At 51.6% G+C, this 70,970-nt stretch overlaps 2 protein-coding genes across 2 annotated transcripts; one reads left to right on the top strand and one right to left on the bottom strand.

Moving 5' to 3' along the window:
* Positions 1-49,618: 49,618 nt before the first annotated feature.
* Positions 49,619-50,575, top strand: LOC136115696 (olfactory receptor 14A16-like). Its single transcript, XM_065861903.1, has one exon. It carries the CDS (start codon positions 49,619-49,621, stop codon positions 50,573-50,575), a length of 957 nt encoding a protein of 318 aa, XP_065717975.1.
* A 7,400-nt stretch (positions 50,576-57,975) lies between these two features.
* Positions 57,976-58,938, bottom strand: LOC136116299 (olfactory receptor 14A16-like). The gene has a single exon (XM_065862499.2). The coding sequence runs from the start codon at positions 58,936-58,938 to the stop codon at positions 57,976-57,978; it is 963 nt and encodes a 320-aa protein (XP_065718571.2).
* Between the last annotated feature and the right edge of the window lie 12,032 nt (positions 58,939-70,970).

The raw sequence follows: 70,970 nt of genomic DNA, 5'->3' as shown, positions 1-70,970 counted from the left end.
CCAGCTCAGGGCTGGAGCTTCCATTGCTGGAGGTGTTGAAAAGGCCTGGAGATGTGGTGTTTAGGGATATGGTTTAGCGGTGGCCTTGGCACTGTTTGATTTACAGTTGGACTCCATGTTCTTAAGGGTCTTTTCCAGCTGATGGGTGCTATGTCTATGATTTGGGTTGGAACCATTTCAGTTCCATCACCTCCAGCTTCCCTCAGCGGCTGCTGTTGTGTGGCACAGCTGTCCTGGCTCTCCAGGCAGGTTGGGCACTGGTTTGGTGCCTGCATTGGGAGTTTTCCCCTTCCAGGGGTAAAGGGCTGTTGAGGAGAGACAGTTGTAGAGATTTGGGTCACAGGGGTTTGAAGCAATCCCTTCAAAATCTGAGCAGGCTGAGCTTTGGAGCCGAGGGGCAACAGAGATGCTCTGAAAGATGGTTTTGAACAGTGGTGCTATCACTAAAAACAGCAACAGGGAACTCCTTATTCTCACTGATGATGGTTATGAAGTAAAGCTCTTTAATTGCATTCCTAACAGTCATTCTTACTTTTCAAAACATCTACTACGCCTCAGTAGTTGTGTCCTGAAATAAGTTCTTGGAGCAATGTTTTTTGTCTCACCTTTATTTTAATCATTTAAAGATTACACCTGTTGGAAAGAATTACCCCAAAATCATGCTTCTTTCATAACTTTCCTCCTTTTTTATTTTCCCTGGTGTGATGTGGAGGTGGCATATGAGAACAGTTTCTTTTTGAGGCAAAGAAGGCCAAGGAACAGATCCCAGGTCAGTGCAAAGGCACAAAGGAAGCCAGAATATTTATGTGATGTACACTTACACAACACTTTTACGTGCGTATCCAGTCTCTCAAGTCCCAACTGTGCAGCAGAGTCTGGAGTTCTGAGCTCCCTTCACCTGCCCAGTGTGACACCTGTAAAATGGAACTACCCCAGTCAAATGGCTTTTTTGGTTCTCTTCACAGCCTGAAGCACCCATGGGTCAGGAGACAAGCCAGGATACCCAATGGGGACTCACATGCTCTGCTCTTCAAGTTCAGATGTTCACTGCAGTCTCAGCAGACACCTCACGCTGATATCTGGGTTCAAGGAACTGGTCAAGTTCCTTGTCTCCATTTCTGCAGTGGTGGCTTTGCTGCCTGGCTGATGTGCAGACTCTGCACATGGATGCTGACACCTCTTGAACAACCTGCTCTGAGAGGATTAACAAAATGGGCAGTGCTTTCTGGAAGAGCATTAGTATAGCAAAAAAGAACAAGTTGGGTTGGGTCAAACGAAAAGGAATGTGGCCAGGACTGTTCAGTGGTCAGGACTGTTCAGGGGTACTTGTAAAGCAGCCCTGCACCTCATGTGAATTATTCCTGTGGTCAGGGAGAATCTGAGAGCTTTCTCTAAACTGAAAACATGAAGGGGAAGGAATGGCAGTGTCATTCAGGCTCAAAGGGAGCTCATGACCACATAGAAAGACATATAACACAGGTGTGTTAAGATGACTGTCGATATGGCCATCTAAAAAGAGAACAGTTCAATTAACCTTTTTCTCCTTCTTCGCTCCGTCAGGCAAGAGTGGCCAACAGCTTCCAGCAGGACTCACTCTGTGCCAAGGGTAAAAAGTGGCACTGAGAGTCCATGGCAGCGGATTGTTTGGTGCCTTCGATCCACGAAAGAAAAAGGATTATCTTTTTAATGCTGGATGCTTTGGCAGGACAGAAATCTAGAGAACATTTTTAAAAACTGAAGGGAAAAAGAAATCAAATGAAAGATGTAGAGTGAAGGAACTGTCTTCTTGCAACTTTAAGCATCACATATTGTTGGTGTTTTATTTCTCCTTTCTTTGTTTTGAATATTTTAAATACCAGTGTTTTCCCATGAGATCAAAATGAGACTATTCAGCATGTGCATGAAGAGCAACAGGAGAACTACTGATCTTCCACTAGATTTGCCTTCTCAGCACTCTCTCTATCAGGCTGCGCATCTGATCTCCCTCATCCTCCAGGTATTTCCTCCTGCCCTAACTAAACCGACCATGTCTGAAGTCCCGTTTCCAGCAGCTGATCTGCACACAAGCACTTGCCATTGCTCTCTGGGGTTCCCTTCCTCTTACTGTTTGATCACTCAGACACTTTTCCACAATCCAGTTGCTGCTTTCAGTTTCAAGGAGTTAGAAGTTTTCTTGTCTTTCAGTACTCTGTCTAATTCTGTCTTTAGCCAACTCTTTCATTGTGTTTATTTTATAATTACCTTCCTGTCTACAACATTTCTTGCATGGTTCTGCCTTGGAGAGGGTGAACCTCAGTGGTGGCAGTTTGTCCATGGTGTACAGTTGAGGATGTGTTTTCTTTTAATCATGACTCTCATCAGTTGTATTTTGTTTGTTCAAAGGTAAAGCAAAGTCCTGTTTGCTGTGTGCAGCCAGGTCTGCAAGGAGAGCAGGTGGGAGCTGGTGCAAAGGAGCTGGCACATCCAGCTGCAGACTGCAGTGGAGAAGTCTGGTGTAAGGAAAAGGGATGCAAGGCCCAGGGGGCCAATGAGAGAAACGAGGGGGTTGGGGAGGTGAGGAGCAAGGTTGTGCACACGATGTGAGACCTCAAGGGACAGCTTCTCCAGCCAGTCCAGACCTGCTTAGGAGAGACCCTGGATCAACATCAGACAATGCTGCAGTCAGCACTTCTCCAAACTGAACAGTAATAAAATACACCCTTTTCAATAGAAAGACATTTTTATCAGTAGCTTTTTGAAATCTTTCTCCATAATTACACAAAGAACACTCTTTAATTCACTGTACAAGACTAGAAGATGATTGCAGGAAAATACATGGTTTGTTAGAGCTTTCTTCTGTGTAATGAGCCCCATGGTGCATTTGGTGCTGAGTCCTTGAACATTTCTCAGGGGCTGAGAGGAGATTGCACAAACCTTTCCAGAAGTCAAAGCCAGAAGAAAAAAGGACTAAGTACCTTGAAGTATTAATGAGTTCCACTGAGGGCCAGTACCAGCAGAGCCTCCCCTGGGACTCCTTAGAGCAGAGAATTGGAGGCCATGGTGGCAGATAAACAAAGGGAAATGTGCAGGCAGCTGAGGTGCTGAGAAAAGCCTGGGTTAGTTGGGTGAAGCAGAAAGGCCAAGGCCTGACCCCCAGCCCCTGGGAAGGCAGATCCTGTCCCTCACACATTGCTCAGGGCTCTTCCTGGGCCAGGGGGATGTGGGCTGTGTGGTGCTGAGTGAAGGACAATGGTGTGACAGCTCCCAGCCTTCCTGGGGGTGTGCAAGGAGGCCATGAGGTGCCCCAGTGCCTCAGGACAACGTCTCCTCACAGGCCTTGGTGGCAGAGGCCATTGCCATAGCCAAGGGGACAAAGACTTGGGTTCTCCTGGTGACATCCAGCCTTGCCAGTGCCCTTTGCCATCTCCACCACAGGTTGTCCTACACTGTCCCACAGCTGCCTCTGTTTCCCTGCAGGCTGTAGACACCCATCTCGCTTCCTCCCCTTGCTCTCACCCTGGTATTTCCACACATTGACTGATGTGTCTCCACTCTCATGCTCTGTTCCTTGAAACACAAGGACATGGACTGATCTCATGCTCCTTCTGCATGATTTCTCGTACCACAGCATCTTCCTTTGAGTGACACTTCTCCCTCCTCATGTCCAGTCTCCACGTTCCAAGCTGCGCTGTGTGGCAGTGTTTCTCCCTGAAAACTACTGACCTGTCAGCCTCTTAGCTGTGCCTGGGAAGATCATGGCACAGATCCTCCTAGAAGCTGTGCTAAGGAACAAGGAATCGTGACTCAACCACTTCCCTGGGCAACCTGTTCCACTGCTTCACAACCTTTTCCATGAGGAAATGTTTCCTAATATCAACTCTGAACCTTCTCTGGCACAAGCTGAGGCCATTTCCTCTCATCCTGGCAGTTGCTACGCAGGAGAGACCAACACCCTCCATGCTACAACCTCTTTTCAGAGAATTGTAGAGAGCAAAATGGTCTCCTCTGAGCATCCTTTTTTTCCAGGATAAACATCCTCAGAACCCCCAACTTCTCCTCAGATGACTTGTGCTCCAGACCCTCAACAGCCTTCTCCCCCTCCTCTGCACTCACTCCAGCACCTCAGGGTCTTTCCTATAGTGAGGGGCCCAAAACTGAACTGAGTATTCGAGTTGTGGCCTCACCCACATCGAGTACAAGGGAATGATCGCTGCCCTGTTCTGCCTACTACACTATTCTTGATGCACACCAGTAGGCCATTGGCCTTTTTGGCCACCTGGGCACACAATGGCTCATGTTCAGTCATTGTTGATCAGCACCCCCAGGTCTTTTTCTGTCAGACAGCTTTCGAGCCACGCTTCTCCAAGCCTGTAGGGTTGCAGGGAGTTGTTATGACCCCAGTACAGGAACTGGCACATGGGCCTTGTTAAACTTCAGACAACTGTCCTCAGCTTAATGAACCAGCAGCTCCAGATCCCTCTGTAGAGCCTTCCTACCCTCCAGCAGATCAACACTCCCACTCAATTTGGTGTCATCTGCCAACTTACTGAGGGTGCACTCGACCCCCTTCTCCAGATCACTAATAAAGAGATTTAACAGAACTGGCCCTGACACTGAGCCCTGGGGACACCACTCATTACAGGCCACCAACTGGATTTGGCTCCATTCACCACAACTCTTTGGGCCAGGCCCTCCAGCCAGTTCTTTACCCATCGCAGATACACCATCCAGGCCATGAGCTGCAGCTTCTCCAGGAGATGCTGTGGGATACGGTGTCAAAGGCTTTACTGCAGTCTAAGGACACAACACCCACAGCCTGTGTGGCGGATTCACTCCCCACGACAGACTTTCCCTCATCTCCTCAGCCAGTCACCTTGTCATAGAAGGGGATCAGGCTGGTCAAGCAGGACCTACCTTTCACAAAGCCACGCTGATTGGGCCCGATTGCTCGTCTGGTGTGTGTGACCTCACAGTCCTTTCCCAGCCATGTTCCTGCTGTTGGCCTATCCCCTGCAGAGGCAGAAGTGACCTCACAGCCCCCTCCACAGCCATTGGCTTCCTACTGGACCATGAGCTCCTGAGACACAAGTGACCACATGGCATCGTACCCAGCCATCACCCTCCTTGTGGTCCAGTGTGTGAGCAGATCAAACTGAGCTGCTTTCATCAAATGTATGCAATAGATTTCCTATCAAGGGTTTGAGTGGAGAAACGTTCCTCAGAGGAGCTGCTGTATTTACTCTGGGCCATTTATACCTCTGCTTCTGCCTCATTTTTTTCTCTTTCCTCTGTCTATTCTGACTTGAAAGAGCTCTCCAGGGAACAGATTCATGGAATCCTACAGTAACACACGCTGGAAGAGACCCCTGAACACCATCTCTGTCCCACTGCCCTTCATGGCACCCGAAGGAATAGCTGACAGCATTTGTGCTCGCTTGGGTTCATCTGACCACTGGGGTTCTGCCACTGGTCACTAAAGAGAAGAGATCAGTACCTTCCCTTCCTTCTCCCCTTGTGAGGAAGCTGTAGCCACCATGAGGTCTCCTTTTAGACTTTTGTTCAGCTCTGATGGTGAAAAACCCTTGGTTTGCTTTCTGAAGCAGAAAGGAGAAGCCATGACCTCCAGAAAATGGGAAGGGGGATCCTGTCCCTCACACACGGCTCAGGGCTCTTCCTGGGACCGTGGGATGTGGGTGTGCAAGGCCCAGGGAAGGACAACACTGGTACAACAACTTCCAGCTTCCCCATGGGGCTGCAAGGAGGCAACGAGGCCCCAGTGCCATGAGGACAACATGGCTTCTCCTGGGCCTCAGTGGCAGAGACAACTGCCATGGCCAAGGGGACAGAGACCTGGGTTCTGTGGGTCCCTTCCAGCCTTGCCAGCACCCTTTTCCATCTCCATCACAGGCTGTTCTACACGGTCCTACCCCTGCCCCTCTTTCCCTGCAGGCTGCAGACACCCATCTCGCTTCCCCACCTGATCTCAGCCCAGCATTTCTTGTTATCTTTTACCTGACAGGTGAGATGTAACCTCATCATGATCTTCTGAACCCCATGGCTGCTGTTGGCCTTTCAGCTTCTCTGACAGACACGACCATGTCCCTGCTGCTGTCCCTTCATGCTCTCAAGTGGAAAGGACGTGACAACTCGTCTCCAAGGCCTCTTCCTAGGGCCTGTGGGTGCTTAGGCAGAGATACCTTCCCAGCTCTATTCCTGCTGCTGGGCTGTCACCTCCAGAGACAAAACTAGCGTCACAGTCCCCTTCACACCCATAGTCTTTGAAATCAATTTGAGTCTGTGAGACACAAGTGACCTCATAATCCCATACCCATCCGTCACCCTCCTTATGGGCTAGGACATGACTAGATAAGGCTAGGCTTGTTTTATCAAATTGATCAAATTTATTTCCTACTAAAAACCTGAGTGGAGAAGCGTTCTGTAAGGACAGCCCTAAAGAGCCAAGTGTTTACACATTGGCATATGGGTTACATAATCATTTTATCACTACCCATGCTTGTGGAGGAAGGGTCCTCGGCTGACCCCAGTCTCCCATCCTGAGGATGTGTATTTTAGTATTACATATTTTAGGTTAGCAACTGCAGGCAGGATTCATTCTTTTCACTGGTAAGGACTACATCTTCTGTCTTCAAACACCTCTCCAAGGTAAAGATTCATTGAATCCTAGAGTAACTCAGGTTTGAAGAGAGCCCTGAACATCATCTTGTCTCCCTCTCCTGCTCAAGGCAGGGTCCACCAGGTGAGGTTGTTCTAGGCCTCTGCCCAGCTTTGCATCATCCACAAAGGAGCTGAAAATGTGCTGCATGACACGATGAAGAGGCAGAATAAAGACATTCAACAGTGTTGGCCCCAGTACTCATCACTGAGGGATGCCACTAGAAACCGACTAAACACAGGACTTTGCACTACTGATGACCTTTGGGACTGGTCATCCAGCCAGCTTCCCACCCCTCACAACATCCGCATCTTTATCCCAGATCTTCCCAAGCTGCTCTAAGGCCACCACAGGAGACCATGTCTGGGGCCTGCAAAACTCCATGTACACAACATGCCTTTCTTTCCCCTGCCCATTTGGGTTCAGCAAATCCCTTCCTTATCCTACAACTGCCTGGAGATGGCTGCAGGAGAATGTGACTCGTCACCCTCCCAGGGACAGCCGTAGGCTGACCAGCCTGTCATTCTCCCAGTTCTCCTTCCTGCCATTCCTGAAGATGGGTTTGACGTCTGCCCTTCTGAGGGAACCTCTGATCCTCTCTGATTACTCTGGCACTTTTGAGACCACAATCCAGAATTTCCCATAGAGAAAGAGGGGCAGGTGTAGGACTGTGTAGAACAGCATGGGATGAAGATGGCAAAGGTGATACAGCAAACAGGGACACTTGCAATGAGCCTGTCCAAGTGAGCGTAGATGAATCTCACTGTGCCACTGGAGTTTGTCCCTGGAGTCACACACAGAAATATCAGGGTTCTGTCAGGTGTCCACATCTGAGCTGGCCTTATGGATTCTTAAAACACATTGAGAGATTCAGGGACAGACACGTTTGTTTTTAACCACAGAGGCAGGAGTCACAGTGTCCCTATGCGCTCCTGTTCCTATACCCAAAGGATGGGAGGCACCTCAGCCCTATGGTGTGTCACCGTGTTCTACATTTATCTTTGATGTCCCTCATCATCAGGAATGCACATTGGTTCAACGAAGCACATCCCAGTGCTGCATTCCAGTTGTTTCCTATAGGATATTAGTCCCAACATGATGTGACGTCAATAAACTCTGTCTCACAGGCCTTCATAGAAGCACAAGGAATAGCTGATGGTGTTTGTACTGACTTGGGTTCATATCACCTCATGTACATGATGTGCATGCTCACATCTCATCTGAACAATGCAAACATGGACCTCTGACCTATTCATTCAGTGTAATTCCACGGAGGGACAAAGAGCTCTGAGCTGGGGTGAGAGGCCAGTGCTGGAAATGGTGGTTGTGAGGGGCCAGCCCATGACGATTGCCCTGGGAGTCCAGTGCACAGGGGCACAGCCCAGCCCCTGCTCTGCTGGTCCTGCAGGTCTCTGGCAGGAGACCTGGCTGTGAGAGGACACTGCTGTGTGCCAGCCCTGCACACACACACTGTTCAGCTGTACAATGGGGTTTGCATCTGTGGCCACTTTTGTGGGCATGTTCTTGAGAGAAGGTTTATAACAAGACCTAAACCTACAGGCCCTGCCCATAGGAGATCACCTTTCTATCCGGAAAGGTGGTTGTGAGGCCGGCTCTGTCACAGCAGTGCCCATTGCCTGTCCTTGCCTGCGCTCACAGCACTGACACACAGCAGGACGGGGACCAAGCTGCCAGAGCACTCAGGCCTTGCACCAACACAAGGGATGAGAAGGAGAGTGTGGGAGTGGAACCAGAACACCTCTGGAAGAACAAGCACTGGTGCTTCCTGGCAGGGATGCATTGCTGAACTCTTTTCCCTTCTACCCATGCACACAGGAACTGTCCCTGCAGCTCCAAAATAGCCCTGCAGGAGGGACACAGTGAAAAACAAGTCACTATACGAACCTTTATTTTGTTTAAACAAAAGGAGAGCACGGCTCCTCATTTATACAGCCAGTGGTTATAAAAGAAAAGCAGACAGAGAATTGGAAAGGGGCTGAAAACATTCTAACAATAAAAAGCCAACACACCAAAACAGAAAATCCAGATGACAGGCTGAGCCTGTAATAAGTCACTTTAAAACTCCTATGCAGAAGCAGAGAGGCAGTTTATTGCTCCAGAAAACACTTATATACGAGTTTGCACAGGGCATCCTTGAGCTCCTGGTTCCTCATGCTGTAGATGAGGGGGTTCACTGCTGGAGGTAACACTGGGTACAGAACAGACACCACCAGATCCGTGGATGAGGAGGAGACAGAGGGGGACTTCAGGTGAGCAAATATGCCAGTGCTGACAAACAGGGAGACCACGGCCAGGTGAGGGAGGCAGGTGGAAAAGGCTTTGTGCCGTCCCTGCTCAGAGGGGATCCTCAGCACGGCCCTGAAGATCTGCACATAGGACACCACAATGAACACAAAACATCCCTCAAAAAGGAAACAACTAAACATGAGAAGTCCAAGTTCCCTGAGGTAGGAGTTTGAGCAGGAGAGCTTGAGGATCTGGGGGATTTCACAGAAGAACTGGTCCAGGGCATTGCCCTTGCACAGGGGCAGTGAAAATGTATTGGCCGTGTGCAGCAGAGCATGGAGAAACCCAGTGGCCCAGGCAGCTGCTGCCATGTGGACACAAGCTCTGCTGCCCAGGAGGGTCCCGTAGTGCAGGGGTTTGCAGATGGCAACGTAGCGGTCGTAGGACATGACTGTGAGGAGAAAATACTCTGCTGTAGCACAGAACAAGAGAAAAAAGAGCTGGGCAGCACATCCTGTGTAGGAAATGGTCCTGGTGTCCCAGAGGGAATTGGCCATGGACTTGGGTACAGTAGAGGAGATGTAGCCCAGGTCGATGAGGGAGAGGTTGAGCAGGAAGAAGTACATGGGGGTGTGGAGGTGCTGGTCCCAGGCTATGGTGGTGATGATGAGGGTGTTGCCCAGGAGGGCAGCCAGGTAGATGCCCAGGAAGAGCCAGAAGTGCAAGAGCTGCAGCTCCCGTGTGTCTGCGAACGGCAGGAGGAGGAACTGGGTGATGGAGCTGCTGTTGGACATTTGCTGCCTCTCGATATAGGACACTGACCAAAGAAGAAAAGGCAGTGACAAGTTAGGGGAGACTTCTCTGTGAAAAATCAAAGCTATTTCTCATACACCCTCCCCCTCATCCACACCCCCTTGTCCTTTTCCAGACCTTCCTCCAGCTCCGTGTCTGAGCCCTGGGTGGTGCTGGCTGGAGGTGCCCTGAGGAGCAGGGCCTGTGCCCGCTGGCTGCCGAGGAGTCAGCCCTGCTCTGCACCAGGGGGCATGGGAGCGGGGGACAGGGGACAGTCCTGGGGTTCAGCTTTGTTGGATGGAACCAAAACAAGTCTCATACTTTCCTAAAAAGCATTTTCTCAGTTGCAGCACCTCTGCACTTCTCCGAGGGGCTTTCAGATAACACACAGAGGCTATAGGACAGGTTTCCATCCTGGAGGGAAGCTCGCAGCTGGGAAGAAAACCTCAACGAGACAGACAAGGGTCCTAATGATGGCATTTGACTGGTGGACACTCAGCTCACTCCCCAGCCCCACAGACTGCATTGCCCACACCCCACAGGTCAGAGCAAAGCGGGGACACGTGTTCCCATGGACACACCTGCAGGAAAGGACCCACAAGATCTGGCTGTGACTCTGCAGCTGAAACTGCCATCCCCAGAGAGCCTGAGAGCAAGAACAAGATCCCAACAGCAGTGACCCAGAGCAGGGGAGCAAGAAGGACAATGCGGTGAGGGTGGGTGTGAGAGAGGCCAGGGCAGAGGCAGCCGGGCACTCAGACAGCGTCACCCTTCCCCAGCTGTGCAGCCACCTCCCAGACACCAACATTGCCGGGCAGCTGCTCTCAGCCCCTGTGCTCTGCAGAGGAACTGGAGCTCTGGCTGCACAGGAGCTGCTTCATGCCTTGGAGCCCCCGGCCCTGAGGGCAGAGGCTTTGCTGGGTGGGAGAGGAGGCCAGGGGGCTGCTCACAGGAGGGATCTGCACTGCAGGGGATCACAGGGACTTTTCTCTGTTTTCCCTCCCATAACAATTCCGGGTTTAGTTTCCTCTCATTTCTGATCATTTCCCTGCTGCCTGGAGATTCTCCCCCTGGGAGGTGTTTCCCTGTCCATGTCTCTTCCCTGTCAGCGCTCACAGACCCCATCCCACCCTCTGTGCCCTCCCCCTGGCCCTACAGATCCTGCCTGTTCCCAGGGCACTGCCTGGGGGCATCTTCCTGTTTGCAGGCTGGAAAACAGGACAGGTCAGACTAGGCTGACGGGTCCAGCCAAGGTGATGCAGGCGCTGTGCACAGGCAGAGGGGTGGTGAAGGGATGTTAGGAGCCTTCTGGCAGATGTACTGATCACTCAGAGTTGCAGTTCAGGAGTCTCAGTGACTTGTTTAAGCATGAGAGCTCATTTTCATTTTATCCTTTCCTGCACCCCCCACCCCTTGGTAGAGGAAACTGAAAAGACAGGCTCAGGAAAGCTCCTTATCTGTCTGGTAATCCTGCACTGATCTTGTCCTGGAGGCATCCGATTGGAAAAATGCTGGGGGTGACCTGGAGCTGTGAGCAGTGCTGACCCACACCGCACCCTCTGCACAGCAGAAACACATTTCCTTCCCAATAGTGTTTGCTCCTCCATGAGACAGCTTCTCCCTTCAGTGTTGTTGGGATCTCCCCGGGCAGGCTGAGCGCTGACCCTGGCAGGCGGCAGAGTCCCTGCCCCGGCACAGCCCTGGGGTGCAGGGACCCTGCTCTGCAGGACAGTCCTGGGCACCCCTGGGTGCTCCCCCTGCAGTCACCCTCAGCAGAAGGTGCCATGATGCCCTTTCACATTGATGATGCCGCAGGGAAGCCCTGCTCTGGAGTGTGTTCTTCTCTACAACAGAGATACTGTGAGAGAGACCTGACAGATCCTATAAATTGTAGGATGTATCATCTTCAGGGTCTCTCTCCAGGAAATGCAGCTGTATTGTCCTACAGCCAGAGACTCACCGTGTTAGACCTGTGAAGATTTGTCTCTCAGTGAGTGCTCAGCAACCAACCACCTACATTGCCTTTCCCTTCACTGTGCCTGACTCCGGTGCCTTCGGTGCTGCAGGCAGAGCCCTCAGCCCTGCTGCGTGTGCAGAGGAGCTGCTCCTGGGCAGAGCTGTCTCTCTGCAGCGCTGCCGCTTGCCAGGAGCTCCCTGTGTCCCAGGAGCCCAGCACAGCTCAGCAGCACAGGAGCAGCCCATGAAGTCCCTTCCTCTGTCCCCTCTGGGTTACCTCCATGTGTCCCTGGAGCTGTTGGGGCACATCCTTTGAAACAACCTGAAGTAATCAGTGATGTTGATTCCCTCTCCTCTGAACAGACACTTCTTGCCAGCATTGTGTTCTCTGTATTAAAAAACAAATCAGTATGAGAATCATATTTTCTTGTCCCATCATTAGGCAGGACACCAGGAATGTTACAGCAAAGGATCTAAATTCTGTAAACTGTGGATGGGAATTTCTTCATTTGAATGAGTTTAAGCATTATATTCTGGTTTTATACTCCTAGGTCTAGAGAGACGTTCATCAATCTTTGGCCATCTCATGTCTGTGCTCTGAGGCAAAGCCTTTGCACACATGGGCTCTTGGACACTTGGTACCAGGTTTCTTGTGGCAGGTCAGAGCTGGGCTGGTGCCACAGCTGGGGTGGTTCAGCCCAGATGTGAGGCAATGGCCTCAGCCAGGGACCTGACTGGGGGAGCTGGAGCTGTCAGTGCTGCAGACAGAGCTGTGACACGGGTGGAATGAACTGCCCGGCAGGGTGGCAGAAGTGAGTTCATCTGGTCTGCAAGGACAGCAGCCTCCAAGCACAGCAACAGGCCAGATCAGAACTCAGTCTAGACATCTAAGGCAATTCAAGGGCCCCATAATAAGCTGTTACTGCTTCAGGAACACTTAAAGGAGAAAGAAATACACTGTGTGGCCACTGATGAATTTTATCAGGGAAAGAAGTTATATTCTCGGTGTCTCTTGTCCTCCATCTTCACCAGTAAGTTCTCCCAGGCCTCTGTGACTTGAGACAGTAATCTGGAGGAGAACAACCAGGAGTGGATGGGGATCAAATCAGGGGTCACTGGAAGTAACACAATCCTTTCTAGTCTATGGGACAGCAGGGGCAGCATCCCAGGAGCTGAGACAGCAGGACGGTGTCACAGGGAGGCCACTCTCCACCATCTTGGAAAGCTCATGGAGACTGGGGGGACTCCCTGACCACTGGCAGCTCTCACACAGTGTGTGCACTTTTCAAAATGGCCAATGGGTGAGCGGGGGAACTAAGGGCTGTGCCCCAGAACATGTCCACTGGGACCCCATTTCTGGGTGTCTGGAAGAGAAGGTGACGAGGTTTACCCAGGGCAGGTTGTGTCTGTCCATCCTCTTTGCTTTCTGTGAAGAAAGGACAGGGTTTTGGATGTGAGCAGAGCAGTGATGGTCTGTTACCTGGAAGTCAGCAAGGCATTCAGCGTCATCCCCCACAATATCATGGTCTGTGTCAGTGTAGATGGGTGAAAACCATCTTGATGGCTGGGCTTGGAAAGTGCTGTATAAAGGGAGAAACTTTCCAATCACGAGGACAGTCAAGCACTGGAAGCTGTTTCCCAGGAGTGCGCACTCACTCTGTCCCAGAAAGTGACCAAGATGTGTTTGGATCAAGCCCTGAGTAATCTGGTCTGACCCTGCTTTGAGCAGGAGGTTGATCAAGACACCTCCTGAGGTCCTTTTGAGCTTGAATGACACTGTCCTTCCTTCCCCGTCATGTTCTGAAATTAGACAAGTCTCTCAGGTTCTCTTTGACTACAAGAATAATTCATATGAGGTGCCGGGCTGCTTTACACATGTCCCCAAACAGTCCTGACCACAACTTTTGCATCCCTTTTCATTTGCCCCAACCCAGGGTCTTCATTTTTGCTGTCCTAATACCCTTCTGGAAAGAACTTCCCACCTTGTTCATCCTTTCAGAACAGGTTGTTACTCAGAGGTGTCAGTATCCATGTAAGGAGTCTGCACATAGCCAGACAGCAAAGCCACTGTTACAGAAATGGAGATGAGGCTCTTGACCAGCTCCTTGAACCCAGATATTAGAACGACTTGCCTGCTGACAGTCCCAGGAACACTTGAACTCTAAGTGCAGAGCATGTGAGTCCTGGTTGGGTATCCTGGCTTGTTTCCTGACCCATGTGGTGCTTCAGGTTTTGAAGAGAATCAAAACCAACTTTTTGACTGGGGTAGTTCCATTTTACATGTGTCACACAGAGCAGATGAAGGGAGCTCAGAGCTCCAATCTCTGCTGCACTATAAGGCTTGATACCCCATCCATAGGTACATATCTAAGTGGTTCAGACAAAGGGTGGTCTTGCAAAAGTCACACTTTGTGTCCCCAGGTGCATGGACGCTGCTCATGTGCCTTTGCAGAGAGTGGCAGGGGTTGGATCCCTTTCTCAGGAGAAACTCCTTGCTTGAAAGACACAGTTACGGGGGTGACTCAACAAGGTTTTATTGCATTTCACTTGGTATCAGATTTGACATATTTGGTGCTTTTCTGTGATCACTTCTTCTGCACAGATGATCACAGAAAGACAACAGCTTCATAAGAGTTGGTTACAAAGGCCCTGTCATGAACAAGAAATCTCACCGTGAGATCTGGAGGTCCTGGGGTGAGGACTTGGCCATTCTGATGATGAACAAACACGAAGGGCTGACAGGGCACCAGAGCCACCTCCACATCACCTTTACCACCTCTGACCATTGTCTCCAGGCTTCTCCTTGTCCAGCCTCCAGGGACAGGGACTGCTTGTGTCAGTGATGGCCCTCCCTGGGCTCCCAAACACCCTCAGAACATGGGGTTGGGTTCCATCTTTTACTTCGTTAGAGGTTTGTTCAATCTTTCAGTAGCTGCAGTTCAGGATCATGGCAGCAGAGGGCTCATTAACATCCAAAATGCTCTTACAAGCCAAGGCTCTGTGCAGCACTCTCCAAAAGTCTTAAAGTCTGGTGTGGATGATTTCAGAGATTTCTGAACTGTAGCCAAACAGTGAGCATTTCCATAATAAATAGTAATAAATGCAAATATCTTATGTTTCCGTCACCCTCCCAAAGACCTCATTTCCAGAACAGCTGATATCAACAGTCTCCAATAAATATTGGTCTAAAGAATCTCCTGATAAAGACTGAATATGTCAGAGAAGTGGGTGCCTAAATCACCACTTGGGCGAGGAGACGGGCCAGGACACCTCAAGAGGAATCACACAACTCTGGACCTAGAGGTGGGTGTTCCTGGGAATCTCAGGTGCCACAGCACAGGGATACTTGTGTTCGGGGAGCTGGCCAAGTGACCCATCTCCTGTTCTGTAACGGTGTCTGAGTTTGCTCAGGTCAGCCCTGACTTGAGCCCCATCCACTGATGGGTGTTCTTCAGACTCCTGCCTTCAGGAACAAAGGCCCAGGAGACTTTTCTGGTGAAGATGGAGGCAAAGAAGCCATGAAGAACCCCAGTCCTGTCTGATTCTACTCTTACAAAGTTCAGCAGCAGGCCCACATTCACCCTGACTATTCTTTTACTGCAAATGAAGCCAAGACAGCTCATCTTGCTGTCATCACCGTCCCCCTGAGGTATCAAGTCATGGGGAGCTTTGGCATCATCCCCACATCCATGAACAAGCTTTCTAAATTCTTCCTTTGCAGCTCCCCCTGCTTCCACCTCCTGTGTGCTGCCTTTGTGCCCTTGAGCTCCATCAGTTCAGACAAGCAACCTCACGAAATAAATGCTTCTATTCTTGGGAATTTTCATCGAAAGTTCTTGTCCTTGGAGCAGACTGTTCTCTAAGGCTTGTCAGATTTGCTGAGCTCCTTCATTCTTCTGAGATGCTTCCCATGGAACCACCTGTATCAGCCCCCAGTATGTCAAAGTCTTCTGCTCTGGAACCCACCAGCCTGTGCTCTGCTGCTGGCCTCCCTCCCTCCCCTCTGGTGCCTGGGACCCCACTCTGTCCTGGTCACGACAGCCAAGGTGGACACTGATGTTCACATCCCTCACCAGCTCTCCCTTGTTTCCCAGTTCCAGATCCAGGTGAGCACCACCCTTGTTGCCCACCAAGTAGACATGGTAAGAAGTTGGCCCAAGATCCTTTGAACTGTTGGCACCTGTAGCTTTGCATGGCCAGTGAATGTCAGAACAATTGCAGTTCCCCATAGGAACCTGCTCATTGACTGGAGACCTCTTCAGGTTGCTGACAGAAGATTTTTTCCACTGCTTCTCCATGATCAAGTAGTTTGTAACACCCAACGCACTGTCACCCTGTACCGGGTTTACATGGCAAAGTCCTGGAACTGGGGTGAGTGTGGCTGTGCTACAGTTGTCACCTCTCTGAGAAGACAACAGGAGTCTGACCAACATCAGACAGCGCCCATTTCAGCTGCTCCAAGATGGACCCACTCCTTCCAAATCTGAGCCACTCAGTGATGCCGGCAGCACCTCTGGGATATTGTATTTGAGAAAGGGTGAAAAACGCTGCACAACAGCAGGTGGGAGAGAGGAGGGAGGAAATGTGAGAGAGAAGCACTGCAGACACCAAGGTCATGTCCCATGGGACCCAAGCAGGTCCCTCAGCAGGCCAAAGCTTGCTCTCCTGAAATCCTGCTCTTGGCCTTGTGATCATCTCCCAGGAGCCTCAGCTCCACTTTCCCATCCCTGACTGTTCCATCCTGACCAACTCTTTCTGGTTTGTAAGTGTGAAGTCCCACAGGGCACCTCACCTCACTGACTCCTCAGTCACCCGTGTCAGGAAGATGTTGTCAATGAGCTCCAACCCCTCCTGGATGGCTGGTACCTTGCAGATACTGGGATATCTCAGGTCTGACACGAGGACACCGCCCTGACAACATGATGCTTCTTTCATTTATCAGCTATTCCTCATCAGTAAGTCTGTAGCTGATGTCCCGTTACCACAACATTGTCCATGTTGTTCTGCCTTTTCCTGATGACTCCTCAACCTTCAGCTGACATTTTCTGTCCACAGGCTGAATTTCATGCATTCCTGCTGTTCTCTCACAAGAGGGGAATCTACCCCTGTGAGTCCAGATCTCTGACAGTATGAGTAACAGACCCCCAAGATCCCACGGTTTCTCCAGGAGATGGTATTTGTAGTGTCCTGTAACTCCTTATCCTGTTATTTTGGGAGAGAAACCCTTATCAGGATAAACCATCTGCATGAAAACATTAACAGCTGAGCAAATGGAGCTTCAGTCCAGGGAGAGTCCAGACCTTGTGAATATCTGGTGTTTGACCAGCAGAAAGCTCTGAAGCTGTACAAAGAGAAGTGACCAGTGCTGTATCAGGGTGGGACAATAACCCCATCCATGAGGACAGAGCAGGACCTGACACGCTGAGCAGTGACCCTGAGGAGAAGGGCCTGGGCACTCCAAGGTCCCCACACCAGCCCGTGGTGCACGCTCACCATGAACAAGGCAGCTGCACACGGGGCTGCATGAGGAGGAGCGTGGGGACCCAGACACCTGGAGTTCTCATCCCATTTGGTTCAGCACTGGTGTGACCCCCCACACACGGGGGTGTGCCAGTGTGCGGCTTCCCAGTTTGGAGAAGCAGGGAGGAGCTGCAGAGTGCAGGGCTCTGCCAAGGCAGGTTCAGCACCTTGTGCACATGGTGTGGGATGCTGAGGGACCTGGGCTGCTTTGGCCCAGCAGCGCTGGGGAGGCTGCAGCAGTGCAGGAGTAGCCTGAGAGTGCTTGAAGGGTGGTTTCAGAGGTGGTGGAGGTTTCTTCATAGTGGGAAAGAGCTTGAGAAAGAAATAATGGCCCAAAGTGCAGCTGGGGAGGTCCAGGCTGGACATGAGCAGCAAGGAATGTGACTGGAAGGGCAGTGCTGTGGGGGAGCAGGTCAGCAGAGGGAGTCTGCATCAGCCCAAGGCTTTGTGCTCCAAGGAACAGCTGGGGAGGATGCAGAGATCTCAGCAAAGGAAGGAAGATGCTCAGACAAGAGCAAGGTGGGGCAGCAGGGGGGATGTCTGCAGCCTGCAGGGAAAGAGGTGCAGGGGATGCCACAGCACAGGACAGGCTGTGGTGGAGATGATCAAGGGATGTAGAGAGGCTGAAAGCCCCACCAGACATGAGCTCCTTCTCCCCTTGGCTATGTCTGTTGTCTGCACCTCTGATGCCTGTGAGGAGACACCTTGTCCTTCCAGCACAGGGGCCTCATGGCCTCCTTGTCCCCAGCCAGGAACCTGGGAGGTGTGGGACCATAGTCCTGCCCTTGGCCTTGCACAGCCCCACATCACACTGTCCCAGGAAGGGCCCTCGAAAACACGTGAGGAACAGGATCTGCCTTCCCAGGGCTGGAGGTCAGGGCTTGGCCCTTTGGTTAATGAAACACATCCAGCTTTATTCAGCATCAGAGAGACCTTTACTTTGCTTTTCCTGATCTGTCATCATTGCCTCCAGTTTTCTGCTCTAATCAGACCCTAGGACAGTTTGTCAGTTGTGTCCCTCAGTGGGACTCTTTAACATTACAAGAAACTTTGCAGTTTTATTCTGATTTTGACTTCTTGTAGAAGTTTCCTTCAGTTTCCCCTCATGGTCTGAAGGTCCATGGACTCAGCACCAAAGCCACCAGAGGGGTCATTAAAGCGCCTTGGGCTGCTCCTGTGCTGCTGAGCTGGGCTGGGCTCCTGGGACAGAGGGAGCTCCTGGCAAGCGGCAGCGCTGCAGAGAGACAGCTCTGCCCAGGAGCAGCTCCTCTGCACACGCAGCAGGGCTGAGGGCTCTGCCTGGAGATGCTGATGGGAGAGCAGCCAGGCAGAGGGAGATTAAAGGCAATGTTGGGTGGTAGGTTGCTGAGGATTCAATGAGACAAATCACAGTGCTAACACGGTAAGTCTCTGGCTGTAGGACAATGCAGCTGCATTTCCTGGAGGGAGCCCCTTATCTGGTACATGCCACAATTTACAGGATCTGTCAGGTGTCTCTCACAGTATCTCTGTTGAGGAGAAGAACACACTCCAGAACAGGGCTACCCTGCTGCACTGTCAGAGGCACAGTGAATGACGACAACCTCTGCTGAGAGTGAGTGCAGGGGGAGCACCCAGGGTGCCCAGGGCTGTCCTGCAGAGCAGGGTCCCTGCAGCCCAGGGTTGTGCTGGGGCAGGGACTCTGCCGCCTGCCAGGGTCAGCGCTCTGCCTGCCCACGGAGATCCCCATGGTGCTGTGAGGAGAAGTGTGGGTGAAAGAGTGATCCCCACAATGACAGGGTCCTTGTGTTGTGGAGAGGCTGCTGTGCAGGTCAGGGCTGCTCACGGCTCCTGATGACCACCAGAATAGTTACAAGAGCTTTCAAGGAGAAAATCGAGACAAGGTGTCTTATAAAGTCAAGGACCTTCCCTGAGTCTTTGTTTTCAGTCTCCTACTCTTGGGGAACGGGTGGGGATAAAAGCAAAAGGAGATCCTAACGTAAAAGAGAAGTTTGAGAACTGCAACTGTGTGATCAGTAGGTCTTCCAGAGAATCATCTCATGCCTTCAGCCACTCCTCTGCCTATGCAGCAACAGCATCACCTTTGCTGGACACCTTAACCTTAATCTGACCTGTCCAGTTTTCCAACCTGCAAACAGGAAGATGCCCCCAGGCAGTGCCCTGTGAACAGGCAGGATCTGTAGGGCCAGGGGGAGGGCACAGAGGGTGGGATGGGGTCTGTGAGCACTGACAGGGAAGAGACATGGACAGGGAAACACCTCCTAGGGGGAGAATCTCCAGGCAGCAGGGAAATGATCAGAAATGAGAGGAAACTAAACCTGGCATTGTTATGGGAGGGAGAACAGAGAAAAGTCCCTGTGATCCCCTGCAGTGCAGATCCCTCCTGTGAGCAGCCCCCTGGCCTCCTCTCCCACCCAGCAAAGCCTCTGCCCTCAGGGTCGGGGGCTCCAAGGCATGAAGCAGCTCCTGTGCAGCCAGAGCTCCAGTTCCTCTGCAGAGCACAGGGGCTGAGAGCAGCTGCCCGGCAATGTTGGTGTCTGGGAGGTGGCTGCACAGCTGGGGAAGGGTGACGCTGTCTGAGTGCCCGGCTGCCTCTGCCCTGGCCTCTCTCACACCCACCCTCACCGCATTGTCCTTCTTGCTCCCCTGCTCTGGGTCACTGCTGTTGGGATCTTGTTCTTGCTGTCAGGCTCTCTGGGGATGGCAGTTTCAGCTGCAGAGTCACAGCCTGATCTTGTGGGTCCTTTCCTGCAGGTGTGTCCATGGGAACACGTGTCCCAGCTTTGCTCTGACCTGTGTTGTGTGGGCAATGCAGTCTGTGGGGCTGGGGAATGAGCTGAGTCTCCCTTAATCAAATGTCATCATTAGGACACCTGGATATATTCTTCAGGTGTCTTTCCAATCTGTGAACTTCCCTCCAGGATGCACACCTGTCCTACAAAATCTTTGTCATTTCTAAAACCTCACAGAGAAGCGCAGAAATGCTGCAACAGAGAAAATTCTTTTGGATTGGTGAAATGAGTAGTGTGTGTCCTGGACTAAATGTGGGGTGCTGAGACTTTAGGAAAGGGTGAGACATGTCATGGTGCCATCTGACAAAGCTGAACCCCAGGACTGGCCCCTGTCCCCCGTTCCCATGCCCCCTGGTGCAGAGCAGGGCTGACTCCTCGGCAGCCAGCGGGCACAGGCCCTGCTCCTCGCGGCACCTCCAGCCAGCGCCACCCAGGGCTCAGCCATAGAATTGGAGGAAGATCTGGAAAAGGACATGGGGGTTTGGATCAGGGGGAGGGTGTATGAGAAATAGCTTTGATTTTGCTCAGAGAAGTCTCCCCTAACTTGTCACTTTCTTTTGCTCCTGTGGCAGTGTCACATGCTCATCAGCAGCAAATGTCCAACAGCAGCTCCGTCACCCAGTTCCTCCTTCTGCCATTCGCAGACACACGGGAGCTGCAGCTCTTGCACTTCTGGCTCTTCCTGGGCATCTACCTGACTGCCCTCCTGGGCAACGGTCTCATCATCACCACCATAGCCTGGCACCAGCACCTCCACACCCCCATGTACTTCTTCTTGCTCAACCTCGCCCTCCTCGACCTGGGCTGCATCTCTACCATTGTCCCCAAGTCCATGGCCAATTCCCTCTGGGACACCAGGGCCATTTCCTATGCAGGATGTGTTATCCAGGTCTTTCTCTTTATCTTTGCAATGTCAACAGAGTATTGTCTTCTCACCATCATGTCCTACGACCGCTGCACACGGCAAGGCAGCTGCACACGGGGCTGCATGAGGAGGAGCGTGGGGACCCAGACACCTGGAGTTCTCATCCCATTTGGTTCAGCACTGGTGTGACCCCCCACACACGGGGGTGTGCCAGTGTGCGGCTTCCCAGTTTGGAGAAGCAGGGAGGAGCTGCAGAGTGCAGGGCTCTGCCAAGGCAGGTTCAGCACCTTGTGCACATGGTGTGGGATGCTGAGGGACCTGGGCTGCTTTGGTCCAGCAGCGCTGGGGAGGCTGCAGCAGTGCAGGAGTAGCCTGAGAGTGCTTGAAGGGTGGTTTCAGAGGTGGTGGAGGTTTCTTCATAGTGGGAAAGAGCTTGAGAAAGAAATAATGGCCCAAAGTGCAGCTGGGGAGGTCCAGGCTGGACATGAGCAGCAAGGAATGTGACTGGAAGGGCAGTGCTGTGGGGGAGCAGGTCAGCAGAGGGAGTCTGCATCAGCCCAAGGCTTTGTGCTTCAAGGAACAGCTGGGGAGGATGGAGAGATCTCAGCAAAGGAAGGAAGATGCTCAGACAAGAGCAAGGTGGGGCAGCAGGGGGGATGTCTGCAGCCTGCAGCGAAAGAGGTGCAGGGGATGCCACAGCATAGGACAGGCTGTCGTGGAGATGATCAAGGGATGTAAAGAGGCTGAAAGCCCCACCAGACATGAGCTCCTTCTCCCCTTGGCTATGGCTGTTGTCTGCACCTCTGATGCCTGTGAGGAGACACCTTGTCCTTCCAGCACAAGGGCCTCATGGCCTCCTTGTCCCCAGCCAGGAGCCTGGGAGGTGTGGGACCATAGTCCTGCCCTTGGCCTTGCACAGCCCCACATCACACTGTCCAGGAAGGGTCCTGAGCAACGTGGGAGGAACAGGATCTGTCTTCCCAGGGCTGGGGCTCAGGGCTTGGCCCTTTGGTTAATGAAACACATTCAGGTTTATTCAGCATCAGAACCACCTTTCACTTGCTTACCCTTTGTTCTGCTTCAAGTTTTCTGTCCCAGCTGCCCTGGGGATGGTTTCTCAGCTGTGTCCCTCAGTGGGATTCATTAACGTTACAAGAAACTTTGAAGTTTAAATCTGAGTTTGACTTCTTCAATTTGCCCTCAGGATCTGAGGTTCATGGACTCAGCACCAAAGCCATCATTAAAGTGCCTTGGGCTGCTCCTGTGCTGCTGAGCTGGGCTGGGCTCCTGGGACAGAGGGAGCTCCTGGCAAGCGGCAGCGCTGCAGAGAGACAGCTCTGCCCAGGAGCAGCTCCTCTGCACACGCAGCAGGGCTGAGGGCTCTGCCTGCAACGGGAGACGAGCAAGGCAGAGAGGGGAAATGCAGTGTGGGGTGGGAGGTTTGCTGTGAGTTCACAAGGAGAAAAATCTTCACACAGAGCAGGTCTGTGGCTGCACATCATTGCATCTGCAAATCATGGTGGGATTTCCTGACGCTGGTACAACAGACGAGACAGGTAAGTAAAACTATCAGAAACTTCCTTGTACAGCTAAGGAGGACATGCAGCAGACCAGGGAATTCCTTCATGAACCATCAGCGGCAGCTGCCTCCTGCTGAGGATGAGTCCAGATGTGTGAAGCTGTTTCTGCACCCAGGCGTGCCCAGGGCTGTCCTGCAGAGCAGGGTCCCTGCCAAGGAGATCCCCACAGGGCTGTGGGTGGAAGGAGTGACCCCTATCAGGGCAGGAAAGGTGCTTCTGCTGTGGAGAGGGTGCTGTGTGGGTCAGTACTGCTCACAGCTCCAGATGGCCCGCAGCATTTTTCCAAGGGGGTGCCTCAAGAAGATCAATGCAAGGATTACGAGACAGAAAAGGAGCTTTCCTGAGCCTGTCTTTTCAATTTCCTATCCCAATGGGTGGGGGGTGCAGGAAAGGATAAAATGAAAATGAGCTCTCATGCTTAAACAAGTCAATGAGACTCTTGAACTGCAACTCTGAGCGATCAGCACATCTGCCAGAAGGCTCATAACATCCCTTCACCACCCCTCTGCCTGTGCACAGCACCTGCATCACCTTTGCTGGACCGCTCAGCCTCAGTCTGACCTGTCCTGTTTTCCAACCTGCAAACAGGAAGATGCCCCCAGGCAGTGCCCTGTGAACAGGCAGGATCTGTAGGGCCAGGGGGAGGGCACAGAGGGTGGGATGGGGTCTGTGAGCACTGACAGGGAAGAGACATGGACAGGGAAACACCTCCCAGGGGGAGAATCTCCAGGCAGCAGGGAAATGATCAGAAATGAGAGGAAACTAAACCCGGAATTGTTATGGGAGGGAAAACAGAGAAAAGTCCCTGTGATCCCCTGCAGTGCAGATCCCTCCTGTGAGCAGCCCCCTGGCCTCCTGTCCCACCCAGCAAAGCCTCTGCCCTCAGGGTCGGGGGCTCCAAGGCACGAAGCAGCTCCTGTGCAGCCAGAGCTCCAGTTCCTCTGCAGAGCACAGGGGTTGAGAGCAGCTGCCCGGCAATGTTGGTGTCTGGGAGGTGGCTGCACAGCTGGGGAAGGGTGACGCTGTCTGAGTGCCCGGCTGCCTCTGCCCTGGCCTGTCTCACACCCACCCTCACCGCATTGTCCTTCTTGCTCCCCTGCTCTGGGTCACTGCTGTTGGGATCTTGTTCTTGCTGTCAGGCTCTCTGGGGATGGCAGTTTCAGCTGCAGAGTCACAGCCTGATCTTGTGGGTCCTTTCCTGCAGGTGTGTCCATGGGAACACGTGTCCCAGCTTTGCTCTGACCTGTGGGGTGTGGGCAATGCAGTCTGTGGGGCTGGGGAGTGAGCTGAGTGTCCCCCAGTCAAATGCCATCATTAGAACTCTTGTCTGTCTCGTTGAGGTTTTCTTCCAAGCTGCGAGCTTCCCTCCAGGATGGAAACCTGTCCTATAGCCTCTGTGTGTTATCTGAAAGCCCCTCGGAGAAGTGCAGAGGTGCTGCAACTGAGAAAATGCTTTTTAGGAAAGTATGAGACTTGTTTTGGTTCCATCCAACAAAGCTGAACCCCAGGACTGTCCCCTGTCCTCCGCTCCCATGCCCCCTGGTGCAGATCAGGGCTGACTCCTCGGCAGCCAGCGGGCACAGGCCCTGCTCCTCACGGCACCTACAGCCAGCACCACCCAGGGCTCAGACACGGAGCTGGAGGAAGGTCTGGAAAAGAAGAAGGGGTGTGGAACAGGGGAGGGTGTGTGAGAAATGGCTTTGACTTTGCTCAGAGAAATCTCCCCTAACTTGTCACTGCCTTTTCTTCTTTGGTCAGTGTCTTACGTCCAGAGGCTGCAGATGTCCAACAGAAGCTCCATCACCCAGTTCCCCCTCCTGCCGTTCGCAGACACACGGGAGCTGCAGCTCTTGCACTTCTGGCTCTTACTGGGCATCTACCTGGCTGCCCTCCTGGGCAACAGCCTCATTATCACCACCATAGCCTGGGACCAGCACCTCCACACCCCCATGTACTTCTTCCTGCTCAACCTCGCCCTCCTTGACCTGGGCTTCATCTCCACCATTGGCCCCAAGTCCATGGCCAACTCTCTGTGGGACACCAGGACCATCTCATACACAGGATGTGGTGCCCAGCTCTTTTTTTTCGTGTTCTGTGCTACAGGAGAATGTTCTCTTCTCACCATCATGTCCTACGACCGCTACGTTGCCATCTGCAAACCCCTGCACTACGGGACCCTCCTGGGCAGCAGAGCTTGTGTCCACATGGCAGCAGCTGCTTGGGCCACTGGGTTTCTCAATGCTCTGCTGCACACGGCCAATACATTTTCACTGCCCCTGTGCAAGGGCAATGCCCTGGGCCAGTTCTTCTGTGAAATCCCACAGATGCTCAAGCTCTCCTGCTCAGACACCTACCTCAGGGAACTTGGGCTTATTGTGGTCAGTTGCTGTTTAGCTTTCATGTGTTTCATTTTCATTGTGATGTCCTATGTGCAGATCTTCAGGGCCGTGCTGAGGATCCCCTCTGAGCAGGGACGGCACAAAGCCTTTTCCACCTGCCTCCCTCACCTGGCCGTGGTCTCCTTGTTTGTCAGCACTGGCATATTTGCTCACCTGAAGCCCCCCTCTGTCTCCTCCTCATCCCTGGATCTGGTGGTGTCTGTTCTGTACTCAGTGTTACCTCCAGCAGTGAACCCGCTCAACTACAGCATGAGGAACCAGGAGCTCAAGGATGCCCTGTGCAAACTCATATATAAGTGTTTTCTGGAGCAATAAACTGCCTCTCTGCTTCTGCATAGGAGTTTTAAAGTGACTTATTACAGGCTCAGCCTGTCATCTGGATTTTCTGTTTTGGTGTGTTGTTTTTTTGTTGTTATGATGTTTTCAGCCCCTTTCCATTTCTCTGTCTGCTTTTCTTTTATAACCACTGGCTGTATAAATGAGGAGCTGTGCTCTCCTTTTGTTTAAACAAAATAAAGGTTCGTATAGTGACTTGTTTTTCACTGTGTCCCTCCTGCAGGGCTATTTTGGAGCTGCAGGGACAGTTCCTGTGTGCATGGGTAGAAGGGAAAAGAGTCCAGCATGGGAGCACTGCCAGGGAGCACCAGCGCTTGTTCTTCCAGAGCTGTTCTGGTCCACTCCCACACTCTCCTTCTCATCCCTTGTGTTGGTGCAAGGCCTGAGTGCTCTGGCAGCTTGGTCCCCGTCCTGCTGTGTGTCAGTGCTGTGAGCGCAGGCAGGGACAGGCAATGGGCACTGCTGTGACAGAGCTGGGCTCACAACAGCCTTTCCAGATAGAAAGGTGATCTCCTATGGGCAGGGCCTGTAGGTTTAGGTCTTGTTATAAACCTTCTCTCAAGAACATGCCCACAAAAGTGGCCACAGATGCAAACCCCATTGTACAGCTGAACAGTGTGTGTGTGCAGGCTGGCACACAGCAGTGTCCTCTCACAGCCAGGCCTCCTGCCAGAGACCTGCAGGACCAGCAGAGCAGGGGCTGGGCTGTGCCCCTGTGCACTGGACTCCCAGGGCAATCGTCATGGGCTGGCCCCTCACAACCACCATTTCCAGCACTGGCCTCTCACCCCAGCTCAGAGCTCTTTGTCCCTCCATGGAATTACACTGAATGAATAGGTCAGAGGTCCATGTTTGCATTGTTCAGATGAGATGTGAGCATGCACATCATGTACGTGAGGCAATATGAACCCAAGTCAGTACAAACACCATCAGCTATTCCTTGGGGTTCCATGAAGGCCTGTGAGACAGATTTTATTGAGGTCACATCACTTGGGACTAATATGTCATAGGAAACCACCAGAATGCAGCACTTGCATGTGCTTCCTTGAGCCAATGTCCATTCCTGATGATGAGGGACATCAAAGATAAATGTAGAACATGGGGACACACCGTAGAGCTGAGGTTCCTCCCATCCTTTGGGAACAGGAACAGGAGCGCAGAGAGACACTGTCACTCCTGCCTCTGTGTGTAAAAGGGAAAGTGTCTGTTCCTGAATATCTCAATGTGTTTTAAGAATCCATGAGGCCAGCTCAGATGTGGACACCTGACAGAACCCTGATATTTCTGTGTGTGACTCCAGGGACAAACTCCAGTGGCACAGTGAGATTCATCTCAACTGCCTTGGACAGGCTCATTGCAAGTGTCCCTGTTTGCTGTATCACCTTTGCCATCTTCATCCCATGTTGTTCTACACAGTCCTACACCTGCCCCTCTTTCTCTATGGGAAATTCTGGATTGTGGTCTCAAAAGTGCCAGAGTAATCAGAGAGGATCAGAGGTTCCCTCAGAAGGGCAGACGTCAAACCCATCTTCAGGAATGGCAGGAAGGAGAACTGGGAGAATGACAGGCTGGTCAGCCTACGGCTGTCCCTGGGAGGGTGACGAGTCACATTCTCCTGCAGCCATGTCCAGGCAGTTGTAGGACAAGGAAGGGATTGCTGAACCCAGATGGGCAGGGGAAAGAAAGGCACGTTGTGTACATGGAGTTTTGCAAGGCCCCAGACATGGTCTCCTGTGGTGGCCTTAGAGCAGCTTGGGGAGATCTGGGATAAAGATGCGGATGTTGTGATGGGTGGGAAGTTGGCTGGATGACCAAGCCCAAACATCATCAGTGGTACAAAAATCCTGTGTTTAGTCGGTTTCTAGTGACATCCCTCAGTGATGAGTACTGGGGCCAACACTGTTGAATGTCTTTATTCTGCCCCTTCGTCGTGTCATGGAGCACATTTTCAGCTCCTTTGTGGATGATGCAAAGCTGGGCAGAGGCCTAGAACAACCTCACCTGGTGGACCCTGCCTTGAGCAGGAGAGGGAGACAAGATGATGTTCAGGGCTCTCTTCAAACCTGAGTTACTCTAGGATTCAATGAATCTTTACCTTGGAGAGGTGTTTGAAGACAGAAGATGTAGTCCTTACCAGTGAAAAGAATGAATCCTGCCTGCAGTTGCTAACCTAAAATATGTAATACTAAAATACACATCCTCAGGATGGGAGACTGGGGTCAGCCCGGGACCCTTTCTCAACAAGCATGTGTAGTGATAAAATGATTATGTAACACATATGCCAATGTGTAAACTCCTGGCTCTTTAGGGCTGCCGGGAGGGTCTGAATGTAGGGATAAGATTTTGGATATAATAGATGTTCCTTCTCTACCTGTTGTGCTGGTTTTATTCCAGCATCCAGACTTGTACAACTCTGGAATAAACAATATCTCATCTCCAGGTGTGAGATTGGCTTTTCATTTCAGTTAGTGAACATGCAATTAGCAACCAGGAAGAAGGAAAAAAATAAAAAAATAAATGAGGCAGGAGAGGATGTAGAAAAGATGTCAACATTTCACATTCCCTTACAGAACGCTTCTCCACTCAGGTTTTTAGTAGGAAATACATTTGATCAATTTGATAAAACAAGCCTAGCTTTATCTAGTCAGGTCCTGGCCCATAAGGAGGGTGACAGATGGGTATGGGATTATGAGGTCACTTTTGGCTCAGAAACTCATAATGAGTTGGAAGACTATGGCTGTGAAGGGGACTGTGACGCTAGTTCTGTCTCTGGAGGTGACAGCCCAGCAGCAGGAATAGAGCTGGGAAGGTATCTCTGCCTAAGCACCCACAGGCCCTACCTAGGAAGAGGCCTTGGAGACGGGTTGTCACGTCCTTTCCACTTGAGAACACGAAGGGACAGCAGCAGGGACATGGTCGTGTCTGTCAGAGAAGCTGAAAGGCCAACAGCAGCCATGGGGTTCAGAAGCTCATGATGAGGTTACATCTCACCTGTCAGGTAAAAGATAACAAGAAATGCTGGGCTGAGATCAGGTGGGGAAGCGAGATGGGTGTCTGCAGCCTGCGGGGAAAGAGGGGCAGGGGTAGGACCGTGTAGAACAGCCTGTGGTGGAGATGGCAAAGGGCGCTGGCAAGGCTGGAAGGGACCCACAGAACCCAGGTCTCTGTCCCCTTGGCCATGGCAGTTGTCTCTGCCACTGAGGCCCAGGAGAAGACGTTGTCCTCATGGCACTGGGGCCTCGTTGCCTCCTTGCAGCACCATGTGGAAGCTGGAAGTTGTTGGACCAGTGTTGTCCTTCCCTGGGCCTTGTACACCCACATCCCACGGTCCCAGGAAGAGCCCTGAGCCGTGTGTGAGGGACAGGATCCCCCTTCCCATTTTCTGGAGATCATGGCTTCTCCTTTCTGCTTCAGAAAGCAAACCAAGGGTTTTTCACCATCAGAGCTGAACAAAAGTCTAAAAGGAGACCTCATGGTGGCTACAGCTTCCTCACAAGGGGAGAAGGAAGGGAAGGTACTGATCTCTTCTCTTTAGTGACCAGTGGCAGAACCCCAGTGGTGAGATGAACCCAAGCGAGCACAAATGCTGTCAGCTATTCCTTCGGGTGCCATGAAGGGCAGTGGGACAGAGATGGTGTTCAGGGGTCTCTTCCAGCGTGTGTCACTGTAGGATTCCATGAATCTTTTCCCTGGAGAGCTCTTTCAAGTCAGAATAGACAGAGGAAAGAGAAAAACATGAGGCAGAAGCAGAGGTATAAATGGCCCAGAGTAAATACAGCAGCTCCTCTGAGGAACGTTTCTCCACTCAAACCCTTGATAGGAAATCTATTGCATACATTTGATGAAAGCAGCTCAGTTTGATCTGCTCACACACTGGAGCACAAGGAGGGTGATGGCTGGGTACGATGCCATGTGGTCACTTGTGTCTCAGGAGCTCATAGTCCAGTAGGAAGCCAATGGCTGTGAAGGGCACTGTGAGTTCACTTCTGCCTCTGCAGGGGACAGGCCAACAACAGGAACATGGCTGGGAAAGGACTGTGAGGTCACACACACCAGACGAGCAATCGGGCCCAATCAGCGTGGCTTTGTGAAAGGCAGGTCCTGCTTGACCAGCCTGATCTCCTTCTATGACAAGGTGACCGGCTGAGCAGATGAGGGAAAGTCTGTGGTGGGGAGTGAATCCACCACACAGGCTGTGGGTGTTGTGTCCTTAGACTGCAGTAAAGCCTTTGACACCGTATCCCACAGCATCTCCTGGAGAAGCTGCAGCTCCTGGCCTGGATGGTGTATCTGTGATGGGTAAAGAACTGGCTGGAAGGCATTTTGTCCCCCTCGAGCCATTTGTTCCCTTCCTGTTCACAGGGGCATCCCATGAATGCATCACTGCTCTCTACCCCAGTGTAACCAGGCACAGGGCCTTCTCCACCTGAACCTCTCACCAATGCCACTGTTTTGTATACCACCCCCATCCTTGGCCGTGGGATGCCCAGAACGGCCTTCCCGAGACAGTTTGACAAAGTCTTTTTTCAACACCATCCCCACATCCCTGCTCAATCCCCTCATCCACAGCCTAAGGACCAGAAAGTTTGGGTACAAGTCAGGCATTGAGAAAAATGGTCAGTAAAACTTCGAGGTTCACAGAGAGCCTATCTACATGTTGACCTGCTGCTCTCTTCTGAACAGGCCCAGAAGACCTGGACAGCATTTGATGTGTCCCAGAAACTCGCCTGGAAGGTTGGGTTATGGAGAAAAGGTTTGGTCTGGGAAGGGACAGACAGGTGCTGGTGGAACTGGCTGGTGTGACCGTGAGACATCTCTCCAACACCTCAGAAAAGTCCTGGCTCTCAGGGGGGTTGCATGGTCCTCTGAGAAAGAAAATATCAAAAATCACTTATCCTAGAATCATAGAATAATTGTGGTTGGAAGAGACCCTTAAGATCATCATTCCAACCATAACCTAAATCTGGCACTAAACCGTGTCCCTAAGAGCCCCATCTATCTGTCTTTTAAACACCTTCAGTGATGGTGACTCCACAACCTCGCTGGGCAGTCTGTTCTGTTGCTTCTAAACCCTTTTTCCCAAAGAATTTTTTCCTGATATCCAATCTAAACCTCCCCGTGTGCAACTTGAGGCCATTTCCTCTTGTCCTATCACTTGCTACTTGGGAGAAGAGACCAACACCCACCATGATCAAACCTCCTTTCAGGCAGTTGTGGACAGCGACAAGGTCTCCCCTCACCCTCCTTTTCTCAAGGCTGAACAGTCCGAGCTCCCTCAACCGCTCCTCACAAGACTGGTGCTCCAGACCCTTCACCAGCCTTGTCGCCCTCCTCTGAACTCTCTTCAGCACCTCAATGTCTTCCTTGCCATGAGGGGCCTAAAACTGACCCCAGGATTCAAGGTGTGGCCTCACCAGTGCCCAGTACAAAGGGATGATCACTTCTCTAGTCCTGCTAAAGCTCGGATTGGATCAAGGCTTGAACACCTTGGTGTGACCCAGTTGGTGACAGGTTGGACTGCAGACTCCTGAGGTCCCTTCAACCTCAGTTCTCTTATGATCCCATGGTGATGTTGGGCTCTGTTTCTAACTGGAGCAGAGCAGACGATGATGGGGCAGGATCCATCTGTGCTGTAGGTGACCATCTAAACCAACATCTCAGCCAGGGAACCAGCCAACACCTCAGTGTGACTCGCTCTGGGCAACGTGTGAGGAGTCCTGGGCAGGGAAGGTTTAGAGGGCATTGTCTGCTATGCAAGACACAAAAAGATCTTGGCTTAATTCTTGTAGGCCCATCAGATGTCAGTTAGTGTCAAGGAAAATTAAAATAAGAAGAACTGAAGACAAAGATCCAAAGCAAAGGAAGGTGTCAACATACTTTATTTTTCTTTGAGGGGGCTTCTTTTGTCTGAAAAGGAAAGAGTTTTCCAGAACTGGGCACGGATTTAGGGCACAAATGTCTTCACCTCCAGGGACACGAACACCTGATGCCAGTGTAGATGCCCTGGGAACCCCTGCCCAGGCTCTATCTGCATTGAAAGGTGCTCTGGTCTCCCCAGGTCCTGTGTGATAGATGGAGATCCCAGGCCAGCACCTCAGGTACAGTGGGGCCCTAAAATGGCACTGGCTGTTTACGGTGGGACAGCTGATGACTGATGTTTGTCTACAAGTGCACTAAGGGTAGGAGAAGAAATATTGGCCTTCCCCTGTACTTCTATTACCAACACTCTATTATTTCACCTCCCTCGTCATTCAGGAGTTCCCCCCTTTCCTGATTCAATGTCCCTGTCAAAGGACAACTTTCCAGCACTGTCTGGAGATTTGCCCTTCCCAGTGCTCTCAGGTTTCTCTTCCGCTTGCTCTTTGGTCATTCAGTTCCTCCAAACTGTCTGGTTTCTGCTTTGAGCTTCAGGGAGTTATAAACTTAACTCAGTGGCCTAATTAACATGGTAGTCAAGACATTAATTGTATTTATATTTATCCTTTCCTATATTTCTGTCTGAAACATTTCTTGTGTTGATGACTCTTGTACATGGTGGACCTCACCAGATCCAGCTTACACACACAGCTGAGGAAAGTGTTTTACTGTGTATTAAACTGTGCAGTGTTTACACAGCAGAGCAGGTGGAGCTGGTGCACAGGAGCTGCAGCATCTCCTGCAGAGCTCAGTGGAGAAGTCTGATGTGAGGAGAAGTGATGCAGTCTCTGGTGGCCAATGAGGGAACCGGCAGACTGGGGGTGGGGGTGAGGAGCGAGGTTGTCCATACAGTGTCCAGCCTCAAGGGACTGTTCTCCTGCCTGTGCAGATGTCTTCAGGAGACCCTCGGGATCAATGTCCAGTGTAGAATGCTGCTGCCACTTCTTCTATACACTGAAAAATGACAGAAAACACCCTTGAAAGAAATAACCCTCCTTTATGAAATCTTTGAAATCTTCATCATTGAGTGTCCCATTGAAACCTCTCCAGTTAGTTCTACAGGTCTTGAAGATCGGAATGAGATTACTGAAAGAAACACAGCTCGTTAAGGCTTTCTGAATTTTAATGAGCCCCATGGCGTATTTGGTGCTGAGCCCATGAACCTCAGATACCAAGCACAGACTGAAGAATCTGCTCAAGAAGTCCAAGTCAGAGAAAATTCCAAAGTACCTTGAAGCATTAATGGGCCCCACTGAGGGCTGTTACTGACAAAGCCTCCCCGGGGACTCGTTAGAGCAGAAAATTGGAGACTGTGATTGCATCAGGCAAAGGCAAAGTGCAGCAGCTTTGATGCTGGGAAAACCCTTGGTTTGTTTGATGAAGGACAATGGCCAAGCCTTGAGCCCCTGCCCCTAGGAAGGGAGATCCTGTCCCTCACATGTGGCTCAGGGCTCTTCTTGGGGTGTGGGGAGTGCGATGCCCAGTGCAGGACAATGGTGTGACACTCCCTGGGGGTGCAAGGAGGCAATGGGTGCCATGGCCATGACAACCATGTGTCTTCTCTTAGGTTCACTAGCAGGGACATCAGTCACAGCTAAGAGGACAAAGACCTTGGCTCTTGTAGGGACATCCAGCCTTGCCATTGCCCTTGAAAATGTCCACCACAGTCCATCCTACACTGTCACAGGCCTGTGGCTGTTTCCCCACAGGCTGCAGACACCCCATGTGCTTCCGCACCTAGTTCTCACCCCACTGTGTCCTCACCTGTGCTGCTGTCTCTCCATCCTCACCAGCTGTTCCTGGAAACACAAAGCCGTGGCTGATCCAGAGTCCTTCTGAATGACCACAGCACTGTGCTCAGAATGACATTTCTTTATCCTGAGCTCCACTCTGGGCCTCCAGAGCTGCAGTTTCTGATGGTTTTCCTTTCTCATGCTGTTTTCCTCTACCATCTTGTAAAGAGATTTTCAAGATTTCTGAAGCTACTACTACCCTTTCTTGTCATGGTTTTACCACAACCACCAACCAAGACCATGAGAGCTGCTCACATCCTGCTCCCAGTCCCCCAGTGGGATAAGGAAGAGAACTGAAAGGGAAGGGAGAAACTTGTGAGTTTAGAAAAAAAAAAAAAAAAAAAAAAAGAAAGAAAACAGTGAAAACACTACTACTAATAATATACTAAAATATACATAAAGTAAAATATATGATTCTCAGTGCAATCGCCCATGTAACTCCAGTTGTGCTGAACAGACAGCCCAAAAGAAGAGAGCACCCTGGTCCTGAACAGATGATCCCAGCAAGAGAAAGTACAAGTGCAAAAGGCAGAGAGGCCCAAGGGCCAACTGAAAAACAGAAAAACATCATAAAACTGAACTAACACTGAACTCCCAATAGAATGGAACTTCCAAACAGAGCCAACCAAAGTAGCCGGCAAACCAAAACTAACTGGCTGGAAAAGGCATATCCAGCTTTATAGTGAGCATGACACCAATGGTAAAGAATAGCTGTATGTCAGTCAAGGTGCTGTCCTGTCTGTGCCCCCTCCTGCCAATTTGCACCTGCAGCTGGACTGCAGAGAAGTCCTTGGTTTCACTGACAATAGTCCAAGTAAATTAAATAGAAACAGATAAATTGAATTAAGAAAATATACTCAGTGCTATCCCCCATGTAACTCCAGGCACACGGAACATCCAGTCCTGCAGAAGGGAGCACCTTGGTCCTGAGCAGCCCATCCCAGCAAGAGAGAGCAAAAGGGCAACAGGCAGAAAGGCCCAAAGGCCAACTGCAGAATGGCAAAATGACAAAAGGTCAAACTGACATCGAACTCCTGACAGAATAAACTTGTGAATGGAACAACCAAACCAGCTGGAAAACCCAGAGTAACGGATGTAACAAGCTCTAAAAGCCGGCTCCAGCTTTAGACTGAGCATGACACTAACCATAGGGAATATTTCATTGATCAGCCTGCATGTCAATCCAGGTGCTGTCCTGTCTGTGTCCCCCCATGCCAATTTGCATCTGCAGCTGGATGGCCAAAGAAGTCCTTGGTTTCCCTGACAACAGCCAAGATCTCAGTGAGTTCTGGCATTCATTTCATAGCAAATGGCAAACACTGTGAAGCTGCTAAAAGAAAACAATAACTCCATCCCAGGGAAGGAACAGCGTTATCTCTCTATTCTCATAGCAAATCTAAACAAAAGACTGTACTGGATGTGAAGGAGAGAGGTTCAAAATGCATGAAGAAAATTAACTCAATTTCAGTAAAAACAGCACGTTTCCTCAGCCTCCCCTTCACCAGACTGAAGAAGTTTGAGTCTCTCAACATCTCCACATGTGACCCAGAATTTCTCTGGCCACAGGGCAGCTCCTCCCCGTTCCTCCAGAATGGGGAACCTCACACTGGGACACACCGCTCCAGATGTGACCACACCAGTGCTGAGTCAAGATGGGCAATAACTGCCCTTGTTTGGGTGGCCACGCTCCTCCCAGTGCAGCCCAATGTGCTCATGGGCATATTCCTGTTTAGCACCACTGAGAACTGGCTGAACATCCAGGCTCAGAGGGTTGTGAGCAGTGGCACAAAGCGCAGCAGGAGGTACCATGAGGAACGCTAAAGAACACCATATCCCTACCCAACCTCTCCTCCTACAGGTATCACTTGGGTCTCTGGAACCACCTCAGTGACAAGGGGGAGAGCACTGCCTGTATGGGGTGGAGGAGATGGGGTCTGGAATGAGGGTCCAGGGGCAATTTCTCATGGTTGTTCACGCAGTGACAAGCTGGGCTGGATATTTGGAGAGAGGAACATTTCCTAGGGGCCTCCAAAGGGCAGGGGATGGTCTACAGTTTCCTGCATGCTGCCTTTTCTGGTGGAGATCACAGAGGCTACCAGCCCTTTAGAGGACCCAGGACAGGCCTTGTCCTTCCTCTGGTCACAACTGGACCCCAGTTCTCCTGCTCAGCCACAGCTCAGGAGCCTTGTCTAGGGGTGACTTTCGGGTTAAGGTTGACAAGAGGGGTGCATAAGTTTGTCTTAAGGACATGTGATGAGCACTAGGACTGAAGTACCAGAGCCAAATGATGTGGCTCCTGGGTGAATACTTTCTTCAGTGGAAGTCCTGACACAGGATCTCAGACTTGCTTTCCATGCCACCCTTCACGAGGGATGATGCACTAAGAGATGGCAAGTGGGGGACATCAATCCTTCTCCAGCTACTTCCCAGGCCTGGTGAAGCACCAGGACAGCAAGGACTTCTGGCCCTGCACCCTGAACTCTGGGTATAATCTTGGGGCAGCTGAACACCAGCATTTTTCTCTCCAAGGCCATTTACAGCCCAGGTCAGCTCCTGTCTGACCTCCCCCATCCCTCCTCTGATCTGCTCTGGTGCTCCTGGCCCCTTCCCTGTGCTCCCCACAGGGCCCCAAACTGACAGTGATGCTCTGCAGATCAGGTTGGTTGCAGAACCATGGGGTGAGTCCACACTGGTTGTGCTGCTCAGTGAGGGACACGGATGCAGCTGGATGGGCTGCACTGTCACTGAGCTCTTTCCCAGGGATCTAAAGCTCTCAAATGGGTTCAGAGCATTTCTTGGGACTCATTGGATTTTCCACTCATTTCTGTTCAGCAATCCCTTCCTTGTCCTTCAAGTGTCTAGAGATTGGTGCAGGAAGACGTGGCACATCTTCTGCCATTCTCTCGGTTTCTCTCACTGTCATAGAGAGAAGAGCTCAACCCTGCCCCTCCTGCTCCCCTGCTGAGGAACCTGCAGCCCCATGAGCTCTGCCCTCAGTCTCCTCTGCTCCAGCTGAGCGAACCCAGGGACTTCAGCCACTCCTCATACAGCTTCCCCACCAAACCCGTCACCAAATTTGCAGCCTCTTCTGGACACTCTCCAGTAGCTTTATCTCCTGAGGTCAGCCCAGCGCAGAGCAGAGCGGGACAATCCACCCCCCCCTGCCCGGCTGCCCTGCCCGGCTGGCCATGCTGTGCTGGATGCACCAGGACACGGGTCCCTCTTGGTTCCAAGGACACTGGTAGCTCTTGTTCAATTTCCTGTCGACCAGAACTCCCAGATCCCTCTCTGCAGAGCTGCTCTCCAGCATCTCGTCCCCCAGCCTGTATGTACCGTAGGGACAAAGTACCTCTCTGAACTGGGGTGACAGATCTGGGCTAGAGGGATTAGTCCATGATGATTAGGGCAGATTTGATGGGGTGACCAGTGCACAGGCGCCCAGCCCAGCCCCTGCTCTGCTGGTCCTGCAGGTCTCTGGCAGGAGGCCTGGCTGTGAGAGGACACTGCTGTGTGCCAGCCCTGCACACACACACTGATCAGCTGAACAATGGTGTTTCATCTGTGGGTAACTTTCTTGGGCATGTTCTTGGGAGAAGAACCTAGGGAGAAGAACTTTCAGGCCCTACCCATAGGAGATCACTTTTCTTTATAGAAGTACTGTTACAGAGGCCAGCTTTGTCACAGCAGTGCCCATTGCCTGTCCCTGCCTGCGCTCACAGCACTGACACACAGCAGGACGGGGACCAAGCTGCCAGAGCACTCAGGCCTTGAACGAACACAAGGGATGAGCAGGAGAGTGTGGGAGTGGAACCAGAACAGCTCTGGAAGACCAAGCACTGGTGCTCCCTGGCAGGGCTGCCATGAGACAGCTCTTTTCCCTTCCACCCATGCACATGGGAACTATCACTGCAGCTCCAGAAAGGTCTTGGAGAAAGAATGTCAGTAAAAATATTGGTGAAGGACCCTTTATTTTGCTTAAACACAGAGAACACGATTCCACATTGCCACAGCCACTCACTGAGAAAAGAAAAGCAGGCAGTGAATTACAAAGGGAATAAAAATATTATCATAAAAAAAAAACAAACTCACAAGTAGAGACAAAAAATACTGCACACAGGATGAACCTGCAAAGAGAATGTCTTCTTATGTAGAAGAAGACAGAGACAGTTTATAGGTTCAGAAGAAATCCAGTCATCAGTTTCCACGGGGCATCCTTGAGCTCCTGGTTCCTCATGCTGTAGATGAGGGGGTTCACTGCTGGAGGCACCGCCGAGTACAGAACAGACAACACCAGACCCAGGGATGGGGAGGAGATGAAGGGGGGTTCAGGTAGGCAAACACACCAGTGCTGACAAACAAGGAGACCACGGCCAGGTGAGGGAGGCAGGTGGAAAAGGCTTTGTGCCGTCCCTGCTCAGAGGGGATCCTCAGCACGGCCCTGAAGATCTGCACATAGGACACCACAATGAACAGGAAACAGCCGAAAGTTCAACAGACACTGACTACTAGAAGCCAAACTTCCCTAAGATAGGAGTGTGAGCAGGAGAGCTTGAGGATATGGGGGATTTCACAGAAGAACTGGTCCAGGGCATTGCCCTTGCACAGGGGCAGTGAAAATGTATTGGCCGTGTGCAGCAGAGAATACAGAAACCCAGTGGCCCAGGCAGCTGCTGCCATGTGGACACAAGCTCTGCTGCCCAGGAGGGTCCCGTAGTGCAGGGGTTTGCAGATGGCAACGTAGCGGTCATAGGACATGATGGTGAGAAGAGAAAATTCTGCTGCAGCATAGAACAAAAGAAAAAAGAGCTGGGCAGCACATCCTGTGTGGGAAATGGCCCTGGTGTCCCAGAGGGAATTGTCCATGGATTTGGGGACAGTGGTGGAGATGGAGCCCAGGTCGATGAGGGAGAGGTTGAGCAGGAAGAAGTACATGGGGATGTGGAGGTGCTGGTCCCAGGTTATGGTGGTGATGATGAGGCCGTTGCCCAGGAGGGCAGCCAGGTAGATGCCCAGGAAGAGCCAGAAGTGCAAGAGCTGCAGCTCCCGTGTGTCTGCGAACGGCAGGAGGGGGAACTGGGTGATGGAGCTGCTGTTGGACATCTGCACACTGGACGTAGGGCACTGTCACAAGAAGTAAAGACAGTGACAAGATAGGGGAGATTTCTCTGAGTAATAGCAAAGCCGTTACATAGACTCCTACTGTTCCACACCCCCTTGTTCTTTTCCAGACCTTCCTCCAGCTCCGTGTCTGAGCCCTGGGCGGTGCTGGCTGGAGGTGCCGTGAGGAGCGGGGCCTGTGCCCGCTGGCTGCCGAGGAGTCAGCCCTGATCTGCACCAGGGGGCATGGGAACGGGGGGCAGGGGACAGTCCTGGGGTTCAGCTTTGTCATATAGAACCAGGACATGTCATAGCCTTTCCTAAGGTCTCAGCACCCCACGTTTAGCCCAGGACACACACAGCTTGTTTCACAAACCCAACAGCAGTTTTATCTGTCACAGCATCTCTGCACTTCTCCATGGGAGTTTCAGATAACACACAGATGCTCTACGACAGGTTTGCATCCTGGAGGGAAGGTCACAGCTTGGAAAAAAAAGCCAAGGAGACAATCAAGAGTCCTAATGATGGCATTTGATTCAGGGAGACTCAACTCACTCCCCAGCCCCACAGACTGTATTGCTGACGGCCCCACAGGTCAGAGCAAATCTGGGACACCTGTTCCCATGGACACACCTGCAGGAAAGGACCCACAAGATCAGGATGTGACACTGCCCAGGGCAGTGTTGGAGTCACCATCCCTGGAAGGGTTTAAAAGGCATTTAGATGAGGTTCTTAGGGACATGGTTTAGTGCTAGTGTTCGGTAAGGTTATGGTTGGACTCAATGATCTTACAACTAAAATGATTTTATGATTCTATGATACAATGAAGAGCAGGGCCTCTACCCATGGGGTCTTGATAAGTCAGTCCAACTTGGCAGTAGGGGGTAGAGACAAGTTCTAGGGATCAGTTTGGTCATATCAAACCACTACTAACACAAAGATGCTATAGAACATGTCTGCATTTAGAGGGAATCACTCAGCATCGAAGGACACCTCAATGAGACAGCCAAGTGTCCTGATGACGGCACTTGATTCAGGGAGACTCAGCTCATTCCCCAGCCCCACAGACTGCATTGCCCACACAACACAGGTCAGAGCAAAGCTGGGACACGTGTTCCCATGGACACACCTGCAGGAAAGGACCCACAAGATCAGGCTGTGACTCTGCAGCTGAAACTGCCATCCCCAGAGAGCCTGACAGCAAGAACAAGATCCCAACAGCAGTGACCCAGAGCAGGGGAGCAAGAAGGACAATGCGGTGAGGGTGGGTGTGAGAGAGGCCAGGGCAGAGGCAGCCGGGCACTCAGACAGCGTCACCCTTCCCCAGCTGTGCAGCCACCTCCCAGACACCAACATTGCCGGGCAGCTGCTCTCAGCCCCTGTGCTCTGCAGAGGAACTGGAGCTCTGGCTGCACAGGAGCTGCTTCATGCCTTGGAGCCCCCGGCCCTGAGGGCAGAGGCTTTGCTGGGTGGGACAGGAGGCCAGGGGGCTGCTCACAGGAGGGATCTGCACTGCAGGGGATCACAGGGACTTTTCTCTGTTCTCCCTCCCATAACAATCCTGGGTTTAATTTCCTCTCATTTCTGATCATTTCCCTGTTGCCTGGAGATTCTCCCCCTGGGAGGTGTTTCCCTGTCCATGTCTCTTCCCTGTCAGTGCTCACAGACCCCATCCCACCCTCTGTGCCCTCCCCCTGGCCCTGCAGATCCTGCCTGTTCACAGGGCACTGCCTGGGGGCATCTTCCTGTTTGCAGGCTGGAAAACAGGACGGGTCAGATTAAGTGTAAGATGTCCAGCAAAGGTGATGCTGTTGCTGCACAGGCAGAGGAGTGGCTGAAGGCATGACAGGATTCTCTGGAAGACCTACTGATCATATAGTTGCAATTCTCAAAAATTTGTCATACATTGAGGACTCCTTTTGCATTTATCCCCACCCATTCCCCAAGAGGAGGAGACTGAAAACAAAGACTCAGGTATGTTCCTTGACTTTAAAAATACTCCTTGTATCAATTTTCTCCTTGAAACCTCTTGTTGTAAATATTTCAGGGGTGATCTGGAGCTGTGAGCAGCCCTGACCCACACAGCACCCTCTCCAAAGCAGAAGGACCCTGGCATTGTGGGGTCACTCCTTCCACCCACACTTCTCCCCACAGCACCATGGGGATCTCCCCGGGCAGGCTGAGCGCTGACCCTGGCAGGCGGCAGAGTCCCTGCCCCAGCACAGCCCTGGGCTGCAGGGACCCTGCTCTGCAGGACAGCCCTGGACACCCCTGGGTGCTCCCCCTGCACTCACTCTCAGCAGAGGTTGTCGTCATTCCCTGTCCCTCTGACAGTGCAGCAGGGGAGCCCTGCTCTGGAGTGTGTTCTTCTCCTCAACAGAGATACTGTGAGAGACACCTGACAGATCCTGTAAATTGTGGCATGTACCAGATAAGGGGCTCCCTCCAGGAAATGCAGCTGCATTGTCCTACAGCTAGAGACTTACCGTGTTAGCACTGTGATTTGTCTCATTGAATTCTCAGCAACCTACCACCCAACATTGCCTTTAATCTCCCTCTGCCTGGCTGCTCTCCCATCAGCATCTCCAGGCAGAGCCCTCAGCCCTGCTGCGTGTGCAGAGGAGCTGCTCCTGGGCAGAGCTGTCTCTCTGCAGCGCTGCCGCTTGCCAGGAGCTCCCTCTGTCCCAGGAGCCCAGCCCAGCTCAGTAGCACAGGAGCAGCCCATGATGTCCCTTTCTCTGTCCCCTCTGGGCTCCCTCCAGGTGCCCCTGGGGCTCCAGGGGCACATCTTCAAAGTTGAAGTAATCAGTGATGTTGATTCTCTCTCCTCTTCAGAGACACTTCTTTACAGCACCGTATATTTAGTTTTAAAAAATAAATCACCATGAGAATCATATTTTCTTGTCACATCCTTACATAGGACACGAGGAATGCTACAGCAAATTATCTAATTTCTGCAAACTGGGGGAGAAATATCTTCAGTTGAATGAACTTAGGCATTTTGTTCTGGTTTCATACTCTAAGGTGCAAAGGGACATTCATCAATCTTTGGCCATGTCCTGTCTGTGCTCTGAAGCAAAGCCTTTGCACACATGGGCTCTTGGGCACTTGGTACCAGGTTTCCTGTGGCAGGTCAGAGCTGGGCTGGTGCCACAGCTGGGGTGGTTCAGCCCAGATGTGAGGCAATGGCCTCAGCCAGGGACCTGACTGGGGGAGCTGGAGCTGTCAGTGCTGCAGACAGAGCTGTGACACGGGTGGAATGAACTGCCAGGCAGGGTGGCAGAAGTGAGTTCATCTGGTCTGCAAGGACAGCAGCCTCCAAGCACAGAACAGCCCAGATCAGAGCTCAGTCCAGACCTGTAAGGCAATTCAAGGGCCCATAATGAGCTGTTGCTACTGCAGGAACAGTTAAAGGAGAAACAAAGACATGGTGTGGCCATTGATGAATTTAATAAGGGAAAGAGGTGAGAATCCCTGTGTCTCTTGTCCTCCATCTTCACCAGCAATGTGTCCCAGGACTCTGTGACTTGAGACAGGAATCTGGAGAACAACCAGCAGTGGATGGGGATCAAGTCAGGGGTCACTGGAAGTAACACAACCCTTTCCAGTGTATGGGACAGCAGGGGCAGCATCCCAGGAGCTGAGACAGCAGGACGGTGTCACAGGGAGGCCACTCTCCACCATCCTGGAAAGCTCATGGACACTGGGGGGACTCCCTGACCACTGGCAGCTCTCACACAGTGTGTGCACTTTTCAAAATGGCCAATGGGTGAGCAGGGGAACTAAGGGCTGTGCCCCAGAACATGTCCACTGGGACCCCATTTCTGGGTGTCTGGAAGAGAAGGTGACGGGGTTTACCCAGGGGAGTTCTGCCTGTCCATCCTCTTTATTTTCTGTGAGGAAAGGACAGGGTTTGGATGTGGGCAGAGCAGGGGTGGTCTGTTACCTGGAAGTCAGCAAGGCATTCAGCGTCATCCCCCACAATGTGCTTGTGCCCAAGTTAGGATATTCTGGTCTGTGTCAGTGTGTAAGTAGATGGGTAAAAGGCAATCTGGATGGTTTGGCTTAGAAGGACAATAGATAAAGGGAGAAACTTTCCATTCCTGACGACAATCAAGCACTGGAAGCTGTTTCCCAGCAGTGCGCATCCACTCTACCTCAGAAAGTTAACACGATGTGTTTGTATAGACCCCTCACTAATCTGGTCTGACCCTGCTTTTAGGAGGAGGCTGGTCAAGACACCTCTTGAGGTGCCTTAGAGACTGAATGACACTGTCCTTCCTTCCTTCCTTCCCCTTCATGTTTCTGATTTGGAGAAAGCTCTCAGGTTCTCTCTGATCACAGAAATAATTCACATGAGGTGGAAGGCTGCTTTACAAGTAACCGTAAACAGCCCTAATCACAACCTTTGTATCCTTTTTCATTTCTCTAACACAGCTTCCTCTTGTTTGCTGTCCTAATACCCTTCCAGAAAGAAAACACCACCTTGTTCATCCTTTCAGAGCAGGTTGGTCAAGAGGTGTCAGCATCCACGTACAGAGTCCGCACATCAGTCAGGCAGCAAAGCCACCGTTACAGAAATGCAGACGAGGCTCTTGACCAGCTCCTTGAACCCAGATATCAGCGTGACGTGTCTGCTGAGATTCCCGGGAACACCTGAACTTGAAGATCAGGGCATGTGAGTGCTGGTTGGATATCCTGGATTGTCTCCTGAGCCATGTGGTGCTTCAGGCTGTGAAGGGAATCAAAACCAACTTTTTCACTGGGTTAATTAATTTTACAGACTGTCACACAGGGAATTGAAGGGAGCTCAGAACTCCAGTCTCTGCTGTACTATAAGGCTTGATACCCCATCCACAGGTACATTTCTAAATGGTCCAGATAGAGGGTGATCTTGCAAAAGTCACTCTTTGTGTCCCCAGGTGCATGGACACTGCTCATGTGCCTCTGCAGAGAGTGGCAGGGGTTGGATCCCTTTCTCAGGAGAAACTCCTTGCTGCAAAGACACAGCTACGGGGCTGGCTCAACAAGGTTTTATTGCATTTCACTCGGCATCAGATTTGACATATTTGGTGCTTTGATCACTTCTTCTGCACAGATGATCACAGAAGGACAACCATTTCATAAGAGTTGGTTACAAAGGCCCTGTCATGAACAAGAAATCTCACCATGAGATCTGGAGGGAGTGAGGAAGATTATAACAAGCACCAGGAAGAGCCAAGAAGCTCAAGGCCTCTTCTGTAGAGTGCGAGGCCCTGAGCAGCAGTGACTGGCCATGTGTGGTGTGGGAGAGCGTCAGGGGATGGGGGGTAGAAAAGGGTGATGGCTGATGACTTCAGCAAATCCTTACAACCATGTCTGAGCCACAAGTGGAATGTGGCTGATATCTGAGGGTCGAAGGGGAATGGTAGAAAGATTGTTGTTGATTTTGGAAAGAAGGCAGGCTTTTTTGGACTAATGCTATATGGCAGTGCCATTTGCACGCTGTGGGCTTGGCTGTGCCTGGGAGATGGGGAATGGCTGCTGCTGGGGTGTTTGTGCTCAGTCACGGCCCATGAGCTGACCCTACTCTGCTCCTCTCTTACACTGCCCACACTTGGATGGACCTAAGGAATCATCCATGAGCCTGGTGGATCCATGAACCTCCTGGAGTGATGGGTATGGATCCAAATAGAGGATTCAAGCAAGTTTGGGACTTGGACAGCTCAGGTGATTGGTGACCATTGCCAGGTTTATGAAAGAAGTTGAACGGGTTTGGGGGACCTCACAGGCATTGCCAAGTCCTCAGAAAACCAGAGCCTTGTGGTTAAAGCAACAGCACTTGGCACCAAACCCACCCCCAAAACACAAAACACTCACAGTGACCACAGGCAGAGCCTGAGAAACATTTGCCTGAAAAGGTGTCCTTTGTCAGGTCCTGGGGTCAGGGCTTGGCCATTCTGATGATGAATCAACATCAAGAGCTGACGTGGCACCAGAGCCACCTCCACATCGCCTTTACCACCGCTGACCATTGTCTCCAGGCTTTTTCTTGAGAAGCCTCCAGGGAGAGGGACTGCTTGTGTCAGCAATGCCCTTTGCGGGGTCCCAAACTGTGGGGGACTACGGTGGGTCCGTGGATTCCCTGACGGAGGGCATGGGAACAGAAATTAGCCTTGAAGATATGAAGGCCTACCCGTGAGAAAGATGGGAGTAAAGGAGTATCCGGAGATATTAAGGATGTACCCGTGAGAGAGAAGGGAGTAGAAGAGTAACACTGATGGTAGCAAAATTAGCCAATGAGATGTTACTGCTGTAACTTGTAACCAATAGTGAAGAGACACATGAATTGGTAAAACTGAATAAAAATGCACTTGTGGCAATAAATGGCATCTACTACTTTCATCTTGGAGGAACTTGGTCCATGTCGTTTGTCCATCTCAACCGCGACACCAAACACCCTCAGAAACCTGGGGTTTGTTTCTACCCTTCAGTTCATGACAGGTTTGTTCATTCTTTCAGTACCTGCAGTTCAGGATCGTGGCAGCAGAGGGCTCAGTATCATCCAAAATGCCCTTACAAGACGATGCTCTCTGCAGCACTTTCCTAAAGGCTTCAAGTCTGGTGTGGATGATTTCAGAGATTTCTGAATTGTAGCCAAACAGTGAGCATTTCCATAATAAAGAGTAATAAAACCAAATCTCTAATATTTCCGTCACCCTCCCAAAACCCTTATTTCCACAACAGCTGGTATCAACAATCTCCAATGAATATTGATCTAGAGAATCTCCTGAGAACGACTGAATGTGTCAGAGAAGTGGGTGCCTAAATCACCACTTGAGCGAGGAGACGGACCAGGACACCTCAAGAGGAGTCACAGACCTCTGGACCAAGAGGTGGGTGTTCCTGGGAATCTCAGGTGCAACAGCACAGTGATATTTGTGTTCAGAGAGCTGGTCAAGTGACCCATCTATTGTTCTGTAATGGTGTCTGAGTTTGCTCAGGTCACCCCTGACTTGAGCCCCATCCACTGTTGGGTGTTCTCCAGACTCCTGCCTTCAGGAACAAAGTCCCAGGAGACCTTGCTGGTGAAGATGGAGGCAAAGAAGCCATGAAGAACCTCAGTCCTGTCTGATTTTAAACTTAGAAAGTTCAGCAGCAGTTCCACATTCACCCTGTCTGTTCTTTTACTAGAAATGAAGCCGTGTCAGCTGATTTCAGCTGCTCCAAGATGGACCCACTCCTTGCCAAATCTGAGCCACTCAGTGATGTTGGCAGCACCTCTGGGATATTGTATTTGAGAAAGGGTAAAAAACGCTGCACAACAGCAGGTGGGAGAGAGGAGGGAGGAAATGTGAGAGAGAAGCACTGCAGACACCAAGGTCATATCCCATAGGACCCAAGCAGGTTCCTCAGCAGGCCAAAGCTTGCTCTCCTGAAATCCTGCTCTTGGCCTTGTGATCATCTCCCAGGAGCCTCAGCTCCACTTTCCCATCCCTGACTGTTCCATCCTGACCAACTCTTTGTGGTTTGTAAGTGTGAAGTCCCACAGGGCACCTCACCCCACTGACTCCTCAGTCACCCGTGTCAGGAAGATGTTGTCAATGAGCTCCAAACCCTCCTGGATGGCTGGTACCTTGCAGATACTGGGATATCTCAGGTCTGACACGAGGACACCGCCCTGACAATATGAGGCTTCTTTCATTTGTCTTGAAGGAGGCCTCATATAATTTATCTTCCTCATCAGTGAGTCTGTAGCTGATGTCCCGTCACCACAACATTGTCCATGTTGTTCTGCCTTTTCCTGATGACTCCTCAACCTTCAGCTGACATTTTCTGTCCACAGGCTGAATTTCATGCATTCCTGCTGTTCCCTCACAAGAGGGGAATCTACCCCTGTGAGTCCAGATCTCTGACAGTATGAGTAACAGACCCCCAAGATCCCACGGTTTCTCCAGGAGATGGAATTTGTAGTGTCCTGTAACTCCTTATCCTGTTATTTTGGGAGAGAAAACCTCATCAGGATAAACCATCTGCATGAAAAGATTAACAGCTGAGCAAATGGAGCTTCAGTCCAGGGAGAGTCCAGACCTTGTGAGTATCTGGTGTTTGACCAGCAGAAAGCTCTGAAGCTGTAGAAAGAGAAGTGACCAGTGCTGTATCAGGGTGGGACAATAACCCCATCCATCAGGACAGAGCAGGACCTGACACGCTGAGCAGTGACCCTGAGGAGAAGGGCCTGGGCACTCCAAGGTCCCCACACCAGCCCGTGGTGCACGCTCACCATGAACAAGGCAGCTGCACACGGGGCTGCATGAGGAGCAGCGTGGGGACCCTGACACCTGGAATTCTCATCCCATTCGGTTCAGCACTGGTGTGACCCCACACACACGGGGTGTGCCAGTGTGCGGCTTCCCAGTTTGGAGAAGCAGGGAGGAACTGGAGAGTGCAGGGCTGTGCCAAGGCAGGTTCAGCACCTTGTGCACATGGTGTGGGATGCTGAGGGACCTGGGCTGCTTTGGCCCAGCAGCGCTGGGGAGGCTGCAGCAGTGCAGGAGTAGCCTGAGAGTGCTTGAAGGGTGGTTTCAGAGGTGGTGGAGGTTTCTTCATAGTGGGAAAGAGCTTGAGAAAGAAATAATGGCCCAAAGTGCAGCTGGGGAGGTCCAGGCTGGACATGAGCAGCAAGGAATGTGACTGGAAGGGCAGTGCTGTGGTGGAGCAGGTCAGCAGAGGGAGTCTGCATCAGCCCAAGGCTTTGTGCTCCAAGGGACAGCTGGGGAGGATGCAGAGATCTCAGCAAAGGAAGATGCTCAGACAAGAGCAAGGTGGGGCAGCAGGAGGGATGTCTGCAGCCTGCAGGGAAAGAGGTGCAGGGGATGCCACAGCACAGGACAGGCTGTGGTGGAGATGATCAAGGGATGTAGAGAGGCTGAAAGCCCCACCAGACATGAGCTCCTTCTCCCCTTGGCTATGTCTGTTGTCTGCACCTCTGATGCCTGTGAGGAGACACCTTGTCCTTCCAGCACAGGGGCCTCATGGCCTCCTTGTCCCCAGCCAGGAACCTGGGAGGTGTGGGACCATAGTCCTGCCCTTGGCCTTGCACAGCCCCACATCACACTGTCCCAGGAAGGGCCCTCGAAAACACGTGAGGAACAGGATCTGCCTTCCCAGGGCTGGAGGTCAGGGCTTGGCCCTTTGGTTAATGAAACACATCCAGCTTTATTCAGCATCAGAGAGACCTTTACTTTGCTTTTCCTGATCTGTCATCATTGCCTCCAGTTTTCTGCTCTAATCAGACCCTAGGACAGTTTGTCAGTTGTGTCCCTCAGTGGGACTCTTTAACATTACAAGAAACTTTGCAGTTTTATTCTGATTTTGACTTCTTGTAGAAGTTTCCTTCAGTTTCCCCTCATGGTCTGAAGGTCCATGGACTCAGCACCAAAGCCACCAGAGGGGTCATTAAAGCGCCTTGGGCTGCTCCTGTGCTGCTGAGCTGGGCTGGGCTCCTGGGACAGAGGGAGCTCCTGGCAAGCGGCAGCGCTGCAGAGAGACAGCTCTGCCCAGGAGCAGCTCCTCTGCACACGCAGCAGGGCTGAGGGCTCTGCCTGGAGATGCTGATGGGAGAGCAGCCAGGCAGAGGGAGATTAAAGGCAATGTTGGGTGGTAGGTTGCTGAGGATTCAATGAGACAAATCACAGTGCTAACACGGTAAGTCTCTGGCTGTAGGACAATGCAGCTGCATTTCCTGGAGGGAGCCCCTTATCTGGTACATGCCACAATTTACAGGATCTGTCAGGTGTCTCTCACAGTATCTCTGTTGAGGAGAAGAACACACTCCAGAACAGGGCTACCCTGCTGCACTGTCAGAGGCACAGTGAATGACGACAACCTCTGCTGAGAGTGAGTGCAGGGGGAGCACCCAGGGTGCCCAGGGCTGTCCTGCAGAGCAGGGTCCCTGCAGCCCAGGGTTGTGCTGGGGCAGGGACTCTGCCGCCTGCCAGGGTCAGCGCTCTGCCTGCCCACGGAGATCCCCATGGTGCTGTGAGGAGAAGTGTGGGTGAAAGAGTGATCCCCACAATGACAGGGTCCTTGTGTTGTGGAGAGGCTGCTGTGCAGGTCAGGGCTGCTCACGGCTCCTGATGACCACCAGAATAGTTACAAGAGCTTTCAAGGAGAAAATCGAGACAAGGTGTCTTATAAAGTCAAGGACCTTCCCTGAGTCTTTGTTTTCAGTCTCCTACTCTTGGGGAACGGGTGGGGATAAAAGCAAAAGGAGATCCTAACGTAAAAGAGAAGTTTGAGAACTGCAACTGTGTGATCAGTAGGTCTTCCAGAGAATCATCTCATGCCTTCAGCCACTCCTCTGCCTATGCAGCAACAGCATCACCTTTGCTGGACACCTTAACCTTAATCTGACCTGTCCAGTTTTCCAACCTGCAAACAGGAAGATGCCCCCAGGCAGTGCCCTGTGAACAGGCAGGATCTGTAGGGCCAGGGGGAGGGCACAGAGGGTGGGATGGGGTCTGTGAGCACTGACAGGGAAGAGACATGGACAGGGAAACACCTCCCAGGGGGAGAATCTCCAGGCAGCAGGGAAATGATCAGAAATGAGAGGAAACTAAACCTGGCATTGTTATGGGAGGGAGAACAGAGAAAAGTCCCTGTGATCCCCTGCAGTGCAGATCCCTCCTGTGAGCAGCCCCCTGGCCTCCTCTCCCACCCAGCAAAGCCTCTGCCCTCAGGGTCGGGGGCTCCAAGGCATGGAGCAGCTCCTGTGCAGCCAGAGCTCCAGTTCCTCTGCAGAGCACAGGGGCTGAGAGCAGCTGCCCGGCAATGTTGGTGTCTGGGAGGTGGCTGCACAGCTGGGGAAGGGTGACGCTGTCTGAGTGCCCGGCTGCCTCTGCCCTGGCCTGTCTCACACCCACCCTCACCGCATTGTCCTTCTTGCTCCCCTGCTCTGGGTCACTGCTGTTGGGATCTTGTTCTTGCTGTCAGGCTCTCTGGGGATGGCAGTTTCAGCTGCAGAGTCACAGCCTGATCTTGTGGGTCCTTTCCTGCAGCTGTGTCCATGGGAACACGTGTCCCAGCTTTGCTCTGACCTGTGGGGTGTGGGCAATGCAGTCTGTGGACGTGGGGAATGAGCTGAGTCTCCCTTAATCAAATGTCATCATTAGGACACCTGGATATATTCTTCAGGTGTCTTTCCAATCTGTGAACTTCCCTCCAGGATGCACACCTGTCCTACAAAATCTTTGTCATTTCTAAAAGCCTCACAGAGAAGCGCAGAAATGCTGCAACAGAGAAAATTCTTTTGGGTTGGTGAAATGAGTAGTGTGTTTCCTGTACTAAATGTGGGGTGCTGAGACTTTAGGAAAGGGTGAGACATGTCATGGTGCCATCTGACAAAGCTGAACCCCAGGACTGGCCCCTGTCCCCCATTCCCATGCCCCCTGGTGCAGAGCAGGGCTGACTCCTCGGCAGCCAGCGGGCACAGGCCCTGCTCCTCGCGGCACCTCCAGCCAGCGCCACCCAGGGCTCAGCCATAGAATTGGAGGAAGATCTGGAAAAGGACATGGGGGTTTGGATCAGGGGGAGGGTGTATGAGAAATAGCTTTGATTTTGCTCAGAGAAGTCTCCCCTAACTTGTCACTTTCTTTTGCTCCTGTGGCAGTGTCACATGCTCATCAGCAGCAAATGTCCAATAGCAGCTCCGTCACCCAGTTCCTCCTTCTGCCATTCGCAGACACACGGGAGCTGCAGCTCTTGCACTTCTGGCTCTTCCTGGGCATCTACCTGACTGCCCTCCTGGGCAACGGTCTCATCATCACCACCATAGCCTGGCACCAGCACCTCCACACCCCCATGTACTTCTTCTTGCTCAACCTCGCCCTCCTCGACCTGGGCTGCATCTCTACCATTGTCCCCAAGTCCATGGCCAATTCCCTCTGGGACACCAGGGCCATTTCCTATGCAGGATGTGTTATCCAGGTCTTTCTCTTTATCTTTGCAATGTCAACAGAGTATTGTCTTCTCACCGTCATGTCCTACGACCGCTACGTTGCCATCTGCAAAGCCCTGCACTATGGGACCCTCCTGGGCAGCATAGCTTGTGTCCACATGGTAGCAGCTGCCTGGGCCAGTGGGTTTCTCTATTCTCTGCTGCACACAGCCAATACATTTTCACTGCCCCTGTGCAAGGGCAATGCCCTGGACCAGTTCTTCTGTGAAATCCCCCAGATCCTCAAACTCTCCTGCTCAGGCACCTTCCTAAGGGAAGCTGGGCTTCTTGTGGTTGGTGGTTGTTTATTTTTTATCTGTTTTATTTTTATTGTGCTGTCCTATGTGCAGATCTTCAGGGCTGTGTTGAGGATCCCCTCTGAGCATGGGCAGCACAAAACCTTTTCCACCTGCCTCCCTCACCTGGTCGTGGTTACTCTGTTTGCCAGCACCTCTTTTTTTGCCTATCTGAAGCCCCCCTCCATCTCCTTCCTGTCCTTGGACCTGGTGATGTCTGTTCTATACTCACTGATACCTCCAACATTGAACCCCCTCATTTACAGCCTGAGGAACAAGGAGGTCAAGGATGCCCTGAGGAAGCTAATCACTGGAGACGTTTCAAAAATAATAAAGTGTCCGTCACCCGCTCTCTAACCGGTAACAGCTTTAATGTAACTCATTAGAGTCCCAGATTCTGTGTTTGTGTATTGGTGGTATTTATTTTTTAATAAATCATGATATTTTTGTCATCCCCTTTCTAATTCATTGTCTGCTTTTCTTTTCAAACCCACTGGCTGTATAAATATGCAACTTGTTGCAGCCACAAGGTGGCAACAGCGACCTGGTTCAGGAACAGCACGACGGGCACCCCCAGGCCGCTCGGGTCATCAGCCCGCAGACACCAATGTGGTGGGCGGCAAATGGCGTTTATTGGCAGGTAACACAGCAATCTATATCTTGAGTTTACAACGTCACTTCCGTCTGCTTGGATCACACACCACACACTACTACCTATCAAGGGAGGGGCTACTGCCTTTCAGTACAGTGCGAGATCTTCCGGCCGCCAGACCCTACCTACCAACACCCCATCCACTGCTGGTTGTTCTCCAGATTCCTGTCTCCAGTCACAGAGGCTTGGGAGACAGCAATTTCTCAGAAGAAAGATTTCTCCTTTGAGAGTGCTGGTAGGAAGTGCATTTTGCTGAGTAACCGGACACAAACATATATTTTTCCTATATACTTACCAACACAATAAATACATTTTTTCCTTATGATCTTGTAGAAAGACGGATAACACAGATCTGTTGAGATCACTGTCAACACGGCCATCTAAAAAGAGAACAGTTCAATTAACCTGTTTATCCTTCTTCCCTCCGTCAGGCAAGAGTGGCCAAGAGCTTCCAGCAGGACTCACTGTGTGCCAAGGGTAAAAAGTGGCACTGACAGTCCATGGCAGTGGATTGTTTGGTGCCTTCGACGCTGTGCAAGACACAAGGATTATCTTTCTTAATGCTGTGGACTTTGGTAGGAGAGAAATCTAGAGAACATTTTAAAAAAACGGAGAGAATAACAGACCAAATGAATGATGTAGAGTGAAGGAAATATCTTCTTGTAACTCTACGTATCAAACATTCTTGGTGTTTTAATTCTGCTTTCTTTGTTTTGAATATTTTAAATACCAGTGTTTTCCGATGACATCAAAATGAGACTTTTCAGGACATGGAATAAGAGCAAAAGGAGAACTTCCGATCCTCCACTAGATTTGCCTTCTCAGCACTCTCTCTGTTACCTGTGCATCTGATCTCCCTCATCCTCCAGGTATTTCCTCCTGCCCTAACTAAACCGACCATGTCTGAAGTCCCGTTTCCAGCAGCTGATCTGCACACAAGCACTTGCCATTGCTCTCTGGGGTTCCCTTCCTCTTACTGTTTGATCACTCAGACACTTTTCCACAATCCAGTTGCTGCTTTCAGTTTCAAGGAGTTAGAAGTTTTCTTGTCTTTCAGTACTCTGTCTAATTCTGTCTTTAGCCAACTCTTTCATTGTGTTTATTTTATAATTACCTTCCTGTCTACAACATTTCTTGCACGGTTCTGCCTTGGAGAAGGTGAACCTCAGTGGTGGCAGTTTGTCCATGGTGTACAGTTGAGGATGTGTTTTCTTTTAATCATGACTCTCATCAGTTGTATTTTGTTTGTTCAAAGGTAAAGCAAAGTCCTGTTTGCTATGTGCAGCCAGGTCTCCAAGGAGAGCAGGTGGGAGCTGGTGCAAAGGAGCTGGCACATCCAGCTGCAGACTGCAGTGGAGAAGTCTGGTGTAAGGAAAAGGGGTGCAAGGCCCAGGGGGGCATGAGAGAAACAAGGGGGTTGGCGAGGTGAGGAGCAAGGTTGTGCACACGGTGTGAGACCTCAAGGGAAAGCTTCTCCAGCCAGTCCAGACCTGCTTAGGAGAGACCCTGGATCAACATCAGACAATGCTGCAGTCACCTCTTCTCCACACTGAAAAATACTAAACTATACCCTTTAACAACAAAAGGCATTTTTATTAGAAGGTTTTTGAAATATTTCTCCATAACTACACTAGGACACTTTCATAATTGGCAGTACAAGAGTAGAAGGAAATTACAAGAAGAGATATGGTTTGCTAGAGCTTTCTTCAGTGTAATGAGCCCCATGGTGCATTTGGTGCTGAGTCCTTGAACATTACTCAGGTGCTGAGAGGAGATTGCACAAACCTTTCCAGAAGTCAAAGCCAGAAGAAAACAGTACTAAGTACCTTGAAGTATTAATGAGTTCCACTGAGGACAAGTACCAGCAAAGCCTCCCCAGGGCCTCGTTAGAGCAGAGAATTGGAGGCCATGATGGCAGATAAACAAAGGGAAATGTGCAGGCAGCTGAGGTGCTGAGAAAAGCCTGGTTTTGTTAGGTGAAGCAGAGAGGCCAAGGCCTGACCCCCAGCCCCTGGGAAGGCAGATCCTGTCCCTCACACATTGCTCAGGGCTCTTCCTGGGCCAGGGGGATGTGGGCTGTGTGGTGCTGAGTGAAGGACAATGGTGTGACAGCTCCCAGCCTTCCTGGGGTGTGCAAGGAGGCCATGAGGTGCCCCAGTGCCTCAGGACAACGTCTCCTCACAGGCCTTGGTGGCAGAGGCGATGGCCATAGCCAAGGGGACAAAGACTTGGGTTCTCTTGGTGACATCCAGCCTTGCCAGTGCCCTTTGCCATCTCCACCACAGGTTGTCCTACACTGTCCCACAGCTGCTTCTGTTTCCCTGCAGGCTGTAGACACCCATCTCGCTTCCTCCCCTTGCTCTCACCCTGGTATTTCCATACGTTGACTGATGTGTCTGCACTCTCATGCTCTGTTCCTGGATACACAAGGACATGGACTGATCTCATGCTCCTTCTGGATGATTTCTTATGCTACAGCACTGCCCTTTGGGTGGCATTTCTTCCTCCTCATGTCCAGTCTCCACGTTCCAAGGTGTTCTGTGTGGCAGTGTTTCTCTTCTCTGCTGTAGAAAGGAGGACCCTGAAAACTACTGACCTGTCAGCCTCTTAGCTGTGCCTGGGAAGATCATGGCACAGATCCTCCTAGAAGCTGTGCTAAGGAACGAGGAATCGTGACTCAACCACTTCCCTGGGCAGCCTCTTCCACTGCTTCACAACCTTTTCCATGAGGAAATGTTTCCTAATATCAACTCTGAACCTTCTCTGACACAAGCTGAGGCCATTTCCTCTCATCCTGGCAGCTGCTACGCAGGAGAGACCAACACCCTCCATGCTACAACCTTTTTTCAGAGAATTGTAGAGAGCAAAATGGTCTCCTCTGAGCATCCTTTTTTTCCAGGATAAACACTCTCAGAACCCCCAACTTCTCCTCAGCTGACTTGTGTTCCAGACCCTCAACAGCCTTCTCCCCCTCCTCTGCACTCACTCCAGCACCTCAGGGTCTTTCCTATAGTGAGGGGCCCAAAACTGAACCAAGTATTCAAATTGTGGCCTCACCCACATCGGGTACAAGGGAATGATCGCTGTCCCGGTTCTGCCTGCTACACTATTCTTGATGCACACCAGGAGGCCATTGGCCTTTTTGGCCACCTGGGCACATGCTGGCTCATGTTCAGCTGCTGTTAATCAACACCCCCAGGTCTTTTTCCAACAAGCAGATTTCCAGCCACTCTTCCCCAAGCCTGCAGTGTTGCAGGGGGTTGTTATGACTCAAGTGCAGGACCTGACACTTGGCCTTGTTAAACTTCAGACAATTGGCATCAGCCTAATGAACCAGCGGCTCCAGATCCCTCTGTAGAGACTTAATACCCTCCAGCAGATCAACAATCTCACCCAAATTGCTGTCATCTGAAAACATATCCAGGGTGCACCCGACCCCCTCGTCCAGATCATTTGATGAAGAGATTAAACACAACTGGCACCAATACTGAGCCCTGCAGACACCACTTGTGACCGGCCACCAACTGGATTTGGCTCCATTCACCACAACTCTTTGGGCCAGGCCCTCCAGCCAGTTCTTTACCCATCGCAGATACACCATCCAGGCCAGGAGCTGCAGCTTCTCCAGGAGATGCTGTGGGATACGGTGTCAAAGGCTTTACTGCAGTCTAAGGACACAACACCCACAGCCTGTGTGGCGGATTCACTCCCCACCACAGACTTTCCCTTGTCTGCTCAGCCGGTCACCTTGTCATAGAAGGAGATCAGGCTGGTCAAGCAGGCCATGCCTTTCACAAAGCCACGCTGATTGGGCCCGATTGCTCGTCTGGTGTGTGTGACCTCACAGTCCTTTCCCAGCCATGTTCCTGCTGTTGGCCTGTCCCCTGCAGAGGCAGAAGTGACCTCACAGTGCCCTGCACAGCCATTGGCTTCCTACTGGACTATGAGCTCCTGAGACACAAGTGACCATATGGCATCGTACCCAGCCATCACCCTCCTTGTTGTCCAGTGTGTGAGCAGATCAAACTGAGCTGCTTTCATCAAATGTATCCAATAGATTTCCTATCAAGGGTTTGAGTGGAGAAACGTTCCTCAGAGGAGCTGCTGTATTTACTCTGGGCCATTTATACCTCTGCTTCTGCCTCATTTTTTTCTCTTTCCTCTGTCTATTCTGACTTGAAAGAGCTCTCCAGGGAAAAGATTCATGAAATCCTACAGTAACACACGCTGGAAGAGACCCCTGAACACCATCTCTGTCCCACTGCCCTTCATGGCACCCGAAGGAATAGCTGACAGCATTTGTGCTCGCTTGGGTTCATCTCACCACTGGGGTTCTGCCACTGGTCACTAAAGAGAAGAGATCAGTACCTTCTCTTCCTTCTCCCCTTGTGAGGAAGCTGTAGCCACCATGAGGTCTCCTTTTAGACTTTTGTTCAGCTCTGATGGTGAAAAACCCTTGGCTTGCTTTCTCAAGCACAAAGGAGAAGCCATGACCTCCAGAAAATGGGAAGAGGGATCCTGTCCTCACACACGGCTCAGGGCTCTTCCTGGGACCGTGGGATGTGGGTGTGCAAGGCCCAGGGAAGGACAACACTGGTACAACAACTTCCAGCTTCCACATGGGGCTGCAAGGAGGCAACGAGGCCCCAGTGCCATGAGGACAACATGGCTTCTCCCGGGCCTCAGTGGCAGAGACAACTGCCATGGCCAAGGGGACAGAGACCTGGGTTTTTTGGGTGCCTTCCAGCCTTGCCAGTGCCCTTTGCCAATGCCACCACAGACTGTTCTACACGGTCCTACCCCTGCCCCTCTTTCCCTGCAGGCTGCAGACACCCATCTCGCTTCCTCACCTTGTTCAAATTTGTCAAATATATTTCCTGCTAACACTGTGAGTGAAAAGCACTCCTCACTGGACCTGCTGTATTTATGTTAACACCTTCTGTATCTCCTCTTCTGCCTTTGTCTTTTTTTTTTTTTTTTTTTTTTTCCCTATTCCTCTACCTATTTTCTCTCCAGAAACCTCTTCAAGGCAAAAATTCTGTCAAATCACAGAATAACTCAGGTTTGCAGAGAGCCCTTGTCTCACTCATCCTCTTTCACTCTCCTGCTCAGAGCAGGGTGAACCAGGTGAGGTTGCTCAAGGCCTCCACTCAGGTTTGCATCATCCTCAACGGCACTGAAAGTTCACTCTGTTACATCATAGGAGGGGAGAATAAAGATGTTCAACAGCATTGGCCCAAGTGGTGGTCACTGAGAGATGACACCAGTAACTGGCTGCACAGAGGACTTTGTACCACTGGTGATATTGGGGCTTGATGGTTCAGCCAACTTCCCACTCAGCATCCACTTCTTGAGCCCCATCAGCACCACTCTGGCCAGAAGGAGACCATGGATGAGGCCTTGCAAATGCCCTGTCCACAACATGCCTTTCTTTCCCCTGTCCATTTGGGTTGAGCAGTTCCTTCCTTGTCCTTCACATTCCTGGAAATGGCTGCAGGAGGACGTGTCCCATCCCCTTCCCAGGAAAGGAGGTAGGGTGGTCAGCCTGTTATTATTCTAGTTCCTACTCGTGGTCTGCTTGAAGATGGGTTTGAGGTCTGCGTTTTCTAAGGACCCTGGATTATTCAGGTTTCTATGACACTTTTGAGAGCATAATCTCGAATCATGGGCAAGGGTGACGTAGCAGACAGGAGCACTTGCAATGAGCCTGTCCAAGGACACTGAGATGAATCTCACTGATACAGTGAGGTCTGTTCCTGGAGTCACACACAGAAATATCAGGGTTCTGTCAGGTGTTCACATCTGAGCTGGACTCCTGGACTCCTTATGCTCCCAGGGATGCTCAGAGACAGAGTCTGTCCGTTTTACACACAGAGGCAGGAGTCACCGTGTCCCTCTGGCCTCCTGTTGCCACTCACAAAGGATGGGAGACACGTTAGCACTGCACTGTGTCATTCTGCTTTTCACTCCTCTGAGATGTTCCATGACACGAGGAATGGTCACAGGGACCTCAGTTCAAGAAAACACAACCCAGTGCTTCATTCAGGTGATTTCCCATGGAGTGTTACTTCCAACATGAAGTGACCTCAATATCTTGTGTGTGCCACAGGCCTTCATGGAAACCCAAGGAATAGTTGATGGGGTTTGTGCTCACTCTTGTTCATGCCACCTCACGTACATGATGTTCTTGCTTGCATCTCATCTGTACAAAGCAAACATTCACTGCTGAACTATTCATTGAGTGTCCATCTATTTACAGAAGAACAACCACTGTGAATTGGAACAGGAGACCAGTTTTGGAAATGGTGGTTGTAAGGGGTCAGTCCATGATGATTGACCTGAGGCTCCTTCTGAGGGGTGTCCAGTGCACAGGGGCACAGCCCAGCCCCTGCTCTGTTGGTCCTGCAGGTTTCTGGCAGGAGGCCTGGCTGTGAGAGGACACTGCTGAGTGCCAACCCTGCACACACACACTGTTCAGATGTACAATCGTGTTTGCATCTGTGGGCCAGTTTCTTGGGCATATTTTTGAGAGAAGGTTTGGAAGAAGACCTAAACCTTCAGGCCCTGCCCATAGGAGATCACCTTTCTATCTGGAAAGGCTGTTGTGAGGTTAGTTCTGTGACACAAGTGCCCATTGCCTGTCCCTGCCTGCACTCACAGTACTGACACACAGCAGGACGGGGACCAGGCTGCCAGAGCACTCAAGCCTTCCACCAACACAAGGGATGAGAAGGAGAGTGTGGGAGTGAAACCAGAACAGCTCTGGAAGAACAAGAACTGATACTCCCTGGCAGTGCTTCCATGTGAGAGCTCTTTTCCCTTCCACCCATGCACACAGGAACTATCCCTGCAGCTCCAGAAAGGTCTTAGAGAAAGGATGTCAGCTAAAAAAATTTGGTGAAGGACCCTTTATTTTGCTTAAACACAGAGAAAACAATTCCACATTGACACAGCCACTCAGTGTGAAAAGGAGGTAGAGAATTACAAAGGGAATTAAAAAAAGTCATAATAACAAAACCACAACTAGAGACAGAAAATACTGCACACATGATGATCCTGCAAGGACTTAGATTACAACTCTTATATAGAAGAAGACAGAGACAGTTTATAGCTTCAGAAGAAATCCAGTCATCCGTTTCCACAGGGCATCCTTGAGCTCCTGGTTCCTCATGCTGTAGATGAGGGGGTTCACTGCTGGAGGAACCAAAGAGTACAGAACAGACACCAGCAGGTCCAGGGATGGGGAGAAGATGGAGGGGGGCTTCAGGTAGGCAAATATGCCAGTGCTGACAAACAGGGAGACCACGGCCAGGTGAGGGAGGCAGGTGGAAAAGGCTTTGTGCCGTCCCTGCTCAGAGGGGATCCTCAGCACGGCCCTGAAGATCTGCACGTAGGACACCACGATGAACACAAAACATCCCTCAAAAAAAAAAGCACCAAACATAAGAAGCCCAATTTCCCTGAGGTAGGATTGTGAGCAGGAGAGCTTGAGGATCTGGGGGATTTCACAGAAGAACTGGCCCAGGGCATTGCCCTTGCACAGGGGCAGTGAAAATGTATTGGCCGTGTGCAGCAGAGCATTGAGAAACCCAGTGGCCCAGGCAGCTGCTGCCATGTGGACACAAGCTCTGCTGCCCAGGAGGGTCCCGTAGTGCAGGGGTTTGCAGATGGCAACATAGCGGTCGTAGGACATGATGGTGAGAAGAGAAAATTCTGCTGAAGCACAGAAAAAATAAAAAAAGAGTTGGGCAGCACATCCTGTGTATGAAATTGTGCTGGTGTCCCGGAGGGAATTGTCCATTGATTTGGGGATAATGGTGGTGATGGAGCCCAGGTCGAGGAGGGCGAGGTTGAGCAGGAAGAAGTACATGGGGGTGTGGAGGTGCTGGTCCCAGGCTATGGTGGTGATGATGAGGCCGTTGCCCAGGAGGGCAGCCAGGTAGATGCCCAGTAAGAGCCAGAAGTGCAAGAGCTGCAGCTCCCGTGTGTCTGTGAACGCCAGGAGGAGGAACTGGGTGATGGAGCTTCTGTTGGACATTTGCTGCCTGTGAGCATGAGGACCTGTCATAGGAGGAAAAGATAGTGAAGGTTTAGATGAGACTCACAGACCCTCAAACCCTGTCACGCAAGGAGACACTTTTAGTTTTCAGGAGAACGTCCTGGCTGGAGCCCTCGTCGGTGCTTGATGAGTGTGCAATGAAGAGCAGGGTCTCTGCCCAGGGGCTCTTGAGCAGTCAGCCTGACCCTGTGTGATTGGGTGGGGCAGGTGCCAGTCCTGGGGTTCAGCTGTGTCAGCTGGAACCGCTCCTGGTGCAGAAGGGACTGTCAGCATCTGTACCCCCAGGCCTGAGAAACTGAGTTTAAGAGGTCTGGTGTTTCTACAGCTCCTTCTGCCCTCCCACCCTGGGAAGTGTTGTTGGGTGTCAGAAACCCTCAGCATTTCTGGTGCACTCAGGTTGACCAGAGCGAGTCCTGTGAGACCAGAGGATGCCTGTGGGTCAGTGCAGAGTGAGGGCAGCTGCTCTGTCCCTCTGTCTTGCTCCAGCTGCCCTGGGCTGGCACCTTTCTGAGATGGAGCCTGATCACACTCCCATGTTACCCTGAAAAGCCAGCAGACACTGCTGAGAGCAGCATCTCTGTGCTTTTCTATGGTGCTTTCATGCATACACAGATGCTGTGGGACAGGTCTGCATCATGAAGAGAAGCTCACAGCTTGGAACGAAAACCTCAATGGGACAGACAAGATGGCATTTGATTCAGGGAGACTCAGCTCATTCCCCAGCCCCACAGCCTGCATTGCCCACACACCACAGGTCAGAGCAAAGCTGGGACACGTGTTCCCATGGACACACCTGCAGGAAAGGACCCACAAGATCAGGCTGTGACTCTGCAGCTGAAACTGCCATCCCCAGAGAGCCTGAGAGCAAGAACAAGATCCCAACAGCAGCGACCCAGAGTAGGGGAGCAAGAAGGACAATGCGGTGAGGGTGGGTGTGAGAGAGGCCAGGGCAGAGGCAGCCGGGCACTCAGACAGCGTCACCCTTCCCCAGCTGTGCAGCCACCTCCCAGACACCAACATTGCCGGGCAGCTGCTCTCAGCCCCTGTGCTCTGCAGAGGAACTGGAGCTCTGGCTGCACAGGAGCTGCTTCCTGCCTTGGAGCCCCCAGCCCTGAGGGCAGAGGCTTTGCTGGGTGGGACAGGAGGCCAGGGGGCTGCTCACAGGAGGGATCTGCACTGCAGGGGATCACAGGGACTTTTCTCTGTTCTCCCTCCCATAACAATTCCGGGTTTAGTTTCCTCTCATTTCTGATCACTTCCCTGCTGCCTGGAGATTCTCCCCCTGGGAGGTGTTTCCCTGTCCATGTCTCTTCCCTGTCAGTGCTCACAGACCCCATCCCACCCTCTGTGCCCTCCCCCTGGCCCTACAGATCCTGCCTGTTCACAGGGCACTGCCTGGGGGCATCTTCCTGTTTGCAGGTTGGAAAACAGGACGGGTCAGATTAAGTGTAAGATGTCCAGGAAAAGTGATACTGTTGTTGCATAGGCAGAGTGGCTGAAGGCATGAGAGGATTCTCTGGAAGACCTACTGATCACAGAGTTGCAGTTCTCAAATATTTGTCATACATTAAGGACTCCTTTTGCATTTATCCCCACGCATTCCCCAAGCGGAGGAGACTGAAAACAAAGACTCAGGGATGTTCCTTGACTTTATAATACTCCTTGTATCAATTTTCTCCTTGAAACCTCTTGTAAATATTTCGGGGGTGATAAGGAGCTGTGAGCAGCCCTGACCCACACAGCACCCTCTCCACAGCAGAAGGACCCTGTCATTGTGGGGGTCACTCCTTCCACCCACACTTCTCCCCACAGCACCATGGGGATCTCCCCGGGCAGGCTGAGCACTGACCCTGGCAGGCGGCAGAGTCCCTGCCACAGCACAGCCCTGCTCTGGAGTGTGTTCTTCTCCTCAACAGAGATACTGTGACAGACACCTGACAGATCCTGTAAATTGTGGGATGTACCAGCTTAGGGTCACCCTCCAGGAAATGCAGCTGCATTGTCCTACAGCCAGAGACTTACCGTGTTAGACCTGTGATTTGTCTCATTGAATCCTCAGGAATCTACCACCCAACATTGCCTTTAATCTCTCTCTGCCTGGCTGCTCTCCCATCAGCATCTCCAGGCAGAGCCCTCAGCCCTGCTGCGTGTGCAGAGGAGCTGCTCCTGGGCAGAGCTGTCTCTCTGCAGCACTGCCGCTTGCCAGGAGCTCCCTCTGTCCCAGGAGCCCAGCCCAGCTCAGCAGCACAGGAGCAGCCCAAGGCACTTTAATGATGGCTTTGGTGCTGAGTCCATGAACCTCAGATCCTGAGGGCAAATTGAAGAAGTCAAACTCAGATTTAAACTTCAAAGTTTCTTGTAACGTTAATGAATCCCACTGAGGGACACAGCTGAGAAACCATCCCCAGGGCAGCTGGGACAGAAAACTTGAAGCAGAACAAAGGGTAAGCAAGTGAAAGGTGGTTCTGATGCTGAATAATCCTGAATGTGTTTCATTAACCAAAGGGCCAAGCCCTGACCCCCAGCCCTGGGAAGACAGATCCTGTCCCTCCCACGTTGCCCAGGGCCCTTCCTGGACAGTGTGATGTGGGGCTGTGCAAGGCCAAGGGCAGGACTATGGTCCCACACCTCCCAGGTTCCTGGCTGGGGACAAGGAGGCCATGAGGCCCCTGTGCTGGAAGGACAAGGTGTCTCCTCACAGGCATCAGAGGTGCAGACAACAGCCATAGCCAAGGGGAGAAGGAGCTCATGTCTGGTGGGGCTTTCAGCCTCTTTACATCCCTTGATCATCTCCACCACAGCCTGTCCTATGCTGTGGCATCCCCTGCACCTCTTTCCCTGCAGGCTGCAGACATCCCCCCTGCTGCCCCACCTTGCTCTTGTCTGAGCATCTTCCTTCCTTTGCTGAGATCTCTGCATCCTCCCCAGCTGTTCCTTGAAGCACAAAGCCTTGGGCTGATGCAGACTCCCTCTGCTGACCTGCTCCACCACAGCACTGCCCTTCCAGTCACATTCCTTGCTGCTCATGTCCAGCCTGGACCTCCCCAGCTGCACTTTGGGCCATTATTTCTTTCTCATGCTCTTTCCCGCTATGAAGAAAACCTCCAATATCTATGAAACCACCCTTCTAGCACTCTCAGGCTACTCCTGTACTGCTGCAGCCTCCCCAGCGCTGCTGGGCCAAAGCAGCCCAGGTCCCTCAGCATCCCACACCATGTGCACAAGGTGCTGAACCTGCCTTGGCAGAGCCCTGCACTCTCCAGTTCCTCCCTGCTTCTCCAAACTGGGAAGCCGCACACTGGCACACCCCCGTGTGTGTGGGGTCACACCAGTGCTGAACCGAATGGGATGAGAACTCCAGGTGTCTGGGTCCCCACGCTGCTCCTCATGCAACCCCATGTGCAGCTGCCTTGTTCATGGTGAGCGTGCCCCACGGGCTGGTGTGGGGACCTTGGAGTGCCCAGGCCCTTCTCCTCAGGGTCACTGCTCAGCGTGTCAGGTCCTGCTCTGTCCTGGTGCATGACGTTGTTTTCCTGCCCTGATAAAAAAATGGACACTTCATCTTGAGAAACTTCAGAAATCTGTAATGGTGGAACCCCAAATTTTCTCAAGGTCTGGACTCTCCATTTGCTGCAGCTGCAGCCCCTCCACTTAGGGGTCAGTATAAATACCATCTCCCAGAGATACTGTGGGGTCTTGGGGGTCTGATACTCATAATGCCTGGGGTCTGGAGTTTCTGAAGTTTCCCTTTGTGCAGTAGGAATGGGTGGAGCTCTGCCTGGGGACAGACAATATCAGCCTAAGGTTTTGTAAGCATGAGAGTGCAGAACAACGTGGGCAGTGTTGTGGTGCCTGGACATCAGCTACTGACTCACTGATCAGGTAGAAGAATTAGATGAGGCCTCCTTCAGACAAATGAAAGAAGCCTCCTGTTTCCAGGGCAGTGTCCTCATGGCAGACCTGAGATATCCCAATATCTGCAAGGCACCAGCCATCCAGGAGGGTTTGGAGCTCATTGACAACATCTTCCTGACACGGGTGACTGAGGGGTCAGTGGGGTGAGGTGCCCTGTGGGACTTCACACTTACAAACCACAAAGAGTTGGTCAGGATGGAACAGTCAGGGATGGGAAAGTGGAGCTGAGGCTCCTGGGAGATGATCACAAGGCCAAGAGCAGGATTTCAGGAGAGCAAGCTTTGGCCTGCTGAGGGACCTGCTTGGGTCCTATGGGATATGACCTTGGTGTCTGCAGTGCTTCTCTCTCACATCTCCTCCCTCCTCTCTCCCACCTGCTGTTGTGCAGCGTTTTTCACCCTTTCTCAAATACAATATCCCAGAGGTGCTGCCGGCATCACTGAGTGGCTCAGATTTGGAAGGAGTGGGTCCATCTTGGAGCGTCTGAAATCAGCTCTGTCTGATGTTGGTCAGACTCCTGTTGTCTTCTCAGAGAGGTGACAACTGTATCACAGCCACGCTCACCCCAGTTCCAGGACTTTGCCATGTAAACCCGGTACAGGGTGACAGTGCGTTGTGTGTTACAAACTACTATCAGCTGTTCTGGAAATGAGGTCTTTGGGAGGGTGACAGAAATATAAGATATTTGCATTTATTACTATTTATTATGGAAATGCTCACTGTTTGGCTACAGTTCAGAAATCTCTGAAATCATCCACACCAGACTTTAAGACTTTTGGAGAGTGCTGCACAGAGCCTTGGCTTGTAAGAGCATTTTGGATGTTAATGAGCCCTCTGCTGCCATGATCCTGAACTGCAGCTACTGAAAGATTGAACAAACCTCTAACGAAGTAAAAGATGGAACCCAACCCCATGTTCTGAGGGTGTTTGGGAGCCCAGGGAGGGCCATCACTGACACAAGCAGTCCCTGTCCCTGGAGGCTGGACAAGGAGAAGCCTGGAGACAATGGTCAGAGGTGGTAAAGGTGATGTGGAGGTGGCTCTGGTGCCATGTCAGCCCTTCCTGTTTGTTCATCATCAGAATGGCCAAGTCCTCACCCCAGGACCAGACAAAGGAGACCCTTTCACTCTTACATTTCTCAGGCTCTGCCTGTGGTCACTGGGAGGGTATTTGTGTTTTGGGCGTGGGTTTGGTGCCAAGTGCTCTTGCTTTAACCACAAGGCTCTGGTTTTCTGAGGACTTGGCAAGGCCTATGACGTCCCCCAAACCCATTCAGCTTCTTTCACAAACCTGGCAATGGTCACCAATCACCTGAGCTGTCCAAGTCCCAAACTTGCTCGACTCCTCAATTTGGATCCATGCCCTAGCACTGAAATGCACACGTTCCTTCTGCTGCTGCCCTAAAATAAAAAGAAAAATTAGTCTATTCCACATTAGCATGACCAGCCCATGGTCTTGAGGTCTTCTTCTTTAACACAGTTACTGCTACACGTAGACCACTCTCTTCCTGCACTCCCATGTGTCTCACAAACCTTTCACTCTTGTCCACCAGTAATGGGCCAACACTCCAAGATGTTGGTGCTTCCTCCAGGCTCATGGATGATTCCTGAGGTCCATCCAAGTGTGGGCAGTGTAAGAGAGGAGCAGAGCAGGGTCAGCTCATGGGTCGTGACTGAGCACAAACACCCCAGCAGCAGCCATTCCCCACCTCCCAGGCACAGCCATGCCCACAGCATGCAAATGGCACTGTTATATATGACTAGTCCAAGAGAAGCATACCTTCCTTCCTTATATAACTCCCCCAAAATCTTCCTCCTATTCCCCCTCCACTCGCAGACATCAACCACATTCCACTTGTGGCTCAGACATGGCTGTAAGGATTTGCTGAAGTCATCAGCCATCACCCTTTTCTACCCCCCATCCCCTGACGCTCTCCCACACCACACATGGCCGGTCACTGCTGCTCAGGGCCTCCCGCTCTTCAGAAGAGGCCTCGAGATTCTTGCCTGGTGCTTGTTATAATCTTCCTCATTACCTCCAGATCTCACGGTGAGATTTCTTGTTCATGACAGGACCTTTGTAACCAACTCTTATGAAGCTGTTGTCTTTCTGTGATCATCTGTGCAGAAGGAGCGATCACAGAAAAGCACCAAATATGTCAAATCTGATACCAAGTGAAATGCAATAAAACCTTGTTGAGTCACCCCCGTAGCTGTGTCTTTCCAGCAAGGAGTTTCTCCTGAGAAAGGGATCCAACCCCTGCCACTCTCTGCAGAGGCACATGAGCAGTGTCCATGCACCTGGGGACACAAAGGGTGACTTTTGCAAGACCACCCTTTGTCTGAACCACTTAGATATGTACCTATGGATGGGGTATCAAGCCTTATAGTGCAGCAGAGACTGGAGCTCTGAGCTCCCTTCATCTGCTCTGTGTGACACATGTAAAATGGAACTACCCCAGTCAAAAAGTTGGTTTTGATTCTCTTCAAAACATGAAGCACCACATGGGTCAGGAAACAAGCCAGGATACCCAACCAGGACTCACATGCTCTGCACTTAGAGTTCAAGTGTTCCTGGGACTGTCAGCAGGCAAGTCGTTCTGATATCTGGGTTCAAGGAGCTGGTCAAGAGCCTCATCTCCATTTCTGTAACAGTGGCTTTGCTGCCTGGCTATGTGCAGACTCCTTACATGGATACTGACACCTCTGAGTAACAACCTGCTCTGAAAGGATGAACAAGGTGGGAAGTTCTTTCCAGAAGGGTATTAGGACAGCATAAATGAAGACCCTGGGTTGGGGCAAATGAAAAGGGATGCAAAAGTTGTGGTCAGGACTGTTTGGGGACATGTGTAAAGCAGCCCGGCACCTCATATGAATTATTCTTGTAGTCAAAGAGAACCTGAGAGACTTGTCTAATTTCAGAACATGACGGGGAAGGAAGGACAGTGTCATTCAGGCTCAAAAGGACCTCAGGAGGTGTCTTGATCAACCTCCTGCTCAAAGCAGGGTCAGACCAGATTACTCAGGGCTTGATCCAAACACATCTTGGTCACTTTCTGGGACAGAGTGAGTGCGCACTCCTGGGAAACAGCTTCCAGTGCTTGACTGTCCTCGTGATTGGAAAGTTTCTCCCTTTATACAGCACTTTCCAAGCCCAGCCATCAAGATGGTTTTCACCCATCTACTTACACACTGACACAGACCATGATATTGTGGGGGATGACGCTGAATGCCTTGCTGACTTCCAGGTAACGGACCATCACTGCTCTGCTCACATCCAAAACCCTGTCCTTTCTTCACAGAAAGCAAAGAGGATGGACAGGCAGAACCTGCCCTGGGTAAACCCCGTCACCTTCTCTTCCAGACACCCAGAAATGGGGTCCCAGTGGACATGTTCTGGGGCACAGCCCTTAGTTCCCCTGCTCACCCATTGGCCATTTTGAAAAGTGCACACACTGTGTGAGAGCTGCCAGTGGTCAGGGAGTCCCCCCAGTCTCCATGAGCTTTCCAAGATGGTGGAGAGTGGCCTCCCTGTGACACCGTCCTGCTGTCTCAGCTCCTGGGATGCTGCCCCTGCTGTCCCATAGACTAGAAAGGATTGTGTTACTTCCAGTGACCCCTGATTTGATCCCCATCCACTCCTGGTTGTTCTCCTCCAGATTACTGTCTCAAGTCACAGAGGCCTGGGAGAACTTACTGGTGAAGATGGAGGACAAGAGACACCGAGAATATAACTTCTTTCCCTGATAAAATTCATCAGTGGCCACACAGTGTATTTCTTTCTCCTTTAAGTGTTCCTGAAGCAGTAACAGCTTATTATGGGGCCCTTGAATTGCCTTAGATGTCTAGACTGAGTTTTGATCTGGCCTGTTGCTGTGCTTGGAGGCTGCTGTCCTTGCAGACCAGATGAACCCACTTCTGCCACCCTGCCTGGCAGTTCATTCCACCCGTGTCACAGCTCTGTCTGCAGCACTGACAGCTCCAGCTCCCCCAGTCAGGTCCCTGGCTGAGGCCATTGCCTCACATCTGGGCTGAACCACCCCAGCTGTTGCACCATCCCAGCTCTGACCTGCCACAAGAAACCTGGTACCAAGTGTCCAAGAGCCCATGTGTGCAAAGGCTTTGCTTCAGAGCACAGACATGAGATGGCCAAAGATTGATGAATGTCTCTCTAGACCTGGGAGTATAAAACCAGAACAAAATGCCTACATTCCTTCAACTGAAGATATTCCTCCCTCAGCTTGGAGAAATCAAATCATTTGCTGTAACATTCCTGGTGTCCTGTCTACTGATGAGAAAATAAAGGATGATTCTCATACCAATTTATTGTTTAATACAAAGAACACAATGCTGGAAAGAAGTGTTGCTGCAGAGGACAGAGAATCAACATCACTGATTACTTGAGGTTGTTTGAAAGGATGTGTCCCTGGAGACCCAGGGACACCTGGAGGGAGCCCAGAGGGGACAGAGGAAGGGACATCATGGGCTGCTCCTGTGCTGCTGAGCTGGGCTGGGCTCCTGGGACACAGGGAGCTCCTGGCAAGCGGCAGCGCTGCAGAGAGACAGCTCTGCCCAGGAGCAGCTCCTCTGCACACACAGCAGGGCTGAGGGCTCTGCCTGCAGCACCAGGCTCAGAGGACCCAGAGAGAGGGAAATGCAGTCCGGGGTGGGAGGATGCTGAGGGATCACTGGAAATGAAATCTTCTAGGATATTAAGCATGTGGCTGCAGAGCATTGCATCTGCAAATTTTGGCAGGATCTCAGAAAGCTGTCACATCGCAGAGCCTGCGAGAGATGTAAGTACAACTCTCAGAGGTTCTCTGATGCAGAAGAGAGGATGTGCTGCAGAGCAGGGGTTGCCTTCTGCACTGTCAGAGTGACAAGACGTGAATGCTGCGTTCTCCCAAGGGTGGCTGTGGGGTGTAAATGTAAATGTGCAGGCAGGGGTGTCCAGGACTGTCCTGCAGAGCAGGGTCCCTGCACCCCAGGGCTGTGCTGGGGCAGGGACTCTGCCACCTGCCAGGGTCAGCGCTCAGCCTGCCCGGGGAGACCCCAGCAACACTGAAGGGAGAAGCTGTCTCATGGAGGAGCAAACCCTGTGGGGCAGGAAATGTGTTTCTCCTGTGGAGAGGGTGCTGTGTGGGTCAGGGCTGCTCACAGCTCCAGATCACCCCCAGCATTTTTTGAATGGGATGCCTCAAGGACAAGATCAGTGCAAGGATTACCAGACAGATAAGGAGCTTTCCTGAGCCTGTCTTTTCAGTTTCCTATCCCAAGGGGTGGGGGGTGCAGGAAAGGATAAAAAGAAAATGAGCTCTCATGCTTAAACAAGTCACTGAGACTCCTGAACTGCAACTCTGAGTGATCAGTACATCTGCCAGAAGGCTCCTAACATCCCTTCACCACCCCTCTGCCAGCACCTGCATCACCTTTGCTGGACTCATCAGCCTAGTCTGACCTGTCCTGTTTTCCAGCCTGCAAACAGGAAGATGCCCCCAGGCAGTGCCCTGGGAACAGGCAGGATCTGCAGGGCCAGGGGGAGGGCACAGAGGGTGGGATGGGGTCTGTGAGCACTGACAGGGAAGAGACATGGACAGGGAAACACCTCCCAGGGGGAGAATCTCCAGGCAGCAGGGAAATGATCAGAGATGAGGGGAAACTAAACCCGGAATTGTTATGGGAGGGAGAACAGAGAAAAGTCCCTGTGATCCCCTGCAGTGCAGATCCCTCCTGTGAGCAGCCCCCTGGCCTCCTCTCCCACCCAGCAAAGCCTCTGCCCTCAGGGCCGGGGGCTCCAAGGCATGGAACAGCTCCTGTGCAGCCAGAGCTCCAGTTCCTCTGCAGAGCACAGGGGCTGAGAGCAGCTGCCCGGCAATGTTGGTGTCTGGGAGGTGGCTGCACAGCTGGGGAAGGGTGACGCTGTCTGAGTGCCCGGCTGCCTCTGCCCTGGCCTCTCTCACACCCACCCTCACCACATTGTCCTTCTTGCTCCCCTGCTCTGGGTCACTGCTGTTGGGATCTTGTTCTTGCTCTCAGGCTCTCTGGGGATGGCAGTTTCAGCTGCAGAGTCACAGCCTGATCTTGTGGGTCCTTTCCTGCAGGTGTGCCCATGGGAACACGTGTCCCAGCTTTGCTCTGTGGGGCTGTGGGCAATGCAGTCTGTGGGGCTGGGGAATAAGCTGAGTCTCCCTGAATCAAGTGCCATCATTAAGAAACTTGGATATCTCCTGAGGGTTTCCTTCCAAGCTCTGAACTACCCTCCAGGATGCAAACCTGTCCTACAGCATCTGTGTGTTATCTGAAACTCCCATGGAGAAGTGCAGAGATGCTGTGACAGATAAAACTGCTGTTGGGTTTGTGAAACAAGCTGTGTGTGTCCTGGGCTAAACGTGGGGTGCTGAGACCTTAGGAAAGGCTATGACATGTCTTGGTTCCATCTGACAAAGCTGAACCCCAGGACTGTCCCCTGCCCCCCGTTCCCATGCCCCCTGCTGCAGAGCAGGGCTGACTCCTCGGCAGCCAGCGGGCACAGGCCCTGCTCCTCACGGCACCTCCAGCCAGCACCACCCAGGGCTCAGACACGGAGCTGGAGGAAGGTCTGGGAAAGGAGAAGGGGGTGTGGAACAGTGGGAGTCTATGTAACGGGTTTGATATTACTCCGAGAAATCTCCCCATTCTTGCCACGGTTTTTACTCCTTGTGACAGTGCCCTATGTCCAGTGTGCAAATGTCCAACAGCAGCTCCATCACCCAGTTCCTCCTCCTGGCGTTCACAGACACACAGGAGCTGCAGCTCTTGCACTTCTGGCTCTTCCTGGGCATCTACCTGGCTGCCCTCCTGGGCAACGGCCTCATCATCACCACCATAGCCTGGGACCAGCACCTCCACACCCCCATGTACTTCTTCCTGCTCAACCTCTCCCTCCTCGACCTGGGCTCCATCTCCACCACTGTCCCCAAATCCCTGGCGAACTCTCTCTGGGACACCAGAGCCATCTCATACTCGGGATGTGCTGCACAGCTCTTTTCATTTGCATTCTTAATAGTAGCAGAATATTCTCTCCTCACAGTCATGTCCTACGACCGCTACGTTGCCATCTGCAAACCCCTGCACTACGGGACCCTCCTGGGCAGCAGCGCTTGTGTCCACATGGCAGCAGCTGCCTGGGCCACTGGGTTTCTCAATGCTCTGCTGCACACGGCCAATACATTTTCACTGCCACTGTGCAAGGGCAATGCTGTGGACCAGTTCTTCTGTGAAATCCCCCAGATCCTCAAGCTCTCCTGCTCAGACACCTACTTCAGGGAAGCTGGGCTTCTTGTGGTCAGTGTCTGTTTAGCATTTGGGTGTTTTGTTTTCATCATCCTGTCCTATGTGCAGATCTTGAGGGCCGTGCTGAGGATCCCCTCTGAGCAGGGACGGCACAAAGCCTTTTCCACCTGCCTCCCTCACCTGGCCCTGGTCTCCTTGTTTGTCAGCACTGGCATATTTGCTCACCTGAAGCCCCCCTCTGTCTCCTCCTCATCCCTGGACCTGGTGGTGTCTGTTCTGTACTCAGTGTTACCTCCAGCAGTGAACCCCCTCATCTACAGCATGAGGAACAAGGAACTCAAGGAGTCTATAAGGAAACTGTTGATTGTTTGCTTTTCAAAAGCAGTAATGAACTGACCTCCTTCTTCTGCATGTCACTTGCAATAACGTATTACTTGTTCAGCCTGAGTTCTGTAGATTGTTGTTTGTTTGGTTGGGCTTTTTTTGTTGTTGTTGTTGGTTTTTTGTTTGTTTGTTTGTTTGTTTTTTGTCTTTGGTGTTTGCTTTTCTTGGTTGTATTAATGCTATCCACAAGAAAAATTATTTGTCTTCTTATGGCTGTGTCCATATCTACCTGTCTGGTGTGTCCCGTCATCTTTGTGTAAATAAGGACCCGTACTCTCTATGTGTATAAAATGAAATAAAGGACCCCACACTGACTTGTTTGCCCAGAATCCTTTCTCTGAGATCTCTGGAGCTGCAGGAGCCATGTCTGTGTGCTGAGGGGGAGTGTGTAGGAGCCGCCCTCAGCTGGGTCTTCCTCCCATCCTGACCAACATGAATCTGCGGACTCACCCCATGGCCCTGGCCACCACA

This window comes from Patagioenas fasciata, chromosome W, assembly GCF_037038585.1.
Source record: "Patagioenas fasciata isolate bPatFas1 chromosome W, bPatFas1.hap1, whole genome shotgun sequence".
NCBI lineage: Eukaryota > Metazoa > Chordata > Aves > Columbiformes > Columbidae > Patagioenas > Patagioenas fasciata.
This window is presented reverse-complemented; position numbering and strand designations above follow the sequence as displayed.

What these genes read in the sequence shown, in the direction of transcription:
- LOC136115696 (XM_065861903.1), top strand. Translation starts at nt 49,619, where the DNA reads ATGTCCAATAGCAGCTCCGTCACCCAGTTCCTCCTTCTGCCATTCGCA.
- LOC136116299 (XM_065862499.2), bottom strand. Translation starts at nt 58,938, where the DNA reads ATGACAGGTCCTCATGCTCACAGGCAGCAAATGTCCAACAGAAGCTCC.